General features: G+C 38.8%; 4 protein-coding genes across 5 annotated transcripts; 2 read left to right on the forward strand and 2 right to left on the reverse strand.

The window, feature by feature from the left end:
- Positions 1-12703: 12703 nt before the first annotated feature.
- Positions 12704-15619, reverse strand: copz1 (COPI coat complex subunit zeta 1). Its single transcript, XM_058085818.1, has 9 exons — positions 15432-15619; positions 14975-15043; positions 14772-14853; positions 14589-14680; positions 14435-14490; positions 14281-14358; positions 14149-14200; positions 13402-13440; positions 12704-13174 (listed from the first exon to the last, which is right to left on the reverse strand). Exons 1-9 carry the CDS (start codon positions 15465-15467, stop codon positions 13127-13129), a joined length of 552 nt encoding a protein of 183 aa, XP_057941801.1. The 5' UTR covers positions 15468-15619; the 3' UTR covers positions 12704-13126.
- Positions 15620-19606: 3987 nt separating this feature from the next.
- Positions 19607-25565, forward strand: LOC131137631 (transcription factor NF-E2 45 kDa subunit-like). Its single transcript, XM_058085803.1, has 4 exons — positions 19607-19784; positions 20496-20574; positions 20663-20770; positions 23761-25565. The coding sequence occupies exons 2-4, from the start codon at positions 20527-20529 to the stop codon at positions 24934-24936; spliced, it is 1332 nt and encodes a 443-aa protein (XP_057941786.1). The 5' UTR covers positions 19607-19784; positions 20496-20526; the 3' UTR covers positions 24937-25565.
- On the reverse strand, positions 25289-30538 carry LOC131137632 (heterogeneous nuclear ribonucleoprotein A1-like). Of its 2 annotated transcripts, XR_009131950.1 has the most exons (12): positions 30378-30538; positions 29790-29906; positions 29572-29718; positions 29272-29482; positions 29100-29192; positions 28961-29023; positions 28162-28215; positions 27951-28073; positions 27740-27874; positions 27609-27670; positions 26544-26605; positions 25289-25586 (listed from the first exon to the last, which is right to left on the reverse strand). XR_009131950.1 is itself a non-coding variant. In XM_058085804.1 (11 exons), the coding sequence occupies exons 1-10, from the start codon at positions 30387-30389 to the stop codon at positions 27618-27620; spliced, it is 1008 nt and encodes a 335-aa protein (XP_057941787.1). In that variant the 5' UTR covers positions 30390-30538; the 3' UTR covers positions 27102-27434; positions 27609-27617. The 2 variants fall into 2 exon arrangements, 1 of the variants encoding a protein (XP_057941787.1); XM_058085804.1 differs by lacking the exons at positions 25289-25586; positions 26544-26605 and adding an exon at positions 27102-27434.
- A 441-nt stretch (positions 30539-30979) lies between these two features.
- LOC131137636 (chromobox protein homolog 5-like) lies at positions 30980-34120 on the forward strand. Its single transcript, XM_058085817.1, has 5 exons — positions 30980-31147; positions 31531-31716; positions 31998-32223; positions 32351-32451; positions 33299-34120. The coding sequence occupies exons 2-5, from the start codon at positions 31586-31588 to the stop codon at positions 33438-33440; spliced, it is 600 nt and encodes a 199-aa protein (XP_057941800.1). The 5' UTR covers positions 30980-31147; positions 31531-31585; the 3' UTR covers positions 33441-34120.
- The last annotated feature ends 37969 nt before the right edge of the window (positions 34121-72089 follow it).

Here is a 72089-nt window from a genome sequence, read left to right on the forward strand (position 1 = left end):
CCCCTGTTTTTTAACCAGAAAAGTGCATTAGAAGCAAGTTGAAAAAAACTGAAAAAAAACGACATACTAACCCCTTACGTTTTTTGTCAAAAATTGACGCCCAAATATTTTGGCATTTAATGCCATTTTTGGATTCTCCTGGGGCCCCTGTTGAGTGTGTGTGAGGTTTTTTGTGTTTTTTTTTTTGACCAGAAAAGTGCATTAGAAGCAAGTTGAAAAAACCGAGTCCCACACATAACCACACGAACGTGCTAAACTAAGCTAACCCCGCTAGCGTCCCTTCATGTTTTTGAGGTTTAATTCTTAGATTTATATTGTATTCCAGATTTTAATTACCGTATTTTCCGGACTATAAGCCGCACTTTTTTTCATAGGTTGGCTGTTCCTGCGACTTATACTCCAGAGCGACGTATAAATGAAAAAATTGTTTACGCTCCATAAACACTGGACACCTTTTCTGTTCATGTTTATTTTTTGGATGTAATGTCGGTTTTGGTCATGTAGTTTGTAAAATAAATTATCCGCAAAAAAAATGCAACTTATATATGTTTTTTTCAACCAAATTATGCATTTTTGGCCTTGTGCGACTTATACTCCGGAGCAACTTATAGTCCAGAAAATACGGTATTTAAGCATGTAAATTGAATTATGTTATATGAATTAAATTTCTTCTGTCAGCATATTTCGCCACATGAAACGTTTGGTTCTATCCAAGCTTCATTTCTATAGTATTGTGCCTCCAGAAGATATACTAAATGTTTTCTGAAACGTGTCTATTTCAAGCCTTTCGACTGTAAAACGACTTTTCCAGACAGAAGTGAAACCACTAGGATATGAAGTGAACAATTTGTGCTGACATGTATACTGATCCAGACAATTAGCTCCTATCAACCATATCTGGTTTCACTGAGTGCGGGGAATGCCAACTTCATTTGATCTTTTTTTTTTTTTTACCCATGGACGAGTTATACAGCGTTTTTTACTTGAGCCATAAAGTTTTATTTCTCACAGGCTAACATTACCATGAATGCATGTGATGCTTTTTGGTTAACTCTATCAACCGTACACATTTTATGCTTTGATGTCTAGACCATATTGCCTGGTTAGACATACTAACCCCTTACGTTTTTTGTCAGAAATTGACGCCCGAAAATGTTGGCATTTTATGCCATTTTTGGGTGCTCCTGGGGCCGCTGTTGGGTGTGTGTGAGGTTTCCCCTGTTTTTTTAACCAGAAAAGTGCATTTTCAGCAAGTTGAAAAAAATGAAAAAAACGACATACTAACCCCTTACGTTTTTTGTCAAAAATTGACGCCCGAAAATGTTGGCATTTTATGCCATTTTTGGGTGCTCCTGGGGCCGCTGTTGGGTGTGTGTGAGGTTTCCCCTGTTTTTTTAACCAGAAAAGTGCATTTTCAGCAAGTTGAAAAAAATGAAAAAAACGACATACTAACCCCTTACGTTTTTTGTCAAAAATTGACGCCCGAAAATTTTGGCATTTTATGCCATTTTTGGATCCTCCTGGGGCCCCTGTTGGGTGCGTGTGAGGTTTCCCCTGTTTTTTTAACCAGAAAAGTGCATTTTCAGCAAGTTGAAAAAACTGAAAAAAACGACATACTAACCCCTTACGTTTTTTGTCAAAAATTGACGCCCGAAAAATTTGGCATTTTATGCCATTTTTGGGTGCTCCTGGGGCCGCTGTTGGGTGTGTGTGAGGTTTCCCCTGTTTTTTTAACCAGAAAAGTGCTTTTTCAGCAAGTTGAAAAAAACTGAAAAAAACGACATACTAACCCCTTACGTTTTTTGTCAAAAATTGACGCCCGAAACTTTTGGCATTTTATGCCATTTTTGGATCCTCCTGGGGCCCCTGTTGGGTGTGTGTGAGGTTTCCCCTGTTTTTTTAACCAGAAAAGTTCATTTTCAGCAAGTTGAAAAAACTGAAAAAAACGACATACTAACCCCTTACGTTTTTTGTCAAAAATTGACGCCCGAAAATTTTGGCATTTTATGCCATTTTTGGATCCTCCTGGGGCCCCTGTTGGGTGCGTGTGAGGTTTCCCCTGTTTTTTTAACCAGAAAAGTGCATTTTCAGCAAGTTGAAAAAACTGAAAAAAACGACATACTAACCCCTTACGTTTTTTGTCAAAAATTGACGCCCGAAAAATTTGGCATTTTATGCCATTTTTGGGTGCTCCTGGGGCCGCTGTTGGGTGTGTGTGAGGTTTCCCCTGTTTTTTTAACCAGAAAAGTGCTTTTTCAGCAAGTTGAAAAAAACTGAAAAAAACGACATACTAACCCCTTACGTTTTTTGTCAAAAATTGACGCCCGAAACTTTTGGCATTTTATGCCATTTTTGGATCCTCCTGGGGCCCCTGTTGGGTGTGTGTGAGGTTTCCCCTGTTTTTTTAACCAGAAAAGTTCATTTTCAGCAAGTTGAAAAAACTGAAAAAAACGACATACTAACCCCTTACGTTTTTTGTCAAAAATTGACGCCCGAAACTTTTGGCATTTTATGCCATTTTTGGGTGCTCCTGGGGCCGCTGTTGGGTGTGTGTGAGGTTTCCCCTGTTTTTTTAACCAGAAAAGTGCTTTTTCACAAGTTGAAAAAAACTGAAAAAAACGACATACTAACCCCTTACGTTTTTTGTCAAAATTTGACGCCCGAAAATTTTGGCATTTTATGCCATTTTTGGGTGCTCCCGGGGCCCCTGTTGGGTGCGTGTGAGGTTTCCCCTGTTTTTTTTCACCAGAAAAGTGCATTTTCAGCAAGTTGAAAAAACTGAAAAAAACGACATACTAACCCCTTACGTTTTTTGTCAAAAATTGACGCCCGAAAATTTTGGCATTTTATGCCATTTTTGGATCCTCCTGGGGCCCCTGTTGGGTGTGTGTGAGGTTTCCCCTGTTTTTTTAACCAGAAAAGTGCATTTTCAGCAAGTTGAAAAAACTGAAAAAAACGACATACTAACCCCTTACGTTTTTTGTCAAAAATTGACGCCCGAAAAATTTTGCATTTTATGCCATTTTTGGGTGCTCCCGGGGCCGCTGTTGAGTGTGTGTGAGGTTTCCCCTGTGTTTTTAATCAGAAAAGTGCATTTTCAGCAAGTTGAAAAAAACTGAAAAAAACGACATACTAACCCCTTACGTTTTTTGTCAAAAATTGACGCCCGAAACTTTTGGCATTTTATGCCATTTTTGGGTGCTCCTGGGGCCGCTGTTGGGTGTGTGTGAGGTTTCCCCTCTTTTTTTAACCAGAAAAGTGCTTTTTCACAAGTTGAAAAAAACTGAAAAAAACGACATACTAACCCCTTACGTTTTTTGTCAAAAATTGACGCCCGAAATTTTTGGCATTTTATGCCATTTTTGGGTGCTCCTGGGGCCGCTGTTGGGTGTGTGTGAGGTTTCCCCTGTTTTTTTAACCAGAAAAGTGCATTTTCAGCAAGTTGAAAAAACTGAAAAAAACGACATACTAACCCCTTACGTTTTTTGTCAAAAATTGACGCCCGAAAAATTTGGCATTTTATGCCATTTTTGGGTGCTCCTGGGGCCCCTGTTAAGTGTGTGTGAGGTTTCCCCTGTTTTTTTAACCAGAAAAGTGCTTTTTCAGCAAGTTGAAAAAAACTGAAAAAAACGACATACTAACCCCTTACGTTTTTTGTCAAAAATTGACGCCCGAAACTTTTGGCATTTTATGCCATTTTTGGATCCTCCTGGGGCCCCTGTTGGGTGTGTGTGAGGTTTCCCCTGTTTTTTTAACCAGAAAAGTTCATTTTCAGCAAGTTGAAAAAACTGAAAAAAACGACATACTAACCCCTTACGTTTTTTGTCAAAAATTGACGCCCGAAACTTTTGGCATTTTATGCCATTTTTGGGTGCTCCTGGGGCCGCTGTTGGGTGTGTGTGAGGTTTCCCCTGTTTTTTTAACCAGAAAAGTGCTTTTTCACAAGTTGGAAAAAACTGAAAAAAACGACATACTAACCCCTTACGTTTTTTGTCAAAAATTGACGCCCGAAAATTTTGGCATTTTATGCCATTTTTGGGTGCTCCCGGGGCCGCTGTTGGGTGTGTGTGAGGTTTCCCCTGTTTTTTTAACCAGAAAAGTGCATTTTCAGCAAGTTGAAAAAACTGAAAAAAACGACATACTAACCCCTTACGTTTTTTGTCAAAAATTGACGCCCGAAAATTTTAGCATTTTATGCCATTTTTGGGTGCTCCCGGGGCCCCTGTTGAGTGTGTGTGAGGTTTCCCCTGTTTTTTTCACCAGAAAAGTGCATTTTCAGCAAGTTGAAAAAACTGAAAAAAACGACATACTAACCCCTTACGTTTTTTGTCAAAAATTGACGCCCGAAAATTTTAGCATTTTATGCCATTTTTGGGTGCTCCCGGGGCCCCTGTTGAGTGTGTGTGAGGTTTCCCCTGTTTTTTTAACCAGAAAAGTGCATTTTCAGCAAGTTGAAAAAACTGAAAAAAAACAACATACTAACCCCTTACGTTTTTTGTCAAAAATTGACGCCCGAAAATTTTGGCATTTAATGCCATTTTTGGGTGCTCCCGGGGCCCCTGTTGAGTGCGTGTGAGGTTTCCCCTGTTTTTTTAACCAGAAAAGTGCATTTTCAGCAAGTTGAAAAAACTGAAAAAAACGACATACTAACCCCTTACGTTTTTTGTCAAAAATTGACGCCCGAAAATTTTGGCATTTTATGCCATTTTTGGGTGCTCACGGGGCCCCTGTTGAGTGTGTGTGAGGTTTCCCCTGTTTTTTTAACCAGAAAAGTGCATTTTCAGCAAGTTGAAAAAACTGAAAAAAACGACATACTAACCCCTTACGTTTTTTGTCAAAAATTGACGCCCGAAAATTTTGGCATTTTATGCCATTTTTGGATCCTCCTGGGGCCCCTGTTGGGTGCGTGTGAGGTTTCCCCTGTTTTTTTAACCAGAAAAGTGCATTTTCAGCAAGTTGAAAAAACTGAAAAAAACGACATACTAACCCCTTACGTTTTTTGTCAAAAATTGACGCCCGAAAATTTTGGCATTTTATGCCATTTTTGGATCCTCCTGGGGCCCCTGTTGAGTGCGTGTGAGGTTTCCCCTGTTTTTTTAACCAGAAAAGTGCATTTTCAGCAAGTTGAAAAAACTGAAAAAAACGACATACTAACCCCTTACGTTTTTTGTCAAAAATTGACGCCCGAAAATTTTGGCATTTTATGCCATTTTTGGATCCTCCTGGGGCCCCTGTTGGGTGTGTGTGAGGTTTCCCCTGTTTTTTTAACCAGAAAAGTGCATTTTCAGCAAGTTGAAAAAACTGAAAAAAACGACATACTAACCCCTTACGTTTTTTGTCAAAAATTGACGCCCGAAAAATTTTGCATTTTATGCCATTTTTGGGTGCTCCCGGGGCCGCTGTTGAGTGTGTGTGAGGTTTCCCCTGTGTTTTTAATCAGAAAAGTGCATTTTCAGCAAGTTGAAAAAAACTGAAAAAAACGACATACTAACCCCTTACGTTTTTTGTCAAAAATTGACGCCCGAAACTTTTGGCATTTTATGCCATTTTTGGGTGCTCCTGGGGCCGCTGTTGGGTGTGTGTGAGGTTTCCCCTCTTTTTTTAACCAGAAAAGTGCTTTTTCACAAGTTGAAAAAAACTGAAAAAAACGACATACTAACCCCTTACGTTTTTTGTCAAAAATTGACGCCCGAAAAATTTGGCATTTTATGCCATTTTTGGGTGCTCCTGGGGCCGCTGTTGGGTGTGTGTGAGGTTTCCCCTGTTTTTTTAACCAGAAAAGTGCTTTTTCAGCAAGTTGAAAAAACTGAAAAAAACGACATACTAACCCCTTACGTTTTTTGTCAAAAATTGACGCCCGAAAATTTTGGCATTTTATGCCATTTTTGGATCCTCCTGGGGCCCCTGTTGGGTGTGTGTGAGGTTTCCCCTGTTTTTTTAACCAGAAAAGTGCATTTTCAGCAAGTTGAAAAAACTGAAAAAAACGACATACTAACCCCTTACGTTTTTTGTCAAAAATTGACGCCCGAAAAATTTTGCATTTTATGCCATTTTTGGGTGCTCCCGGGGCCGCTGTTGAGTGTGTGTGAGGTTTCCCCTGTGTTTTTAATCAGAAAAGTGCATTTTCAGCAAGTTGAAAAAAACTGAAAAAAACGACATACTAACCCCTTACGTTTTTTGTCAAAAATTGACGCCCGAAACTTTTGGCATTTTATGCCATTTTTGGGTGCTCCTGGGGCCGCTGTTGGGTGTGTGTGAGGTTTCCCCTCTTTTTTTAACCAGAAAAGTGCTTTTTCACAAGTTGAAAAAAACTGAAAAAAACGACATACTAACCCCTTACGTTTTTTGTCAAAAATTGACGCCCGAAAAATTTGGCATTTTATGCCATTTTTGGGTGCTCCTGGGGCCGCTGTTGGGTGTGTGTGAGGTTTCCCCTGTTTTTTTAACCAGAAAAGTGCTTTTTCACAAGTTGAAAAAAACTGAAAAAAACGACATACTAACCCCTTACGTTTTTTGTCAAAAATTGACGCCCGAAATTTTTGGCATTTTATGCCATTTTTGGGTGCTCCTGGGGCCGCTGTTGGGTGTGTGTGAGGTTTCCCCTGTTTTTTTAACCAGAAAAGTGCATTTTCAGCAAGTTGAAAAAACTGAAAAAAACGACATACTAACCCCTTACGTTTTTTGTCAAAAATTGACGCCCGAAAAATTTGGCATTTTATGCCATTTTTGGGTGCTCCTGGGGCCCCTGTTGGGTGTGTGTGAGGTTTCCCCTGTTTTTTTAACCAGAAAAGTTCATTTTCAGCAAGTTGAAAAAACTGAAAAAAACGACATACTAACCCCTTACGTTTTTTGTCAAAAATTGACGCCCGAAACTTTTGGCATTTTATGCCATTTTTGGGTGCTCCTGGGGCCGCTGTTGGGTGTGTGTGAGGTTTCCCCTGTTTTTTTAACCAGAAAAGTGCTTTTTCACAAGTTGGAAAAAACTGAAAAAAACGACATACTAACCCCTTACGTTTTTTGTCAAAAATTGACGCCCGAAAATTTTGGCATTTTATGCCATTTTTGGGTGCTCCCGGGGCCGCTGTTGGGTGTGTGTGAGGTTTCCCCTGTTTTTTTAACCAGAAAAGTGCATTTTCAGCAAGTTGAAAAAACTGAAAAAAACGACATACTAACCCCTTACGTTTTTTGTCAAAAATTGACGCCCGAAAATTTTAGCATTTTATGCCATTTTTGGGTGCTCCCGGGGCCCCTGTTGAGTGTGTGTGAGGTTTCCCCTGTTTTTTTAACCAGAAAAGTGCTTTTTCAGCAAGTTGAAAAAACTGAAAAAAACGACATACTAACCCCTTACGTTTTTTGTCAAAAATTGACGCCCGAAAATTTTAGCATTTTATGCCATTTTTGGGTGCTCCCGGGGCCCCTGTTGAGTGTGTGTGAGGTTTCCCCTGTTTTTTTAACCAGAAAAGTGCATTTTCAGCAAGTTGAAAAAACTGAAAAAAAACAACATACTAACCCCTTACGTTTTTTGTCAAAAATTGACGCCCGAAAAATTTGGCATTTTATGCCATTTTTGGGTGCTCCCGGGGCCCCTGTTGAGTGTGTGTGAGGTTTCCCCTGTTTTTTTCACCAGAAAAGTGCATTTTCAGCAAGTTGAAAAAACTGAAAAAAACGACATACTAACCCCTTACGTTTTTTGTCAAAAATTGACGCCCGAAAATTTTGGCATTTTATGCCATTTTTGGGTGCTCCCGGGGCCCCTGTTGAGTGCGTGTGAGGTTTCCCCTGTTTTTTTAACCAGAAAAGTGCATTTTCAGCAAGTTGAAAAAACTGAAAAAAACGACATACTAACCCCTTACGTTTTTTGTCAAAAATTGACGCCCGAAAATTTTGGCATTTAATGCCATTTTTGGGTGCTCCCGGGGCCCCTGTTGAGTGCGTGTGAGGTTTCCCCTGTTTTTTTAACCAGAAAAGTGCATTTTCAGCAAGTTGAAAAAACTGAAAAAAACGACATACTAACCCCTTACGTTTTTTGTCAAAAATTGACGCCCGAAAATTTTGGCATTTTATGCCATTTTTGGGTGCTCCCGGGGCCCCTGTTGAGTGTGTGTGAGGTTTCCCCTGTTTTTTTAACCAGAAAAGTGCATTTTCAGCAAGTTGAAAAAACTGAAAAAAACGACATACTAACCCCTTACGTTTTTTGTCAAAAATTGACGCCCGAAAATTTTGGCATTTTATGCCATTTTTGGATCCTCCTGGGGCCCCTGTTGGGTGCGTGTGAGGTTTCCCCTGTTTTTTTAACCAGAAAAGTGCATTTTCAGCAAGTTGAAAAAACTGAAAAAAACGACATACTAACCCCTTACGTTTTTTGTCAAAAATTGACGCCCGAAAATTTTGGCATTTTATGCCATTTTTGGATCCTCCTGGGGCCCCTGTTGAGTGCGTGTGAGGTTTCCCCTGTTTTTTTAACCAGAAAAGTGCATTTTCAGCAAGTTGAAAAAACTGAAAAAAACGACATACTAACCCCTTACGTTTTTTGTCAAAAATTGACGCCCGAAACTTTTGGCATTTTATGCCATTTTTGGGTGCTCCTGGGGCCGCTGTTGGGTGTGTGTGAGGTTTCCCCTCTTTTTTTAACCAGAAAAGTGCTTTTTCACAAGTTGAAAAAAACTGAAAAAAACGACATACTAACCCCTTACGTTTTTTGTCAAAAATTGACGCCCGAAAAATTTGGCATTTTATGCCATTTTTGGGTGCTCCCGGGGCCCCTGTTGAGTGTGTGTGAGGTTTCCCCTGTTTTTTTAACCAGAAAAGTGCATTTTCAGCAAGTTGAAAAAACTGAAAAAAACGACATACTAACCCCTTACGTTTTTTGTCAAAAATTGACGCCCGAAAATTTTGGCATTTTATGCCATTTTTGGATCCTCCTGGGGCCCCTGTTGGGTGCGTGTGAGGTTTCCCCTGTTTTTTTAACCAGAAAAGTGCATTTTCAGCAAGTTGAAAAAACTGAAAAAAACGACATACTAACCCCTTACGTTTTTTGTCAAAAATTGACGCCCGAAAATTTTGGCATTTTATGCCATTTTTGGATCCTCCTGGGGCCCCTGTTGAGTGCGTGTGAGGTTTCCCCTGTTTTTTTAACCAGAAAAGTGCATTTTCAGCAAGTTGAAAAAACTGAAAAAAACGACATACTAACCCCTTACGTTTTTTGTCAAAAATTGACGCCCGAAAAATTTGGCATTTTATGCCATTTTTGGGTGCTCCTGGGGCCCCTGTTAAGTGTGTGTGAGGTTTCCCCTGTTTTTTTAACCAGAAAAGTTCATTTTCAGCAAGTTGAAAAAACGGAAAAAAACGACATACTAACCCCTTACGTTTTTTGTCAAAAATTGACGCCCGAAACTTTTGGCATTTTATGCCATTTTTGGGTGCTCCTGGGGCCGCTGTTGGGTGTGTGTGAGGTTTCCCCTGTTTTTTTAACCAGAAAAGTGCTTTTTCAGCAAGTTGAAAAAAACTGAAAAAAACGACATACTAACCCCTTACGTTTTTTGTCAAAAATTGACGCCCGAAACTTTTGGCATTTTATGCCATTTTTGGATCCTCCTGGGGCCCCTGTTGGGTGTGTGTGAGGTTTCCCCTGTTTTTTTAACCAGAAAAGTTCATTTTCAGCAAGTTGAAAAAACTGAAAAAAACGACATACTAACCCCTTACGTTTTTTGTCAAAAATTGACGCCCGAAACTTTTGGCATTTTATGCCATTTTTGGGTGCTCCTGGGGCCGCTGTTGGGTGTGTGTGAGGTTTCCCCTGTTTTTTTAACCAGAAAAGTGCTTTTTCAGCAAGTTGAAAAAACTGAAAAAAACGACATACTAACCCCTTACGTTTTTTGTCAAAAATTGACGCCCGAAAATTTTGGCATTTTATGCCATTTTTGGGTGCTCCCGGGGCCCCTGTTGAGTGTGTGTGAGGTTTCCCCTGTTTTTTTCACCAGAAAAGTGCATTTTCAGCAAGTTGAAAAAACTGAAAAAAACGACATACTAACCCCTTACGTTTTTTGTCAAAAATTGACGCCCGAAACTTTTGGCATTTTATGCCATTTTTGGGTGCTCCCGGGGCCCCTGTTGTGTGTGTGTGAGGTTTCCCCTGTTTTTTTCACCAGAAAAGTGCTTTTTCAGCAAGTTGAAAAAACTGAAAAAAACGACATACTAACCCCTTACGTTTTTTGTCAAAAATTGACGCCCGAAAATTTTGGCATTTTATGCCATTTTTGGGTGCTCCCGGGGCCCCTGTTGAGTGCGTGTGAGGTTTCCCCTGTTTTTTTCACCAGAAAAGTGCATTTTCAGCAAGTTGAAAAAACTGAAAAAAACGACATACTAACCCCTTACGTTTTTTGTCAAAAATTGACGCCCGAAATTTTTGGCATTTTATGCCATTTTTGGGTGCTCCTGGGGCCGCTGTTGGGTGCGTGTGAGGTTTCCCCTGTTTTTTTAACCAGAAAAGTGCATTTTCAGCAAGTTGAAAAAACTGAAAAAAACGACATACTAACCCCTTACGTTTTTTGTCAAAAATTGACGCCCGAAAAATTTGGCATTTTATGCCATTTTTGGGTGCTCCTGGGGCCCCTGTTAAGTGTGTGTGAGGTTTCCCCTGTTTTTTTAACCAGAAAAGTTCATTTTCAGCAAGTTGAAAAAACGGAAAAAAACGACATACTAACCCCTTACGTTTTTTGTCAAAAATTGACGCCCGAAACTTTTGGCATTTTATGCCATTTTTGGGTGCTCCTGGGGCCGCTGTTGGGTGTGTGTGAGGTTTCCCCTGTTTTTTTAACCAGAAAAGTGCTTTTTCAGCAAGTTGAAAAAAACTGAAAAAAACGACATACTAACCCCTTACGTTTTTTGTCAAAAATTGACGCCCGAAACTTTTGGCATTTTATGCCATTTTTGGATCCTCCTGGGGCCCCTGTTGGGTGTGTGTGAGGTTTCCCCTGTTTTTTTAACCAGAAAAGTTCATTTTCAGCAAGTTGAAAAAACTGAAAAAAACGACATACTAACCCCTTACGTTTTTTGTCAAAAATTGACGCCCGAAACTTTTGGCATTTTATGCCATTTTTGGGTGCTCCCGGGGCCGCTGTTGGGTGTGTGTGAGGTTTCCCCTGTTTTTTTAACCAGAAAAGTGCTTTTTCAGCAAGTTGAAAAAACTGAAAAAAACGACATACTAACCCCTTACGTTTTTTGTCAAAAATTGACGCCCGAAACTTTTGGCATTTTATGCCATTTTTGGGTGCTCCCGGGGCCCCTGTTGTGTGTGTGTGAGGTTTCCCCTGTTTTTTTCACCAGAAAAGTGCTTTTTCAGCAAGTTGAAAAAACTGAAAAAAACGACATACTAACCCCTTACGTTTTTTGTCAAAAATTGACGCCCGAAAATTTTGGCATTTTATGCCATTTTTGGGTGCTCCCGGGGCCCCTGTTGAGTGCGTGTGAGGTTTCCCCTGTTTTTTTCACCAGAAAAGTGCATTTTCAGCAAGTTGAAAAAACTGAAAAAAACGACATACTAACCCCTTACGTTTTTTGTCAAAAATTGACGCCCGAAATTTTTGGCATTTTATGCCATTTTTGGGTGCTCCTGGGGCCGCTGTTGGGTGTGTGTGAGGTTTCCCCTGTTTTTTTAACCAGAAAAGTGCTTTTTCAGCAAGTTGAAAAAAACTGAAAAAAACGACATACTAACCCCTTACGTTTTTTGTCAAAAATTGACGCCCGAAACTTTTGGCATTTTATGCCATTTTTGGGTGCTCCCGGGGCCCCTGTTGTGTGTGTGTGAGGTTTCCCCTGTTTTTTTCACCAGAAAAGTGCTTTTTCAGCAAGTTGAAAAAACTGAAAAAAAAGACATACTAACCCCTTACGTTTTTTGTCAAAAATTGACGCCCGAAAATTTTGGCATTTTATGCCATTTTTGGGTGCTCCCGGGGCCCCTGTTGAGTGCGTGTGAGGTTTCCCCTGTTTTTTTCACCAGAAAAGTGCATTTTCAGCAAGTTGAAAAAACTGAAAAAAACGACATACTAACCCCTTACGTTTTTTGTCAAAAATTGACGCCCGAAAATTTTGGCATTTTATGCCATTTTTGGGTGCTCCCGGGGCCCCTGTTGAGTGTGTGTGAGGTTTCCCCTGTTTTTTTAACCAGAAAAGTGCATTTTCAGCAAGTTGAAAAAACTGAAAAAAACGACATACTAACCCCTTACGTTTTTTGTCAAAAATTGACGCCCGAAATTTTTGGCATTTTATGCCATTTTTGGGTGCTCCTGGGGCCCCTGTTAAGTGTGTGTGAGGTTTCCCCTGTTTTTTTAACCAGAAAAGTGCATTTTCAGCAAGTTGAAAAAACTGAAAAAAACGACATCTATGACATACATTGTACTTAATGGAGGCTTTATTTTGACAATGCATGATTGCAATGACTGAATGTGTTGCACTGTGACGCCCACACCAGCAGATGGAGCCCTTGCTTTTATCACGTCATTAAGCCAGTAGTCATGTGGGTATCCATCATTTCAATCAGTGCTATCCATGTTTAAATGTTAGCTCTGCATGTTAGCTCTTATGCTGCTTGCTTTTTGCAAGAAGTATCGGCTTGGTATCACACATCACAACCGTGAAGGACAAAAGCTACGATGAGCTAAGCTCCATATACATTTAAATCATTACAAAAAGAAATCGTGTCGTGCAAATTGTTACACCACATCAACAAATTTATTAAAATCGTCTGACGTTGGGGAAAAAGGCAAGGCAAAATAAACCTTGGTTAACATCGAAGTACACGTTAGGATCATGAATGCAAAATCATAACAAAATCATAATGGCAAGACGATGCTGCATGAGAGAAAAAAAAAAGCATGGAATGCCGTCACGAGGTTTACGAGGTGTCGTGAAGAGACACATGAAACACCAACGTGAGCGCTGGAATGTACAGTAGACCTTATTTTACCCCCTGCTGATCTGAATGTCACACGAGTGCGAGACTGCACTAAAAGGTTGGGAAATGGAAGGAAACGGAAGGAAAGGAGCAATGACGCTGAATCTGTCAGCTGTGATTGACAGCAAAAGGAAGATCTGGATCAGTGCTGTACAGCGGCTCTTCCGGGGCAGACTATCGGAGAAGCGACCACTTGATCTGCTCCTTGGCAGACTGAAGAACCTGGGAAGGAACCAGTCACAAAAACGAAATATTGTATTGTTTGCTTATGAGTTATAACATTATCCTGTAAGATAGTCAACCCTGTATACAGTATATAACTGCAACATGACTTATAGTTACATTTTTACCTGTATGAACAATCCTATATAGCATTACATTATATATTATTCCCACATTATACATGGATTCATATGCAGTGTATCAATACGGAGGAAAATCCCACCAACCTGTGTGACAGTCTGCTCAGTCAAAGGCACATCATCTGCCTGAAGAAATAAGGAAGTTCATGGTCAGACATCTTCACACAACGTAAAGCAGGAATACAGGCTAATTACAGTAGCATAACAGTACAATCATAGCATAACTACAACTTTTCTGACCCATAACTGTAGTTAGAATGTTGTATTCTCGTGTTAAAACGATACCAAAGGAAGTTTAGGATGGCTCTGAACGCTTAGTGTGACCAATGACACTGGAGTGGGCGTTCCAGGAGGCGGGCCGTGGGTGGAATGAATTCAAACAGACCGTTTTGATACTCCAAGGAAATAAAAAAGGTGAAGATTCTGGAAGATCTAGAAAGCTTTTGTGCAGGTTATTGTGTGTAGCTGCTCTATAGGAGACCACAACTCAATACAAAGGGGCCAAAAATGAGCATGACAGGTCCCCTTTAAATTTGAATAATGGCGTTTTGAATGCATTCTGAGTCCCACTGTTGTGTCATCCATCCACGACCATCGTGTCATGTTTCTGGAGGATAATGCACGGCCCCATGTTGCGAGGAACTGTGCACAATCCTCAGAGAGATGCAGCAGATGCAGCATTGTGCAGTCTTCTACTCTGACTAAAACAGTGTGCCCCTAGTGGACAATTTAGGAATAGCTTTATGTATTTTTTTTTTTACCCACTTTGATTCTGATGTAGAATGTTTATATTAAAAAAAAAAAAAAAAAGATAGGGGAGGAGAAGATGCTTACTCTGAGGGCCACACGATGTACAACTTGCTGGGGGTCACTCTCTAGGATCACCCTGCAGGGGGCAGCACATGCAACATCAACACACAATCATCATTTTAGCTTTGAGAGATTCATCCATCACTTTTAATTTACCCTCCATCTACGATTTCATCCACAGCGAGAAAGAGCCCTTCCATGTTCTCCAACAAAGCTCTACGTTCAACATTCTTTCTGCAAGGAAAGAAAAAAAGTTTTTGTTCTGAAAAACATATGAGAAATAAAATGTCAAATATGTACAAGCACGTACCTCAGCATCTGACTCAGGGAGTCAAAAAGGCAGTTGAGAACGGCCATAAGCATAAGCTGTTGAGAGGAAAGGCTTGGATTAAACAGCATAAATTTGGTAGAAATATAATACTAAAAATACTAAAAAAAAATACTAAAAAAAACTAAAATCTTACCTCATTTTCATGTGAACTTCCAATCACATAAAAGAAAAGGTCTATATTGCTCTTGTAAACAACAGTCAGGCCTTCCAGTAACGCTATCTCACCTAATGAAACACATTTGCATAAAATGTGACATTTTTACGGACACAATAAAACATTTTCAACGATGAATTCAATTATTGTGACATCTCTTACTGTCAGTCCGGTGGGTTTTGTTGAATATGTTCTTCTCAAATGCTGTCTGTTCCTTCACTGTGGGGTATGTGTCATCATAATACTGTAGATAAATATAATTAGAAATAGGCACTCTTTAACAGTAGAAAATCTACTCAAAAACGTCTTTAATATTCGGGGTAGAGAAGGGCAAATTTCAAAACATTGCATTTACTGTAGCATACCTTGGCATAAAGTCTTTCTCCGTCATTGTCCAGAATGAGAATGGCCTTTACAGTATACAAAGATGGTTCCTGTTTAAAAAATAAACACATTGTTACTTTACATACATTGTTACATTTGTTTTCTATGACATATTACCGTTAACCGCAATAACGAAAACACATTATTAGCCAGAAATCGTGATAGCGAATGATGCTTTATTTGACAATTTAATGAAAAAGCAGTCATACACTTTAAATGACAGCTGACTGTTAAACGCCGAGTAAAAAGTGAGCTACTAGCTAACCTTACGAAAAGGGGCTACGAGTAGCTAGTTAGCTAACATAACACAAGGCAACGAGCTCGTCATACCAAACAATCTCGACTCACTGTGTTTAGTCTATGAGTATATAGTGTAGTTAATAACCTATATTATAGTTTACGCAACTACGTTTCAAGCGAATATGTGCAAAACTTTACCAATATGGGAGTATGCATCTTGTTTCTTGTTAGCATAACGATGTAGCCGCTGTCCTGGTAGCCGCCGAGCAGGTAGCCGGAAACCACGTGATACGGGAAGTGAATGCGGCTCTTTCCTATTGGCTGGCGCGGCTTCCTGTTAGACAAAAGGGGAGGGAATTAAAGGCAAAGAAACTGTGGCTGTGTCTGAATCCGGGGTCTGCATCCTACTCGGCCAATCGCCTACCGGGATCTTTGTAGGCCAGACGTTCGGAGGCTCCTCCCCCAGCCGGAAAGCAGCCTCGTTGAATTCAGACGGATTTATCCTTTACTTACACTTCCTGGTTGTGTCACGTGTTCTTATGTTTACACTTGACGTCCTGACGGAATGACGTATCCCTTTAAATCGAGACAGTAGAGGCAATGTTATCCTTCTACAAATTTATCTAAATCTGAAATATTAAACGGTAGTAATATTAATATCTCGTGACCAAAAAGAAATAGTTTTAACCTAATAATGAAAACAATTTAAAAAAAAATAAATATATTGTATAACATGGCTTTCACAGTGGATCACTGGTTAGCATTTAGGCAATACTGTCACAAGATTGGGAAGACCTGGGTTCGAGTCTCTGTTTTGGCATCTCCATGTGGAGTTTGCATGTTCTCCCCGTACATGCGTGGGTTTTCTCGGGGTTATTTTGTATTTTGCTTTTACTCATCTTTTTTTTCAGCTCCCTCCTACATTCAACCAACTCCTACTTCTGGGAAGCAACTGGGAAAACCAGGCCAGTGGGGTTTTCCCTCTATCTCAACTATAAATGGCATCACTCTTTTGTCTTACTGTACGCTATTTTCATCTTGGAGTTTAAAATAAAAACATGCATTTTAGAGTACACAAAGTATTTTCATTTGGAGCAACATTTCATTTGGGCAACCATGGTTGCCATGTTTACATCATTGATACTATTATCAGTTTAGCCTTCCATTAAGCTAATACAAGGCTAATAAAAGCACTCTATGGAGGTGTCATGGTCCTATCATTAAAAAAGGGTCACTTTCATTAGTTTTTCTTGTTACTGAATATAATATAAAATATAGAATTAAGTCAGTCTTGTGTTTGCCAGCACAACCACAACAATGCGTGTTAGTTCCCTTCCTTAGAATCAAGTGTTCATTTTTATCAGCGTTAAGCAGAGCTTCCGGTAAACGAACGAACATCCTCCTTCCCTTCGAGTATCTCTTCCACCGAGCATCCTTTGACATTTATCAACAAGCACAATGTTTAGTACTACTAAAATAATTACACTCTCCTTAAAATGGTTTCATGGTATTACAGGTATTAGTGGTATGCAGTCAGGGCCAGCAAAGCCTTCTGTGCAGGCCTAACCAACCAGAAGCAGATGCAAGTCTGTCACTGATGACGCATATAATTAATGATTAAAATATTGATTAAATAATGATTAAATAATGATAAACTATGACCATGAATAATAATAATAATTATTATAATAATAATATAATAATATAACAATATAATATAATATAACAATAATAATATAACAATAATATAATCATAATAATTTAAAAAATATATATAATAATATATAATTATTATATTATAATATTTTATATTTTAATTATATTATAAATAATAATTTTACAGGCAAAATTACATAAAATCTATCATTATCCAAATACTTTTGTCGATATTTGCATCTGGATTCATAGATAAGATGACTCAACCGACCATCAAAAAAACAATTACGAAATCCTGCACTTGTTGCAAAACATTATCTGGATGGAAACATCTTGAAGTAAAGCCAGGCTTTGGTGTAACCTTTGCTAAATTATTTGTCCGTGTTCCTCATTTGCTGTTATTTGAGCGGTGATGTGTGAAAAAAAAAAAACATTAAAAAAAAAACATACTTGACAAATATTCTCAGAAATAAAATAGAAATGTTCGGTTGCTGGAGCCTATCCCAGCTACGCTATTTCTCAGAAGTACTAGTACTTGTATTTTTTGCACATAAAGAAAAAAGGCTGACAAGCCAAAGAGAAAAATCAGGGATGCACAAAACTAATTGAAGCAAACAAACAAAAAAAAAATGTACATAGCCATTGACTGTAACTATGTCCATATCCAAAACCGAAATGTGGTCAAAGTAATAACATGCTTGTGGTTGTGGAGGTTGAGTCAGGGGCTTGGTGCTAGGAAAGCTGGGAAGTCCTTGCTGGAAGTGCTTGGGAAGTCCCTTTCTTGATTCCGGGTAGAGGTTCACCTTTCTTGACTCTGTCAGCTCCCTAAAGAGCAATAAATGATAAATATAAAATAATCTTAAATAAGTACACGGTACAATGGCGCTTCATTAGAGGTGAGTACCAATACATTTTATATTTAATAAGTATGGAAAACTGCACTTTTGGGGGAATTTTGTCCATCATCTTCACACATCTCTCTCCTTTCTGTGCATTCTAAAGATATAAAAACACATAAAAAAAGACTACCGACAAACACCAACTGCCGCCATAAAACCTCCAACAATGTTTTATGTTTATTTAACGCAGTACAAATAATACAGTTGACACATTTATACATGTTTATATACATGAACACATACACAGATATACCTGTACACGTGTACATATACACACTCGCAGTACATATGTACTTTCTTACATAAATTTACGGCAATATGATTATAGTTATTGTCATTCTGTTTATTAATATTTTTATTTTATAGTATTTACTACTAATACCACTAATATGTATGACGTGTGTTTCACTTCAGTTTTTATCAAAATATTATTATTATATTAATATATAATATATTATATATATTAATATATATTATATATTATTTAATTAAGATATTATTTAATTAAGATATTCAATTGCTGATGTCCTGCTTGTTTTTGTTCTTTTGTTATTGTCGATATTATTATTATATTATTATATAATAATATAATATAATAATATTATATATATACATTATATAATATATTAATATATATTATTATATAATAATATTATATTATTATGGCTGTTGATATTATTTAAGATATTCATTTGCTGATGTAGTCTTGCTTGTTTTTGTTCTTTTGTTATTGTCGATATTATATTATTATATAATATAATAAATAATAAAATGAAATACAATAAAATAATATAAAATAATGTTATATATGTTTTTGTTCTTTTGTTATTGTCGATATTATTATTATATAATTATATAATAATATAATATAATATATACACATATAATATATTAATATATATTATTATATAATATTATTTTATTATGGCTGTTGATATTATTTAAGATATTAATTTGCTGATGTAGTCCTGCTTGTTTTTGTTATGTTGTTATTGTCGATATTATTATATTATTATATTATTATATAATATAATAAAATAATAAAATTAAATAAAATAAGATAAAATGAAATAATGTTATAGATATGTTATATATGTTTTTGTTCTTTTGTTATTGTCGATGCAATTGTTAATGTTGCCCCCCCCAGTGCTGCCTCGGTTTTCTTTTCTCTTCTTTTCTATCCCCTCCTGCTCCAAATTTCCATAGCAAGAAAACAATAGAAAACAAAAACTGTCAAGCCAAGAAGAATGTTTGGACATATAAATCATATCATTTGTGAGTCGGGGTGATATTTCTTTAGTTTGAATGAAGGATTCTAACGGTTGCTATGTAAGACTTGCTCTCCTCCATTCACTCCTCTCTCTCTCTCTCTCTCTCTCTCTCTCTCTCTCTCTCTTGGTGCTTTCTCTGCCAGGTAGAAGAACAATGTGCTCTTTCTTACCTGTAGCAGGGTGTACATTCCATTTGTTCTCAAGTCCCAATCACCCACCCATCCACCCACCCACCCACCCCTGCTGTCATGCCACTTGTGACTCCAGGTGCTCCACATAACAAAAAACCTTCCACTCTTGTATGGTTTGTCCCAGACAAGGACAAAAGCTAGACTTCTTTTGTCATCATATTAGTAGATGTTTGTTGTTTTTTTTATTTTTTGTCAGGGGGATTTGTAAAGCTATCTTGAGTGCAGAGCGGTTGCATCATTGGCATCTGTTGCGTGCCAGACCGGTGGTTTGTGGTTGTTTTGCGGGCAAAAGGGAAATTTGGAGGTTGGGGCGCAAGTGTGCTATTAAGGATGGGAAGAACTGGTTTACAGGAAGGTTGCCGTCGAGCGCTCAGAGACATCCCATTCACGCCGGTCGGCGGTTGGATGCGTAGCACAGAGAGAGACAGACAGTTGCGTAGGAAATAGCGCCTCGAGGGGTCCGCACGCGCTTTGTGTTTGTGTGAAAAAACCACACCAGCTCCACTTGTTGAAGACACGGAGGATGTTTCTCAGGTATGTTGATTCGTACTTTTTTTATTAGCGTCTAAAATCACATATTTAGGTATTAAATCTTCGTTGTAAAAAAAATGCATGTTAGATTTATTTATGAAAATGTTTTGCAATTGATTTTTTTTCTCACTTATGTCAATTTTTTGTATGAATTAAATTATTGTAATTAATTTAAATGGTCATGCAAACAATTAAACTAGCATTTAGTGTTGAAAGAAATCATAAAGGAGTCAATAACCCATAAAGTGCTATGCATTACTTACTGTAATTTATGTTAAACTATTCAACAATATATTAAAAAATGAAATATGTAATGTAACAGAAAACACTAGCCAACTATTTTTGTTGAATTACAAATTCATCAATAAAAGAAAAATTTTTACACATCAAAACATGAACTTATTATGCAATTTTGTCTTCATGTAGTACATTTTTTTGTCAATTTTTGTCCAAATAATTACTAATAACGTACATAAATAGGACACGGGTGTTACAACGAACTGCAAAGTATCATCCATCAGGCCTCCATTAGACTTGCAGAATGTGCTGTTTCCCTGCAGATTGTCTTATCACCGCTTGGCATAGCAGGGCTCATGGGCGGAGTCAACTGTAGTCGGACTCTTAATATGATCTAAAAAAAACATTTTGACTTCAGTAAAACTGTGGAAAGAGAGTGTTATTATGAAATATTTCATAATAATTTTGCTTAACAAGGTTGCACAAGTGCAGCAAGAGCCCGTCCTAAATGTGTTCCACAGCCAACTACGTTCTCCAAGCAAGGACAAGTAACCAAGTAAGGATCTGGATTTAAATTTTTTTTTTTTTTTTTTTTAAACATAACATGTTTTACTGAGTGATGAATTATTTTCTTCTGTTTTAAGGTGTCCGGTAGATTATCATCTCATTTCCACGGCAACAGACCTCATGGCATACAGGACCCAGACATGGACATGGCCTGGCAGGAACTAATGGCCATATCTGAGCTGCAGGTACCATTTTTTATCAATCATTATCATTTCATTCATTTCCATGATCCTATTATGCACTCTTTTAAAATCCTCTTTTAAAATCCAAGTGTTAATTTGGAACATAGGATCTATTTTCTATGCCGCTAATCCTCAGTTCAGCAGTGGTTTTCATCCCGGAATTCGTTTTTGCCGAGTATCTTAGTTCTTACGGTGGAGTCATAAACACCGATAGAGCTAAATTAATCTTATGTTATGTTTTAATTTGTGGGGGCGGGTAATTGTGTTCACTTGTGTTGTCATTGATTAATTTTTGAATGTGTTTTCATGATCTGACAACAACATTGGAGTTGGACAAAAATACCAAAAAAAAAAAAAGAAGTCAGGATGGGGACAAAAACCTTTTTAAACCATTGTACACTCAAAAAATAAATGTTTAGCCTGAACAAAAAAAATTCAACCATTAGTTTTTCTTAGTTATGACAACTTCATTTGTAATTGCTTTGAACCAACAAACAATATTGCATTGTACAAATTAGCTTTTCCTCTTCACTCAAAGCTTATTTTAATTAACGCTTACTGAATAATTGTTTTTAAGTTCGTAACTCAAAAAAAATGTCTACTTGTCTACTTAATTATAATAACAATGCACACAGCTTTCTACAAAGATTCCACTCACAACCAATATTTCAAAACAATGACACTTAATAAATGTAAATCTGATTGCATCTCATTGCATTTACATGATGATAAATAAAGAAATTACTTACCTTGATTCCTCTCTGAGCATCAGAACACCATTTGGGGGGGGGGGGGGGTCCAGCTGCACATGTGAATGAACAAAATATACATATATTATGTTTAAATATTTTTTTTTTAATGTGGTACTCAGGTAACAGTGCTGTAACTTACGTAGTTAGCATAAGTGGGTCAAAAATGACCCGGTCAGGTTGTTTTCTTGAAATATCTTCATAATGAAAATTTTTTTATCATTTCATATTCCAGGTATTCCTCAAAAAACATGTTTTTGATATCATGCCATTCACATTTTTAACTTTTATACATTTTAAGAAATTTTTGTTGTTGTGTTACTACCCCAACCTTCCATAAGTGGGTCAAAAATGACCCGGTCAGGTTGTTTTCTTGAAATATCTTCGTAATTAAATTTTTTATCATTTCATATTCCAGGTATTCCTAAAAAAATAAAATGTTTTTGCTATCATATCAAATTGTTAACTTACCTTTTATACATTTTAAGAATTTTTAGTTTTTGTGTTACTACCCCAACCTTCCATAAGTGGGTCAAAAATGACCCGGTCACGTTGTTTTCTTGAAATATCTTTGGAATGAAATTTTTTTATCATTTCATATTCCAGGTATTCCTCAAAAAACACGTTTTTGCTATCATATCAAATTTTTAACTTACCTTTTGTACATTTTAAGATTTTTTTGTTTTTGTGTTACTACCCCAACCTTCCATAAGTGGGTCAAAAATGACCCGGTCAGGTTGTTTTCTTGAAATATCTTCGTAATGAAATTTTTTATCATTTCATATTCCAGGTATTCCTAAAAAAATTAAATGTTTTTGCTATCATATCACATTTTTAACTTACCTTTTATACATTTTAAGAAATTTTTGTTGTTGTGTTACTACCCCAACCTTCCATAAGTGGGTCAAAAATGACCCGGTCAGGTTGTTTTCTTGAAATATCTTTGTAATGAAATTTTTCATCATTTCATATTCCAGGTATTCCTCAAAAAACATGTTTTTGCTATCATACCATTCACATTTTTAACTTACCTTTTGTACATTTTAAGATTTTTTTGTTTTTGTGTTACTACCCCAACCTTCCATAAGTGGGTCAAAAATGACCCGGTCAGGTTGTTTTCTTGAAATATCTTTGTAATTAAATTTTTTATCATTTCATATTCCAGGTATTCCTCAAAAAACATGTTTTTGCTATCATACCATTCACATTTTTAACTTACCTTTTGTACATTTTAAGATTTTTTTGTTTTTGTGTTACTACCCCAACCTTCCATAAGTGGGTCAAAAATGACCCGGTCAGGTTGTTTTCTTGAAATATCTTTGTAATTAAAATTTTTTATCATTTCATATTCCAGGTATTCCTCAAAAACATGTTTTTGCTATCATACCATTCACATTTTTAACTTAGCTTTTATAAATTTTAAGAAATTTTAGTTTTTATGTTACTACCCCAACCTTCCATAAGTGGGTCAAAAATGACCTGCATGCATTTTCTATGGAATCCAATAGGAACCTTTTATTCTTATCAACTCCTAAATATAATACTAAATATCATACAAGTGATTATTCCTAACAAAAAATGTCAAAATTGTCATAAAAAGGCATTGATTCTAGTATGGGTGATTTTTGAGCCACTTATGGAAGAGTGTAGGGTCCGGTCACTCGTGCATCTAAGGGTTAAAAACAAGCACAGTTACATATGTGAATGAACAAAATATTTATTTTTTTAGACGGCTAAACTATCTCAGGGGAAGAATACAACATACATGTGGTAACAGTGCTATAGAAGCTGGCAGTCACATGGTTAAACAAGTTCAATTTGACTTATCTCAATGAAAGTCTACTGTGACTAAATTAAATCCATCACTTGAGTAGAAAAATTAGAAATATATTTTTACTCACCATGAAATGTTGCTTCAGTCTTTTGCGCCGTCTTGTAGGAGATGGAACTTAAAATAGAAAGGTTAATTTTAAGAAAAATTATGTTACTAACAATAAAATTTGAGTTTATTTAAATATGCTAAATTAAGCTCATGTAATAACCAATATTATTTGAACATAACTTAAAAAAAAAAGTTAAATCAATTAATTACATTTTTTTACATTGCATTCATGCATTAAATCAAGTGTCAGAATTACTTTTAAGAGTATGTATTTATGTAAACAAACATTCAATGTACAGTATATGACTAATTATGTTCATTGATTAAGACGAGTCATTAATCGGAATGCCTTGTTGTTGCAGGGGTTGGAGACATCTCCTGGTGAGAGCTCATATGAAGCAACACAATACCCGAGCACGGAGCCGATGGTTCCGTTAGCGGTATACGGGACACTCCACTCCGAGCTCGTTCCTTCCGGATACGAGAGCACGGTGCATACGTACGACGGAGGTTACACCGAGGAGGCCTGCCACCGCACACAGGATCTGTACGCCCAACCTGGACCTCAGCTCAACCAGAACTTGTCGCCCGTGTCGTCTCAACCTCATCACTTACTCGCAGAACGTATGAGTTTGTCTTGTATAAGTCAAGCGGACAAAAGGCCCAATGGTAGTCATAATCAAGCTCCGGGGGGGCGCCGCATGATGTGGACCAAAAAAAGTTCCAATGCTTATTCAGTTGATGATATGGAATCAGACTCCGGTTTGTCTCTAGGCTCCAGTCCGCCTTTAGCCTCGCCTGAAAATCCTACCGCTGTGGCACCGAGTTATATGTCCATTTCATGTTCAGATCAAGAAATCTCGGAAAGATCACATAACTACCCGACAGAGTACCAGAATCAACCCGACTCTTATTTACACACGGGAGAACAGTCGTCTTATTTCACCAATTCAAGTTCTATCCATTCTCAGACGGTGAAACCTCAGTCTTTAGTTGACTTTTACAGCTCTGCACCGCCCACTAGTGGCGGCTGGGAACACACGGTGCATGCAAAACCTCCTGGGAGTCTACAACCGCCACCAGCAAGCAGAGACGAGCGGCGAGCCATGGCGTTGAAGATCCCCTTCCCCGTAGATAAGATCATCAATCTGCCAGTTGACGACTTCAACGAATTAGTCACGCAGTGCACCCTGACCGACGCCCAACTCGTACTCATTAAGGACATCAGGCGACGGGGCAAGAATAAAGTGGCAGCGCAAAACTGCAGAAAGCGGAAACTGGACAGTATAAATCACCTGGAACGAGAGCTGGGTCAGCTGCAGGTCCAGAGGGAGAGTCTGGTCCAGGAGAGGTTGGAGTTCCAGCACAGCTTGGCTTACATTAAGCACCACCTGACAGACCTGTACGCCCAAGTGTTCGCTCACCTGAGGGATGAGACTGGACAACCGTATTCAGTAGATGAGTACTACTTACAGCAGACGCAGGACGGTAAAATATATTTGGTGCCGCAAAAAGTGCAGAAGAGAGAACAATGCTGAAATATGTACATTAGATATGTGAAAATATTGTGCCGACTTTTTTTTATTTTTTTGATTTTTTTTGTGCCGACTTTTTTTTATTTTTTGATTTTTTTGTGCCGACTTTTATTTTTTGATTTTTTTTGTGCCGACTTTTTTTGATTTGTGCCGACTTTTTTTTATTTTTTTATTTTTTTGTGCCGACTTTTTTTTATTTTTTTATTTTTTGTGCCGACTTTTTTTTATTTTTTTGTGCCGACTTTTTTTTATTTTTTTGATTTTTTTTGTGCCGACTTTTTTTTATTTTTTTGATTTTTTTTGTGCCGACTTTTTTTATTTTTTTATTTTTTTTTGTGCCGACTTTTTTTTATTTTTTGATTTTTTTTTTGTGCCGACTTTTAGTTTTGGATTTTTTTTGTGCCGACCTTTTTTTTTTATTTTTTTTGTGCCGACCTTTGAAATAGACCAAAGTCCTTAAGTCCTAAATCTGGAGATTTTGTATTGTATTTTTTATACAAAAACAACATTGCAAGTTTCATTAAAAAAATAAAATTTTATTAAAAAGTTCACACAAAAAACAAACGTCATGAGCGTATAATTTTGACGAGATAGGACAGCTCTCGTCTGACCTGGATGAATATCTTCAGCACCAATTCATCCTTCTGAGGATTCTACAAAAAAAAAAAAAAAAGTATTTGTGTCATCATAATAGTACCGACACTTCATTTCTTGTTTAGATCAGCGATTTTCAACCACTGTGCCACGGCACACTAGTGTACCATTTATTAATAATCATTTGCAAATATTATGTCAATATTGAACAGGGATGGAATATTCCTTTAACCAATCCGATTGAGGTATCTTGTACCAAACGGAAATTTATCAGGGTGCCTTCTTCTTCTGTTTATTGGCGGTTGGCAAGCAGCTTTCGTATGCATTAGCGCCATCTGTGGAACGGAATCTAAACCCTTCTATACTAAATATATATCTATATAAAACATGTCCCGGGTTTAATTATAAAATATTAGCAAGATTGAATTTGATCTTTTCCTGTTTAAATTTATCCTGGGTACGTTCTTTCATAAATTTCTAGACCGGACAGACGAAAAACTGGCAATACGGAGTTATTCCAACAAGTGAAGGAATAACTCGGGAAAGTCAATATCACGTGATGTTGATGTTTACGTTTTACTGGGCATGCCCTATTGACTATTCTGGTTGATTTTCACGGCGCATGTAGACAAGAGATTGGAATATTCCTTTCTATGGATACCATTGTTTTTCCTGAAAGGTGATTGGGAAAGAGAAAAAGTGGGGATGTAAAAACGTGGCTACTGTGGAGTGTCTGTGGTGTATATTGGTCCGTGTGGCAACACCTAGCTTGTTCCCACGATAGACTTATTGATGCACGTGTGAGGGCGTGGGGACATTTTGGAACATTTTTAAGTTAGTGGTGTGCCACAAGATTTTTACAATGTAAAAAAAAACGTGCCGTTGCTAAAAAAAAAAAAAGGTTGAAAATCACTGGTCTAGATTTGTGTGTGTTAAATGCAAATGCGGGAATTTCTCAAAACGCACTTATCTTCATGACAAATATGCACAATTTAGTGGAAAAAGACAGGTTATACCTGATTATTTGTTGTCAGAAGAAGTTGGTCCCCCCCACTGAGAGTACACTTCACTGCACTTCCTAGAAGCAGAAACAGAGTCAATGACAGGAAATACGCAACATGCATTTTCATTCACTCACGGCATGCAAATATATTGACAATTAATGGCATTGACCAACTCATTAAGATAGTTTTCACAAATATCATTAACGTGCTACACATCTTACTAGCGGCTACATGACAAAGCAAGGTGTACTGGCAGTAGTTGAGAAGTCTGGTCTTACCTACAGGCATCATTTAAGCCTTTGGTAGCTGCTGCTTGCTAGCCTCAGGCTTTTGTTCTCACTCTCCCCCCTGCTTCAATGATCCTGGCGATGACTGCTACTTCTCTCCCTCAGCTGGCTTCCATGGCTAGCCTCACAAGACTTCGCATGTAAGCTAGCATCGTCCAGATGTTCTGTGCTGAGCTCAGGGTCGAGTCTGTACCGTCTCTCATGTCCCTCAACCAGTAGAAGGCGCATGTGCATCAATTTTTACACCACCCCTCCCCCAAAACCACTAAAAGGAAGCTAAAAGTTTGTTTTAAAAAAACTGAAAATTTGTTTATTTCAGCTTGACTTGGGTGCAATTACAAATAAAACCAATTTTTGGACAAAACATCTACATAAAACCCTCATTGGAATGCTTGCTTTCCAGAAACAGATGGGAGAAGAAAAAAAACAACGCTTAAATGAAAAAAAAAACCCTCCACAATTTAGCTATTGTACAACATCTCTTGCAGCAGCAGTAATCTGCCACAAGCATTTTTTTTTGGCTGAGCAGATTTAGGAGGTAAACCTGCAGCTGCCCTGTCACTTCCTCTCTCCTTGCTCTCCTCTTGCTGTCATTTCCTCTCCTAAGTACTCAGTCCTGTTGAACAATACGGAACAACATTGTTAACTGTGCACTGACTTGATACGACCTGAGATCCAGAGTGATTTTTTTTTTCCAAAATACTGGTATGAACTGCACAACGAATCCCTGCTACTACAAAAGACTGTGGTAATGCTGACAAAGTCGGTCGCTGTGGTGTAATACGCTCACCTTGTCGCTTCAAAACCGCCCTTGACGTCCATATCCGCTGTTTGAGCTTCCTCCGTAGCCGCCTGATATTTAAATAAACATGCAATCTTAGTTGGTATACAATAATATTTTAATTAACTAATGAGTCCTACCATAGCTCCTGCCGCCACCGCCGCCGCCACCACCACCAAAGTTGTTCTTCATTGGGCCGAAGTTAGAGGACTGGGAGTCGTAGTGGCCCATGTTGTTGTAGTTTCCGCCGCCGCCGCCACCTCCGCCGCAGTTGCCTGCAATATTACATTCTCATAATAAACTTTTGATATAAAATAATATATTCGGGATGAGTAATGAGAAGATATTCACCATAACCGTTGCTGTCGTAGCCATTTCCACCATAGCCGCCACCTCCGCCCCCACCCTGGCTGTAGCCCTGGTTATAGCCACGGCTGCCTCCATTGTTATATCCGCCAATACCGCCTCCATAACCTGCATAAACATATATATATGTATATATTAGTATAACCCTCAAAAAGCTATACAGCGACTGAGCATCAGTCAAAAGAAACGCGCTTACCACCATCGCCTCCATTGCAGTTGTAATGGCTGTCTCCGTATCTGCCCCTGCCACCTGGAAGTATACAATATATACAGTAAACCTCGGATATATCGGATTCAATTGTTCCCACTGGTTTTGTCCGATATAAGCGAAATCCGTTATATGCGTATACCGGAAAATGTCCGTTTTACGCATATATCGGATTTATATCCGGTATATGCGTGAATCGGATTTTATCCGTTATAAAAAGGCACTTCCTTGACTATGTTTCCAATGTACCTGGACGCGCAGGCAACGCTGCAAATGACGTCGTATAGCGGCCTGTCACGATTCAGCGAATCGGAGCGCCACGATGCGGCCATCCGATATATGAGAGGGAAATTTAATGGAAATGCATTGGAACGGGACTGGAGATTTTGTCCGAAATAGGCAAAATTCATTATAAAAAATCCAATATATGCAATGAATTTTTATTGCAAATGCATTGTAATGCATTTGCAATAAAAATTCATTGCATACATTTTTTATAATCCAATATATGCAATGAATTTTTATTGCAAATGCATTGTAATGCATTTGCAATAAAAATTCATTGCATACATTTTTTATAATGGATTTTGCCTATTTCGGACAAAATCTCCAGTCCCATTCCAATGCATTTCCATTAAATTTCCCTCTCCTATATTTTTTCTGGAGAAAAAATGGTTCTTTTTTATCTGTCCGTTGTGAGCGAATTTCCGATATATCCGAGGTTGACTGTACATCAAGTCGGAATCTATCAGAAAAAGCATGTTACAAAGTCGCCGACGGCGCTTACCCTGGTTGAAACCTCTGTCATAGTCATAGGGCCTTCCGCCACCGCTCCGACCACCTGAAAATCCTGAAAAAATAAAGCCAAACATTACATAACCGCGTCATGTTTACATTAAAAATGATGCGTAATGAAGACACAGCACCTCCTCTCATTCCCATTCCTGACTGCATATCCTGCCTTGGAAGAGCCTTCCTTACTTCACAGTTGTGTGAGTTAATTGTGTGATATTTCTGGACTGCATGGGAAGAAAAATAAAACGTTTTAATAAAAAATATATTTTTTTTTTACTATAAACTAATGTAGAAAACACTTACTGACAATCCTGTCGACTGAGTCGTGGTCATCAAAGGTCACAAAAGCAAACCCCCTCTTCTTGCCAGTGTTGCGATCATTCATTATTTCAATAACCTCAATTTTTCCAAACTCCTGGAAGTAATCACGCAGGTGCGATTCCTCTGTGTCCTCTTTAATTCCTCCAACAAATATTTTCTTCACGGTTACATGAGCACCCGGTCGATTGGAATCCTGGAAATAGACACCTCAGTCAAACAATTTCTTTCTTATACCATCACTAACAAATAGTTTGGTAGCGTCCATTAATATGGATGATATACCTCTCTGGAAACTGCCCGCTTGGGTTCAACCACTCTTCCGTCAACCTTGTGGGGTCGGGCACCCATGGCAGCATCAACCTCCTGGACAGATGAGTAGGTGACAAAGCCAAAACCCCTGGACCTCTTGCTGCCGGGGTCTCTCATCACCTAAAGCAAACATCATCCATTGAATACAATCTCCTCTTCGTGTGGTAAATTGTTAGAATTTAATGACTTACCACACAATCTGTAAGACTCCCCCAGTTTTGGAAATGGTCCCGCAAACTCTCGTCTGTGGTCTCGAAGCTCAAGCCGCCGATGAACAGCTTGCGGAGCTGCTCTGGCTCACGGGGAATCTACACACATACAAAAAATAATTAAAAACCTATCCGCGTCATATTATTTGGTTTAAAATGACATGCATTTTCCCTTTCCGATTTTGCATTTAACGTGAATGCAACTCAGACTCGAGGCGTACATTGCAACCTCGGCTCGGTGTTCCCAATTGTACTGGGTTGAGACGCTTCCGCCATTACGCTTCCGTGTGATAGCAATTGGCTAACACGTACGGCTAAAAATAAAGCCCTAAATGTACACGACGCAATCCACATTGTTTGAATTCGTTAAAAACTGCGTGAAACAATTCACACAGCGCTAAATTCCCACTAACACGGACACCTTAAGAACAAAAGACCACGAGGATTGGGATACAAAATGGCGGCTTGCAGATCTCGTCGGTCACGGAAAGCGATAGTAAACGTACAATAAAACGCACACTGTCGACAGCTCTATTATAGTTCCGCATGCATTAACAACTGAGTACTTACATCTTTCGACATCTTGCAGAATTTATTTTTGACGACAAATTTAAAATTTGCGTGTGGAAGGCAAACTGCGTCAAGAGAGCACAGGCTGCCCCTCAACAGTACAATAAATAGAAGCAGAGCTACCTTATTGACTCAGCTATTGGCCACTGCTTCCCGCTGCGGTCATGCGTCACCGAAGAAGTGAGTGTCGATTGGGCAGTGCTCTGTCAATCAGTGGTAACCTCCAATCCCAATTAGGTAGGCGTATGCTTTGTGCGGTGACGACCGAAATATGCATATTCTCTGGTACATTCATAATAGTGTTTACAGAATATTTTAATCACACGTTAAATTGATGTATATGTGTATATATTTGAACCGATTAAACTGCGTAAATTAGTGTGCATTGGAAGGCATTGATCCTGGAACGTAGCTGTGTGTGGAGGGGGGGTCTCCTCCATGTATTTGTCTAATCAGTGCAATCATACAAATGCTAAAATCTAATATTGATTTTCTGCCATATGCTGCACTATAACCACCACAACATTTGACCGCTGCCAAAAAAATGTTAAATATGTTGCAGGGAATGGCCCTGACTGAGTAAATAGGTCACCAGCTGACTGAGGGGCGTATACGTTTATTGTGAGCCTTTAACGCGCGCTTTTCACGCATAAGCAAGCGCACTACCTTTATGTGGTCTATGCTACATGCTAACTTAGCAGCAGGGCCACAAAAACGAGAATTCCCTGTGCAGGCGGTCGATCGAATCTGGTGTTTTTCGCGTCAGTAAGGTAAGCAACCGAGTAAGCGTCGCGGCGATGTGTGCGAATGCAAGTAGCGATATTTTTATGCATTAGCAGTGTGTTAGCTGGCGAGTCCAAACGGAGTGCTAACTAGCAAGCATCTCTTCGGTGACCATTGATTAGCTAGCTAGGAATAGCAAACACTTTGCGTTAGTGTATCTGTGCTTTTCTCATTTTGTCCACGGCTACGCGTGGATATATTCACCTTAGCAAATGCTCGGTTTGTTATGTCGCCCGGGGAACATACACTTAAGTCTTGTTATCGCAAGTGCTAGCTTGGAGTTAGCTTATTTTGTGGTGTCCATGATAACCTAAGGTCTTTAGCCTGCTTGTTTGTACACCTTATTTCACCATTGAATTTTCATCTGCAGGAAGAACATCAAGTAAACAATAGTGTCTTGTAACCTTTTGCCAACCAACTCTGCAATGGGCAAAAAGTCTCGCGAAGAGGACTCCTCATCATCGGATGAAGAAGAGTATGTTGTGGAGAAGGTGCTGGATAGGAGGGTGGTGAAAGGCAGGGTCGAGTTTTTTCTCAAGTGGAAGGGATATTCAGAGTAAGTTTTCTTTGCATTTAACAGCATTTACACACACACGAACACGGGACGTGATGAAAGTGCAACGTATGATGCACAGATCTTTGTTTGTAATGCCGTCATTGTTAGCCTTGACGCATTAGCACTAGCTCATGTGGAAATACAGAAAGCCACTATTGCTCACATGCATCATGTATATATTAATGATAGGATTATGTATAAGACCATCCATTTAAGGAAGCCATATGTAAAACAACATGACTGTTCTTCCCCTGACCCACTCTATTGTGATTTACCCTCAGCAAACACAACACATGGGAACCAGAGAAGAACCTGGACTGCCCGGAGCTCATTTCTGAGTTTATGAAGACCTACAAGAAAAGTGGGAGCGCTACTTCAAGTAGCGGAGGCAGCAAGTCAAACACGGCTCCCCCAGGACGTGCGAAAGACTCCACTGGCTCGAAGAAGAGGGGCTCTGATGACGAGGACGACGAGGAGGGTGGAAGCAAACCTAAAAAGAAAAAGGAGGTAGGGATGCAAAGTGGAACATTTAACAATAGTTCAGTTTGCATACTGGGAACGTGAGGATATTTGAATATTGAATATTTACCTGCACCGTGTTAATTTTAGGGTTTATGTTTGCTTTGTCTTTCAGGAGGAAATTCTAGTGGCCCGTGGCTTCGAGAAAGGCCTCGAACCAGAGAAAATCATTGGTGCAACTGACTCGTGCGGTGATTTGATGTTCCTAATGAAGTGGTAAGGGTTATTTTTCCACAAAAATATACTAATGATAGCTCAGTGAGCCTTGAGATGAGATGTATCACTTTAGTAAATCAGTGTTATTTTTACCTTTTCACGATTTCAATACACGTGACCGTCTTTTCCACGTTCTCACTTTCGCTACTTTTTTCTTTTATGAACTGCTATTATCAATTCACTGGCACTGCACACATTCAGTCCTCCATCATATTAATTTTGCATATTAGCATACTTTAAATGAGGTGCTATATGGCAACAAATGTTAACCTAATCCTGTAATGATGTTTATCTATCCATCCATCCATCCTTTTATGTATACCTGCATCCAATTTCTATGCCACTTATTCTCACTAGGGTTGCGTGTATGCTGGAGCCTATCCCAGCTGACTTTGTGCAAGAGTGTCGATAATGTAAACCTATGTTCCAAAATTTCGAGATATGTAATTGCATGCCTTTTAATCAGATAAAAGACCTTTTGAAATTTGATGCCGAACTCAGTAACTTTTGTCACATGAGACAAAAGCTGTAATAGAAAATCTCACATGCATTGTTTTTGGAATGTGAGAATATTAATAGTCCATCGCAGGAGCACAAACAGGATTTCAAAATGCATCGTGAAGGATTGTCTTAATTAACTACTGAGTTGGTCCAAAGACTGTGGAGTTCCTGCAAACACACCACAGATTAGCAGAGTGTAATATTGTATGCTAACAAACAATACCTCTCAACATCAGCAGTTTGGCATCCAAACCTGTTAGGTTAACTTCGGTTTTGTTTAAAGGAAAAATAAATTATGTGGATTGTCAATTAAATCGTAACGCCGGACTGTTTCTCTCTCCCACAGGAAAGACTCTGACGAGGCCGACCTTGTGCTTGCCAAGGACGCCAATCACAAGTGCCCGCAGATCGTCATAGCCTTCTACGAAGAACGCCTCACCTGGCACGAAGACAGCGACAAGAAGGAGAAGGACGCTGTCAGCGCGTGAGTTGCTCACCTCCAAAAGGAAGGAGCAACTTCCCGGCGACAGGGACATCCTTGAGTCAGACATTTTTTTTCCCCCCCTCCCTAACCCATCCCCTCCTCTGTACATTGTCCAGCAAAGACACTAATACAGTGGACACAGATCCTCAGCCACGACCCACCGGTGCTCAAGGGCCGCACTGCTGAGGAGGATCCATCACGCAGGAGAGAGGCTTTGGCAGATACGGGCGATGATGTCCTCTGGGAGTGTTTCTACTGTTTTGTCTTTGTATTCTTCACCCATTTTTTAAAAATGTTTGAAGTCATCATACCACTTTTGGTATTTTGCATCCTCAAGCACATCGACGTCAGCTGCAATCTTCTGTGGGGAATATATTTAACAGCAAGCTTGTTCCAAGGTGGGTGTGCGTACCCACTCTGAACACGCACCATTCGACTGCTTCAGAAGCAGTGTTTGCGTTTTAGTTCCTCTGTGTTTAATAGCATACCATCGATAGAAACAAAATACACTCAAGCGGTCATAGGTCTCGGGCCAATTATGTCTTTTAAGGTAGTGACAATTTTCCCTGTCTGTTTTTAAAGCTGTCATTTTTTTACATGTCAGACACTTTGTAGTGTTTTTTTTTAATTTCTCGATGCTATTACATAATATGACAATTACAATAAATGGACTTTTTGCTCGGATTTGCTTTTTCCCTCCACCCGATTAAACAGAACCAAACAAGAAGCATCACCGGTGCAGTGGTGGAGTTCTGCCACCTTGTGGCCAAAAATATATAACGACTCAGTCTGATCGCCTTGCAGTCATTCTTAATACTTATTTAAAGTTGTTTGGGTATTAGAATAAGCATTGAGTTATCACTTCACTATCAGGCTCGCTCTGGCTTATTGTAGAGATTCACCGGCAGTCTTTAGTTTGTCCTGTTTTTGTCTTGAGCAATTAAAATGTATATTCTAGACGGTGATAGTTTTTTAATGTTTTTTTTTTTTTCCTAATCATTTTTGTATTATCATTGAAGCTACTATAGCTTTCCATTTGACAGTGAATTTTAAAGTGAACTTTTCTTTCATGATGTTACAGCAAAATACATTATTAAATTGCCTGGATGTTCAAACTGCTGTTGGGACTTTATTTTACAATTATAATAAAAATTAAAAAAAAAAAAATAAACATTTAGCACGGACCGAGTGGTGATCGCGCAGGCCACACAGCTAGGAGACACGAGTTCGATTCCACCTTCTGCATATCTGTGAGGAGTTTGCATGTACTCCGGTTTCCTCCCACATTCCAAAAACATGCTAGGTTAATTAGCGACTCCAAATTGTCCATAGGTATGAATGTGAGTGTGAATGGTTGTTTGTCTATATGTGCCCTGGGATTGGCTGGCCACCAGTCCAGGGTGAACCCCGCCGAAAGCCCGAAGACAGCTGGGATAGGCTCCAGCATACCCCAACCCTCGCGAGAATAAGCGGTAGAAAGTGAATGAATGAACATTAAGCATGTGTACCACCCATGTCCAGCAGGTGTCAGTGTGGCACAAAATAATTCAAATTATAATTTTCTGCATGGCGGTCTCCACTTAGTCAGCTCCCAATGTCAAATGCGCCAACCAATGCGCTTCTGGAGCTCTTAAAAAGCATGTGATGGCAGCCTTTTAGATTTTAATTCGTCATCAGTACTTAATCGGAACAGCGGAAATGATAAACAATACAATGTGATGAATGATGTCAGGCATCCCCCCCCCCCTCACAAAGCTACATTTCATTATCCGGCAGAGGAACAGCCCCATGTAAGTCACTTGTCATATAAATGTCTATTAAGATTAGTGTTTCTACTTTGGGGGTACACTAAAATAAACAGCAATGGAGGTTCAACCTAATCCTTTTCCCTCTCTTAACACCTTTTTTTCCTCTCTGTCTTGCAGCCTTTTATAGTGAGTCTTTATCATTGTCTCACACACGCACACATATACAAAGAGTCGTCTAAAGTGATGGAATTTCCCAAGCAAAAAGCCTGTTATGCTGTAAATGTAATGCAAAGGTCACTAGTAAATTTCCAGCCGCAGGGACCATTAAGACGGGCAAAGGGATGGAGCAGCAGGCTGTTTTATGGAGCTTGGAGCTGTCTGTTGACAAACCCTGGCTGGTCGGTTTGGATGGGGAGAGCACATGGGGGGGGGGGGGGGGGGGGGGCAGCAAAGAAAGAGAAACATGTGAGGACAGGAAAAAATTATTTTAAATATATTTTTATATTCAAGATGTTAGAAATACACTTACTGGGCCCGATATAGGTTCACCCCTACAGCATGATGATATACTGTATGTAATGAAGAGTTCAACTAAATACAATTATGTATAACAACTCTGTATATTATCATAAAAGTGTTCTGCTCATGCAACCATAATATTATGGTAATGGTATTATTTCATTTGAACATGCATCAGATTACAATTGAGACTTCCATCTGGTACTTTTAGAATCAGTAACTGTTACATTTGTTCACTTCCTGCTTTCCATAATACAGCTTAAGGTTGTTGTTGTTGTTTTTTTTAATTTTTAAATGTTGTAATGTTTTGTCCTGTACTGAAGTACGAGATAATATTACATATTTTCTATATTGGTACTTTTACAATCAGCAACTGTTAGATTTGTTCACTTCCTGCTTTCCATAATACAGTTTAAGGTTGTTTTTTTTTTTAATTTTGTAATTTTTTGTCCCGTACTGAAGTATGAGGTAATATTACATATTTTCTATATTGGTACATTTACAATCAGTAACTGTTACATTTGTTCACTTCCTGCTTTCCATAATACAGTTTAAGGTTTTTTATTTTATTTTTAAATTTTGTAATTTTTTGTCCCGTACTGAAGTATGAGGTAATATTACATATTTTCTATATTGGTACTTTTACAATCAGTAACTGTTACATTTGTTCACTTCCTGCTTTCCATAATACAGTTTAAGGTTGGGTTGTTGTTTTTTTTGAATTTTTAAATTTTGTAATTTTTTGTCCCGTACTGAAGTACGAGGTAATATTACATATTTTCTATATTGGTACTTTTACAATCAGTAACTCTTACATTTGTTCACTTCCTGCTTTCCATAATACAGTTTAAGGTTTTTTTTTTTATTTTGTAATTTTTTGTCCCATACTGAAGTACGAGGTGATATTACATATTTTTTACATTCATTGATATTATTTTTTGATTTTTTAATGATTTAATGCATTTTAATTACAGCCATTGTTAGAAATGACTATGACACAAGCAGTGACGTCATTGCTGGTGTACATAAGCAACATTCTCACACATGCACGTACAGATGCGTCTTGTCTTATATTAGATTCGAACACGCACCCTCCCCATGCTCCCAACTTGTGGTGCAAATGAGTTCCACAGGGTTTTGCCCGCTGCAGAGGTGGGTCCCCTTGTAGCGCATTACACCAAATGAGTGTTGGGGGAGCTACTGTGCAGCTGTGCAACTGCTGCAGAGGGCCTAATCAGTGTTATACGGCGTGTTTAAAGGGGGAGCCCGGGAAACAACAAAGGCGCACAATTGCACCCTAACGACAACTTGCGACACGATGCGCCATTTTGTGTACAGACGCAACCCACAGCGGTCAGCGCTTGACGCAGGCTTGAGTGCATACGGTGCGGCTTTCACACATCGCAGCGCAAGCTAGCCCGCAAGCTGCGTGTTCATTACCTTGTTGCTTCCTGACACGCATCAGCCGTGGCGATGACTGGTGCACTGATCTGTGCGAAGGTGATTGCGATGCGATGCTCTAATTCGGGCGGCTATCACACTTAATGTGCAGTAAAGTACCGCAGACAAAACTGCTTCATTCCAAATGCCCACACATTCTCCCCCCCCCGCCTCCGCCGCTTGCTGTGTTTCCCTATCAACACCACCACACACACTCTTAACACCACCCCCACTCCCTCATCTCGTCCCTCCACCGGGGGAAAGAGTTATAGCTGCCATAAAAGGCAGGTAATGCATTGTTAACTAATTCTGCCTGCTCAGAGCTGATATATCCTCCGCTCTAAATCTCAGCACTTCCAATAAAATGCAAATGCTAATGCTTGCCCTCTATGAGCTGATATCATTTTTAACAGGCCAGAGGTAAATGCCTGAGACAGGCGGGATGGGCCTCAAAAGGTGGCTTGGGTGGCTTTCTTGGCACCCCGTCAGAAAGGAAAGTACCAGACCTCGTGCACGCGTTTGAGCAAGCAGATGTGGTCGTGTTGCTAAATGTGCGCGGCACGTGTGTGTGTGTGTGTGTGTGACTGCTTAGGCGTCTTCAGTCATTACGTCAAACGTGAGCGACGATTTGCCTGCGGATGTAATGGATCATATTTCCATCTTAATTGTAATGTTGCACTTCATGTAACCTTGGGCTTCTAAATATTGATCCACTTCTAGATTTTCAATTATCCCGTGCCGTTTTTCTGCCAACCGGTGATTTGTGTCCCGTCATATCTAGAGGCTTGTCCAGTAATTAGACCATAAATTAATTTGCAAAGAAGAAAAAAAAAAATACAAAATAAAAAGAGTATTAAGTAAGTCTTCTCCAGACATCACACAGTCACAGTAAACCACGGCTGTGTTTTATTGAGTGGGAGATAATTGGATTACAAATTCCGGCGCCATAACTTTTGTGTCTTTTTTCTTTAAGTTAAAACCACACTGCTGCTAATGATGCTTTGTAAATCCTCTCGTTAATACACGACGAGAAATCATCCACAGAATATAGTTGCAGCTAATTACCAGCAGGGCAGCAGCAAAATGATCAGGAAAAAATGAGTCTATTAGGTTGAAAATGTGTGAAACCTGCAGTGAAATGTGCTCTGAATCCTTCAGTGGATTTAACCCAAAACACCCCCCCTCCTACACACCCATGAAGACAGACAACAATTGTGCTTTCCGAACTTAACTCTTATTTACCGCACGGCTCATGCCGAGGTCCTATAAAACGCAAAGGCATGTTGATTGGTTTTAAATTGCGGACACGTGGTTTCCTGCCAGATTAGCTCATTGTCCCCTGCTGCCAAATTAGACATTGTAATTCACGCCGTCGCTGCACAGCGGACTGCCGTCTGTGACTGCAGCTCTCTTTTACTATTTGAAAATGCCCATTAGATAAGCTCGACGTCCTCACTCATAGTAATTAGGAAGAAAAATGATGCAAAAAGAAGAGCCTCGACTTGCGGCTGGCAAATGTTAAATCAGCAGGGTCGGACATTAAAGCACACACTATAGCCCGTTTTACACCGCCTGCTAAAGCTGTGATTTTTCCCGGCTTTTTTTATGAGTCGCTGTTGTGTAAAAACCAAACTGACATGGAATGGAGGAATGGCTACGCGGCTTTCTTGGGTAGTAACACCGTGTAAACAGTGTTTATAGCGTCATACGTAACAGTCACTTGTTGCACCCTGTCACTATTCCAAAAGGTATTTTAAATGTAAGGCCAGATGACAACACAACTGAACACAAAATGCACTTTTTAAATGAAACTTTCTGTTATTAAGGGAGAAAAAAAAACTAAATTAAACTAAAATTAGAACTATCAGTCTGGAAAAGATGAGAAAATAAAATTCACAAATGGCAAAAACATGGAACAGTTTCATGGAAACCTTCAAGAGGTCACAAAAGGCCCCGCAACAACATCCTCAGTTAAGGTCAGTGGTCAAGACTCCACCATAAAAAAGACACTGGGGAAAAACAGCTGGAATGACAAAAACTGAACAAAAATAATATTGCGCAGCCATGAGTCATACAAGAGGTCACAAAAGACCCCACAACAACATCCTCAGTTAAGGTCAGTGGTCAAGACTCCACCATAAAAAAGACACTGTGGAAAAACAGCTGGAATGAGAAAAACTGAACAAAAATAATATTGCGCAGCGGCGAGTCATCCAAGAGGTCACAAAAGACCCCACAACAACATCCTCAGTTAAGGTCAGTGGTCAAGACCACGCCATAAAAAAGACACTGGGGAAAAACAGCTGGAATGACAAAAACTGAACAAAAATAATATTTTGCACCGGTGAGTCACACAAGAGGTCACAAAAGACCCCACAACAACATCCTCAGTTAAAGTCATTGGTCAAGACCACACCATAAAAAGACACTGGGGGAAAACAGCTGTAATGACAAAAACTGAACAAAAATAATATTGCGCGGTGGTGAGTCATCCAAGAGGTCACAAAAGACCCCACAACAACATCCTCAGTTAAGGTCTGATGGGACAAACGTTAAACTGGCGTAAAAGTAACGCAGAACATTATACCAGCAGTAAAATATGGTGGTGGTAGTGCGATGGTCTGGGGCTGTTTTGCTGCTTCAGCACCTGAAAGAAGGAATTCTGCTGTCTACCAAAGAATCCTGAAGGATCTGTTCGTGACCTCAAGAGGAAACAAACCAGGAAGTCCACCACTGAAATGAAGACTTTGCAGTAGCCTTTCACACACATTGACTAATATTTCTAAACATTTGTTTGATAATCTGAAACATTTAAGTGTCACTCCGGAAATGTGCGGAAATGTCTATACAGAACCTGGCAACTTGCGTAGAAAGACCCTTCCAAATCTTCTCTCCATGAAGAAGCAGTACTAACCTCTCCCCCAGCAATGTGTAGGTGTAAGACCGGATCAGTCTACCTGATCCGGATGATACCTCGGCTGTTATTGTGTGAGGTCACAGCTGCCAACAAGCTCATATCTTCCAGGGCTCAAGACTCACGGTCAGGCCAACGCAGCCGACCCACCTGCTCCCCTTTCCTCCATCACGACATCCCTCCCCGGATCAAACCCTGCATACTGCCAGCCTGCCGCAGACATCATGTGTCCCTGAATTTATGACGGAGACTTATTGGCGTCAAGAGGCATCTTGAGTTTCCCCTCATGCGGTCATGTGTTTGGTGAGCGTTAATCCATTAACATTCGGAGCAGACACGTTTTGAGGCCGCCTTCCAGCCCCCGCCTGAGCCCTGACAGTCTTTGACCCACAGCTGACCACCGCTTCTACATCGCGCAACGCTGTAAACTCTCTTATGTTACACCGTATTGGTGTGATACATGCTTGGGGTCTAATACTGGATGCCGGGCTAATAACCGACACAGGAGGGCGAAAGCACATCTGTCTACTGTAATACCATACACATGAAGCGTTATAATCATACTATATCCATAAACATTTTATATTTCCATCAAAAATTACAGTTCAGAGCACGATGAAATCCTCCACGATTGCAACCGAGACCCAAATGACCTGAGTCTTGATATGCAGGAAACCTCAACCACAACAAGTGCTAGCCATTCATTTTCTATGCCGCTTATTTTCACCGGGGTTGTGAGTACGCTGGAGCCTATCACAGCTGTTTTCGGGCGAGAGGCGGGGTACATCCACAGGGCACATATAAACAAACAATCATTCAAACTCACATTCATACCTATGGACGATTATTAGGGATGTCCGATATTGGTGTTTTTGTCGATAACCGATACTGTTAAACTCTGGTTTCTTGGTACAGGTCTTGCAGGCTCCCAGTTCAAGCCCTCTTAGGTGGGGAGGACTTGTCCTCTTGGCCCTGGGACCACCGGCCTCTTCTTGTAGATCATTGCCCACCCTGGCTATTTCATCCCCAACATTCAGCACCATATTCCGTGTTCCTTCCTTCTTATCCGGGTCAAAATAACGGTCTTTGTAACCATGGTTACAATTGCATAAAGACGTTCACTTTGCTTCCAATGTTTGGCTGTTTGCACACCTTTGTCTGATTCTTCCATCTCGGGGACATCCGATGTCCTTAGTTAGCTGCTAGAAGGGTTCCAAGTAAGGTGATCATCTTCTGCGTAATTCTCCACTGAGTTGCTGTCGACGTTCCAGGGAGTTCATAATCAGCAGCATATGCACCGAAAGCCCGCTCTGCATCATATAGTATGTGGAATTCCACCTGGAGGGGATATGTCTTGTTGCAGGTCTTTTCACAGGCACGTCGAGTTGTTTTTGTACGACTTTAAAAACAGACTGCAAGCAAGGCTAGAGTGCCAGACGTGGTCTACAACTCGCTTTTCCACAGCCGGGGAAGCACCTCCGTTGACTGCGAGTTGCAAAGTGAACGCCATGCAGGGCAGACACCAAACTCCGACGTAGCTTTGACTAAAGTTGAGTTGTTGGCTCCTATAGAGCAGATACACACAATAACCGACACACAAAGCTTTCTAGTCCTTCCAGAATCTGCACCTATTCAGCTGAATTTCGTGGTTGCCGCAAAAATGTCAGTTTTATTATTATTAATTATTAAACAGTTTGTTTGTCTATATGTGCCCTGCAATCGTCTGGTACCCAAAGTCAACTGGGATAGGCTCCAGCATATCCACGACCCTAGTGATGATAAGCAGCATAAAAACGGATGGATGGGGTTGCTTTAACTACATTTTACATCTCATTTGTGTGTACTTGGTAAAAGTCATTAGTGGAAGACGAGCATGCAGGAAGAAGAAGAAGAAGAAGAAAGAGAGCACCTCCGTTGACTGTGAGTTGCAAAGTGAACGCCATGCAGGGCAGACACCAAACTCCGACGTAGCTTTGACCAAAGTTGAGTTGTTGGCTCCTATAATAATACAATAACCAACACACAAAGCTTTCTAGTCCTTCCAGAATCTGCACCTATTCAGCTGTATTTCTTTGGATTTCGTGGTTCCCGCAAAAATGTCAGTTTTATTATGATTAATTATTAATAATTATTAAACAGTTTGTTTGTGTATATGTGCTCTGCAATCGGCAACTGGGATAGGCTCCAGCATATCCACGACCCTAGTGATGATAAGCAGCATAAAAACGGATGGATGGGGTTGCTTTAACTACATTTTACATCTCATTTGTGTGTACTTGGTAAAAGTCATTAGTGGAAGACAGCATGGAGGAAGAAGAAGAAGAAGAAAGAGAGAGGTGGTATCATGTGTTTCCACTTTTGACCCCTTCCGTTGTGCACACCTGGTTCGGTTTAGAACATGCAGAAGACTGATGGTGGTTTCATCTGCACGGTGGAGGTGTACATGCAGACCTTTTGCAGGAAAAAAAAGCCCAATTTGTGTTTCTTTTGTGGTGTGGTTGTATCAGCGCTGGGGTGTGCGGGCACAAAATAAACAACTCATTGTCAGATGTTAAAATGAGGTACTTTGGTACTTGTTGTAAAGTGGCCAAAATGATCATAAACGGTGTACAAAATGGAAGTATTTGGAAGTACAAGTGCGCAGTGTCCTTCCAAAATGAAAACATTCAATTAGAAAAGCAGCTACGTGAAAATGTATGTCAGATGTGCTGCCTCGATGATGAGAAAGCGCCGCCACACACCCCGAGCCGCTCATCTGTTTCCTATTGGGCCGCAGCCATTCTGGCAGGAAGGCACGGGCAGCAAATAAAGGCCGCTTTGGAATGACGGTAAAACGAGAGTAAAAGGGGCAGCGAAACAGGAAATGACAAGTGTGACCCACCGGGCCCACTTACTAGCATGCCAGAATACGTGGGCCGCAGCCAACCTACTGAGCCGACACGTTTCCATCACCTGCTGCCGTTGGTTCCCTTCGGCGGGAGACAAAGGATGCTTGTACCTCTGCTTAAATCACCCGTGTGCGGAGATTTAAACTTGGATCTTGTGTGGTCCACAAACTAACCACTAGTCCAATATGCGGCCCTTAAATGTGACATAATTTCATATAAAACAATGCTGACTTGTGTTCAACTCTACATTATTAAATTACATTTTTTAAAAGTATTCAATGTATTACATGTTAGTTTTCCACCTGTCTGCTGCTGTCTCATTACTGCCCCCTGGCATGTTGACTGCGCATTACAGCCACGGAGCTCCGTGATCCCGGAAATCATTCCCGTTTCCATGCAGAGCTTTTTACAGTACCTCCAGCGCTCCCTGGTGATGGATTAATGCACTGTTGTTGTCATTTAATGGTCATTTTATTGCCCTAGTGCAATTTACCAGGCTTTATGTGCCTCTGCTGTCCTGTAGAGCAATGCGCAGGCGCAGCGGGTCAACGCCATGCCTCGCCTAAGTGCTCTCTGCGCATGCGTACTGAGTTGTCGGCACACATATACAGTATAAACACACACTAGCAATCTAAATCAAACACACAATTAATTTAAACACAAATGGCCGACTATACAAGCAGGCAGATGAAAGCATAGGTAGTGAATCTGTCAGCTTGGCTGATGGCTGCCGTGTTCCGGTCTCACCACCTGAGGGCGACATCGGTCACGTAGCCTGCAGATGCAGTCTGATGCAATCTTTTTTATGTTTCATGACATGCATTCAATAATTAATAATTTCTGCATGCTTGCTGTGTTGGCTGTGATGGGTCAAAGCGGAGGTCACATAGTCAGATGCATTATGGGTAAAAATCCTTGAAATCACAGACCACGCCTACCTTTGTGGCTGACTGTCCCTGTCCACACTTGATGCCTGCTGAAGGTTTAATCATCTTTTTTTTTTTTTTAAAGATTAATAACAAATACATTTTGGACTGTGTATCAATATCAGGATTTTATTTTTGATTGGTCTGTATTAATGTGATTTTTTTATCATATTTTTCTGAATCATCTCATTTAATATTACAACCACATTTTGCCACCATCTTTTAAAAGGACATTAAGATTAATATCAAAGACATTTTGGCCTGGGTATCAATATGTATTTTCTTTTTGATTGGTCTGTATTAATGTGATTTATACAATCTGGTTGTTATTCTTGTTTTATATCGTATCTTACATATTTATTGCTGTTTTTTAAATTCTGTACATGCCTTGAAAAGGACCCCTTAACACCAGGGGTGCCCAAACTATGGATTTTGGTACCCTGCGAAACACAATTTTGGCCCACAGAAAGTGGTTCTACTATTTTGTACGTCCTCTGTCAGTGGCGGAGCTAGACATTTGTCATTGGGGTGGCCAAGGGGTGGCCATGACCGACACAGGTTGTGGCAATAATGGCCCTTCTCCCCTCCACCGTGCCTTTCGGAAATAAAAAATGTTCCTGCTTTGTACTTACTTATTATAAATAATCATAAAATGATTCATTTGATTTGGCACGGAATTATGTCTTTCTCTTGTTGACACAATACTTTTAATGTTTTAAGTCTGTCGTGATTTATCAGTCGTAAATCACTTGATATATGTCTTAATACTTGCAAACATGGCAACAGTACTTGACTTGTTAGTTTTTTTTAAGTCAAGTGAACACACCCACTCATAGTTAAATACTGTATGAGAACGTTGTTGCAACATGTGGGGAATATTTGAGGGGGGAGAGTCTATATAATGCATATAATGCAATAAAAAGCGTATATAAATTATGTGGACTATTATGACATTGTTAATAGTAGACTAAAGTACACTAAAGACAGGATATGTTGCAGTAATTGTTTCCTATTTATTTCCACATGAATATTGTCTACTAGTCAGATGGAGTAGCTATAGCAGTAAGCGGCCACCAGAGGGAGCACAAACACTGTTATTGCTATCCAACCCACCTCACCGTTTACAAAACAAATAGTACTGAACTTGATATAAGGATACTTATATCGATTACTTCTCAAACCTAGTAGAGTAAGTCACTTCCAATGTGCTACAGCATATTTAGAATTATTTGCACTTTTATGTGATATACTGTATGCGTGTATACACCTGTGTGTACATTTCCGTCACATTTGTACATTTTTTTTTTATTTTTTTTTAGCAAGGACCTGTAACCTCAGAGTCTCTTACGCCCTAAGAGCTGCTGATCCATCACTCTTAATGGAAGAGGATAAGTTTCAGGCAGTGAAAGAGAGATCAGACAAAGGCGGGAGGATTTATGGCAGACGTGGAAGTGGAACTGGCATGCGGGCCTTGATCTGAGCCGGGCTTTGGCTGGACGAGGTGAGGCATTGCCTCGGGCCAGGGTCATTCCCATGCACACTCACACGGAGACATAACTCCGGGCCGGGAGAGAAACACCACAAAGTACAAAAACCAACCCCCCCACCACTTGCGTTTGAAGTCCCCGTGTAGCCTGATTCATAAGACCCGACTTTTGCATGTCTATCTTTGCCAAATGAATGGAGAAATCTTTGCGGTGAAATATGGAGCGGGGACCTCTTACAAGTTAGCCGAGGGGACGACCAAGGTGTAAATTATGTGGGAGTCCCCGGCCGGCCTTATTTATGAGAGGCCTGTCAGGTGTTTAGGTGTTGGTGTGAGATGTGCGGCTTAAAGCGTTTACTTTGGTGTTAATCAGCTCGCGCGGGCTGCGTCTGGTCGGAGGGCGTGTGTTTACATGTGTCTGTGTTCCGGGCGCTCTTGTGTGCCCATCGGGGGGCCTCGGGGTGAATGCTTTGTTGCAAACGGGAGGACGTGCGCTTGTGTTTGTTGGGACTGTTTTGTCTGGAGGACATCGTCATTTACACAGATGGGCTGAAACACTAGCTCGCTGTCGTTGGCCCACAAAGGTGATTTTTTTTTTTTTTTTTACAACATCTACACCTGCCGTCACCATCTTATATTATGTAGAAAAAAGAATCCAGACATCATGTCTGTGAAAGTAACCCATCAGGTATCACTCAGCAGGTATTTTGAGCCTTAGTAATAACACTAATAACTGGAACTTCTATTGTCTCGTTTTGTTTGCCACCACAATAGCACCAGAATTGGCTCCAGTGTTTGGTTCCTCCTAAGTGGGACCTAAGATGCTGATGGGAAAAAGGAGTACATGGAGAACCGAGGAGGGGGGGGGGGACCAGAGAGGATGATGTGCTGGAGGCAGGTACATCTGCATTGTCTCCAAACACAGCTTCGGCCTGTCCTAGGTATCTCTATCCCAGCAGCGCCCAGTGGCAGATTTACGGCCTCTCTTTATGCATGTGTGTCTACGTGTGGCTCTGCGTTCGAGCGGCAGGGATGAATTGAGAGCGAGGAGGGGAGCGAGCATGCGAGCGGAGGTGAAGGGCGGCGAGCAAACAGCCAGCAAACGGCGGCGCATTCCATCGATATCGCAACGCCCATTCTGTACTGTATTTCATCGTCTTCTCCAACTTCCGTCTCATATCCCGGCTTTTGTCTTCTTATTCTTCTTCGTCGTCTTCTTCTTCTTCTTCTCCTGGCACTCACTCGCCCCCTCAGCTGGGTCCCAGGCCATAAAGCCCTCTCAGGGGGAAGGTTGTAAATCTGTCTCCCCATCTCGGGAGATTTCCTGGAGCTCGGCAGACTCAACAAAGCCAGGGCAGTGTGGAAGACCAAATGTTTGACATGCACACACACACACACACACACACATGTATTTGTAGAAAGACTACATGTGTGCAGATATGTACTTGCACAAGAAGAACGCGGGTACGTGTACTTGGGTACAAGCGTTACTAGTATACATCTCTAATTAGAAGTAATCCCTGCAAGCCTTTTTGCGGGTGTCGGGAGGCCGTCCAGACAAGCTTGTTGACTCCTTTTATTTTCTCACCCCCCCCACTTCCTTTTTTTCTACTTCCCACTCTGGTTTATTGCACTTGATTCTAGCACGGCCATTCCTGAGATGGCTCAGATAGCAGCTGACGCTAAATTGCCCGCCATAAAGTATCGGCAATAGCAACGGCGCTCGGAGGCGCAAGGAGGCACGAGGCAGTTTGGGCCCGCTGCGGAAACACAAGGTCTTCTTTTTAATCTTTAAATGTGGAATATGAACTCTGCTTCAACAGCCACAAATCACCGGAATCTTTCTTAAACATTAAACGATTCGGTTGCATGATCGATTCCCTGAGTGCCTCTTCAATCACTTTTATGCATACAATTTTCGAGAACATTTGGCTATTTGAGCGCCTGGTTTTTGGAGAAAAGTGACTGAAAATCAAAAGTAAAATGATCTAATGGTATTTTGGCACATCAAAATGCTTCTCCGTGATACTACTAATTACTCAGACAAGACAGGCTAGTTAAAGTGAGATGCAGTGATTTATGGGGGAGTCGTATATTTGGCTGTGCTATGTACCTGTCACATGGCTGACAGATGGTTGACTGCTGGGCTGAAAATTCCCCTTCCTGTTTGTATCTATTCTTGTGTGACAACAAACGCACATGCGGGGTCTTGCCTCTAGAGGGGGTACGCATGAAGGAGTACACAAAGGCAGACTTTCCCAGACAAAAGGAGGAGGTGAGCTAACTCAAGAGCTAATGTCTTTGCTCAAGAGTGAAAGTCAGGTAAGACGACTTGCCGGGGAAGGACAGCAGGTTATGTTCCTACAAGCCTGAGTGGCTTCGGGAGTGACTAATCTATCCTCGTCTGGCTCATACGTTGCTGTGGGGTGCCAAATTCTTTTCAACAAAAGACAGAGCGCCATCAACATAAAGCTCGCGCCGATGAGATGAATATGAAGTATTGAGAGTAAACTGTCAGGTATACAGGTACGACAATTCTTTTCAAAAATATATATAATGGAAATGGTTTTATTTCATTTCAACATGCATCAGATTCCAATTGAGTGCATCCCATAATCAGTTCCCAGTTCCACATGTCCAAAAGGAGTAGGAAGAAGCAAAACTTAATAAATCTTACAATCAGTAACTGTTACATTTGTTCACCCGCTGCTTTTCTAATTTAATTTAAGTATTTTTTTAAATATATTTTTATAAATTGTTATTTTTTAAATATATTTTATTTATTAATTTGTTATATATTTTAATTTTTTTTATTTTTTGTCACATACCGAAGTACGTTGACATTGAGTGAACCGATATGGTAATAAAAAATACATATTTTTTAAATGACATTGAGTGAACCGATATGGTAAATGTGTACTAAACCACAGTGACAACATTCCAGCCATGAACCGTTTCACTTTTTTCCACAATTTTAAACAAAAATACTATAAATTACTATTACTTTTACTGTAAAATAGATAGCAGATTTCAGTAGTTTAGCTTTATGTTTACGCTAAAAGAAGTACATCAGAAGTAGGCATGTTTTGGATCTTTGATTGTGTTTTTATCTTACAAATCTTAAGTAAGTTTGATCACATGTATAATTATTACAACTAGGGATGTTCCTGAACCTGTATCGGTCCAACATCAGCCAAAAATCAGAATTGGATGAAATTGACCTGCATCTATGCGCCGCATAGAGTCCTACACACACACAACCACACGAGAGTGCTAAACTAAGCTAACCCCAGTTAGCTTCCATTCACGCTCTGTTAGAGATCTGGAGAGGGGGCTGTTTGGTATTTGTATTCGCCACAATTCAGCCATCCGCTGGGGAAATACTCACCCAAAGGAATGTTCCTTCTCCCGGGTCCCAGATATGGCATCACAATAACAAAATACAGCAACCTGTAAGGACAGATATGGATGGACAGCAGTGAGGACACGGAGCAGCAACGTCTTCATCCAGATTGCGTCTTTTATTGAAACTTCATTCATTTTAAGAATTACAATATAGAATATATATACAATATACAATAATTAGTCGCGAGTGTGTGCAGGAGCTCAATAACTACCCTCAACGAACTTGCCTGTGAGAGAAGACTGAGGGCCATTTAAACCCAAAATGGCCGCGACGCGGCAATAACTGCCGTCTAAACTGCGTCTGGCCGGATGTGACAGCTTGCTCTATTTCAAAAGGGGCTTAACAATATACGAGACATAAGATATGCTTGAATTACTTCCCTTTCACGAATTATGAATTTACAGTGATTTAATTTGTTCCTCTTAACAACAACTGACCTGTAAAGTGGACAGATATGAATGGACAGCAACGTCCTTCGTCCTGATTGCGTGTGAGCGTAGGCGGAAGTCCACGCCTCAATGCGATCCTGGCACAACAGCTCCCGAGACAAAGGTTCCACCTGAGTACTGCCCCCACTGTGTAATATTATTTTATTAGTTTTTATTTTATTGTATTATTAGTTTTACATTTTTTTTCACCGTATAAAGTCATCAAAAAAATAAACGTGTATATTTGCTGTTTTTTGGTGTATGACAACAACATGACAACAACATTAAACAGTAAATTCCGTTTTTATTAGCCAATTCTATGATTACTTCCGCATTTCTGTGACGGTTTTGTACAACTTTATTTACATTTTGTTGTGGTGAAATTCTATGACCTTCAGAGGTGCCACTATATATGGATTATAAGACATGTTTGTTTATACTCGTTAAGGAGCTGTGACAAATTTACGGAAGTCAATGGTAATTATAATAACATATAATCATGCTCAGGGACCGTTCACAGCGGCAGGTTGCGGGTGTAATTACTTCAGTTATTGTGGTTAAAATGACAGCAAACGCGGTGACATCCCTCAAAATGAGCCAATGAGATCATTTGTTTACATACTTCAAACATTTAAAAGTTATAGGAAGGATTCACATGGTGCAGTTTTAACTTCAAAGTCTCTTGTAAACAATACAAATTGATACAATTTACACTTGAGAAACTTATTCATGAGTACTGTACAGACTCAAGACCAAACTGAAACCAGTAAAAAAAAAAAAAATTCATGCAGAGTACAACAAATTCAGACATGCCCTAAATATTGCAAGGCCTGCCTGCCTGTCACGGCCCCCCGAAAGGTCACCAAAGTACGGTACAGTTAAGTACTACAGTATTATCAGCCAAAACTGCGATATATCGTCTCTGTCAGACACTGTGCAGGAGAAGCATTCCACCGGACTGCATGCAGGAGCAAGACAGGACCAGCCGGCGGCCATGTTTGGCAAGGAGTGACACCCCTCACTCTTGTGCCTCCCAGCTAGCCTTGCCCCTTGACGGATGAGCCCAATGACAGCAGGACGCAACAACCTGCAATTGAACATTCCCCTGTGATCTATCATTGTCGCGGCGATGTTGCACTCAAAGGAAAACACAGGGACACACGCACCTTCACCCACGCCCTCGTATTAAGTCATGGCTCAAGTATTACAAGAATCAGGGCCCGGAACGCCCTCTCATACTTGCTAGATTCCTTGGATACTTGCTGCAGATGTTTTTTCTTTTTTTTTTGTTGTTGAAATTGAACAGAATATAAGCTAAGTCTCCACCCTGCTGCTGTGTGATGTGGAATTGATGTGATTCTGCAGTTCCAGCCTTCAACCACAAGGTGGCATCTCACTCACAAAGACAGCAAGTCATGCTGGAAAAGGTCAATTTTCTGCTTTAGTGGTGAAGCTGTGGTGTATCACAGAAAAAAATGAATAAGCATAAGCATATAAAAGAGTTTAATGAAGTCGGCCTTGCCAAAACATTAGGCACAAAGAGATGTGGTGATTTACCTTCGGAGGAACTAGTTTTATGGTCAAGATTGTCCACACTGTGGCTTGTAATGTGGCATGTAACGAATGGCAGGCTACATTTGACATATTTAAGTGGATAGAATAATGGCCATTGACTGCTACGTGCTGGAATGGATCAAACCGGCTTATTTTTGTGTGCAAAGTCCAGGATGACGACACATTGACATCATATATGGCAGGGGTCTCAAACTCAATTTACCTGCGGGCCACTGGAGCTAGGGTCTGGGCGAGGCTGGGCCGCATCAGGTTTTCCCAAAAAAAAAAAAAACACATTTATTAAAAACAGAAAAATGAATAAACTTTACTTTGGTTCCGATTTTCTACAAGAAAAGCTCTGATAAAACATTCAATTTTTCTCAAATATCTTCATTTTTATTTTTCTACACAAAATAAGATCAAGAATAAAGAAAATCAATCAATCAGTAATAAATAAATATAACAATAATAATAAAACGGCAAATAATTAAAAATTAAGAAACCACATATAGTTGGTGGGTAGACAAATGATTTTTTTCATATTAAAATGAACAAAGCATTATTAGAGCCCTGTAGACATGACAAAACACGACTATAGTCACATTTATACTCTTTTTATTTACAACATATTGCGCAACTGCAGGGTCACATGAGACACATGCTAACTCGCAAACTAGAGAGCTAGCCACCTAAACGGTAGCCTTCAAGTTATTTCCTTTCAACTTAAATAGCCAAAAACTTACCACTTCCACACGGGTAGGGAGGATAACTATTAACAGTTATTTAACCTTTAACATGAACATGAATCAAACGTAATAATTTTTTCTGGGTACATGATACCATACAGCATCCATATCAAACTAACATTAAACTTTCATATCAAGGCGGGGGCCTCAAACTAGTGTCCTGCGGGCCACATTTGGCCCGCGGGCCGTGTGTTTGAGACACATGCTAACTCGCAAACTAGAGATCTAGCGACCTAAACGGTAGCCTCCAAGTTATTTCCTTTCAACTTAAATAGCCAAAAACTTACCACTTCCACACGGGTAGGGAGGATAACTATTAACAGTTATTTAACCTTTAACATGAACATTAATCAAACGTAATAATTTTTTCTGGGTACATGATACCATACAGCATCCATATCAAACTTGCGCGGGGCCGCACTGACGTTAAACTTTCATATCAAGGCGGGGGCCTCAAACTAGTGTCCTGCGCGCCACATTTGGCCCGCGGGCCGTGTGTTTGAGACACATGCTAACTCGCAAACTAGAGAGCTAGCGACCTAAACGGTAGCCTTCAAGTTATTTCCTTTCAACTTAAATAGCCAAAAACTTACCACTTCCACACGGGTAGGGAGGATAACTATTAACAGTTATTTAACCTTTAACATGAACATGAATCAAACGTAATCATTTTTTCTGGGTACATGATACCATACAGCATCCATATCAAACTTGCGCGGGGCCGCACTGACATTAAACTTTCATATCAAGGCGGGGGCCTCAAACTAGTGTCCTGCGGGCCACATTTGGCCCGCGGGCCGTGTGTTTGAGACACATGCTAACTCGCAAACTAGAGAGCTAGCGACCTAAACGGTAGCCTCCAAGTTATTTCCTTTCAACTTAAATAGCCAAAAACTTACCACTTCCACAAGGGTAGGGAGGATAACTATTAACAGTTATTTAACCTTTAACATGAACATGAATCAAACGTAATAATTTTTTCTGGGTACATGATACCATACAGCATCCATATCAAACTTGCGCGGGCCGCACTGACGTTAAACTTTCATATCAAGGTGGGGGGCCTCAAAGTAGTGTCGTGCGGGCCACATTTGGCCCGCGGGCCGTGTGTTTGAGACACATGCTGACTCGCAAACTAGAGATCTAGCGACCTAAACGGTAGCCTTCAAGTTATTTCCTTTCAACTCAAATAGCCAAAAACTTACCACTTCCACACGGATAGGGAGGATAACTATTAACAGTTATTTAACCTTTAACATGAACATGAATCAAACGTAATCATTTTTTCTGGGTACATGATACCATACAGCATCCATATCAAACTTGCGCGGGCCGCACTGACATTAAACTTTCATATCAAGGCGGGGGCCTCAAACTAGTGTCCTGCGGGCCACATTTGGCCCGCGGGCCGTGTGTTTGAGACACATGCTAACTCGCAAACTAGAGAGCTAGCGACCTAAACGGTAGCCTTCAAGTTATTTCCTTTCAACTTAAATAGCCAAAAACTTACCACTTCCACACGGGTAGGGAGGATAACTATTAACAGTTATTTAACCTTTAACATGAACATGAATCAAACGTAATCATTTTTTCTGGGTACATGATACCATACAGCATCCATATCAAACGTTAAACTTTCATATCAAGGCGGGGGCCTCAAACTAGTGTCCTGCGGACCACATTTGGCCCACGGGCCGCATGTTTGAGACCCCTGATATACGGTAATGGTTTTATTTCATTTGAACATGCATCAGATTACAATTGAGTGCAATAGTTTTTGTTTTTTTTATTTTTTTTAATTTTAATTTTAATGACTTTTAGGCAGTCCAGCATAACTCAAAGCACCAGCTGTTGCCTTATGATTACCCCAAACCTGCATGGAGCACCGCCTTATTCCTTGTTATATTCCACTGGAAATGATGAAATAAACCAGCTGTCATCGTTTCCTTGTTGGGGAAATAACGATCGCTTCGCTTCTCAAGACATGAAAGCATGCGGCAAAATTAATTGTTACAATTAATCAATTGGGAAAATTTCATAGATAGGTAGATGGGCCAAGATCACGTGCGTTCTCTAATGCCAATGGAGAATGACACATGATTTATGATCCCTGTGTGTGCTGCATAATATATACAAATATATATACACACGTGCTGACACACATACACAAAAGTCAACACGTTTGCACATATTGTCTATGCATGCATTCCGAGACACACAACATGGAGCACATGACGTGCGGAAGCGGTACGAGCACAGAGGGAAGTCGTCAGCGTTTGCTAACGTAGCACTATGAAGTGTTTGACTTAGATCAGCTCGTTTCATCGTGCGTACATTATGTACATACATATATGAAAAACACGCAAATGTAGTTGTACGTATGTGTACACGCACGCCTGCATGCTTCCTCACAAAAAGAGCCAAGTGCAGCGGCTTGTTGTTAGCGTGTTGTTCCTGCGCTGTGGCTTGTGGGCCTGTCTGCGGGGGCTGATCGATGGTCCTTTACTGCTTCCCCGGGATTATCGGTCGAGTTCACCGGGAGGGGAATGCAATTCATCAGATGCACAGGGAGAAGGGAGACGGGAGAAAGGGATGTTAGGGGGCATCTTTGTGAAAATGGAAGGAGAGATAGCGGAAGGCAGAGGTAAAGGTGTGAGGAAAAAAAACAAGAGGCAGTGGGAGGGGAAGGAAGATGAGAGTGTAAGGCAGGGGTGGGCAAACTACGGCCTGGGGGCCACATGCGGCACACCAAGCGTTTGAATCCGGCCCGCCAGTTGCTTTCTAACTTTTAACATACGTACATGCTGGCAACATGACTTGCGAGTCGGATGTCTTATTCAGTAAAAAAAATATTAATAAAAATAAAAATGTAAAATTAGTTTGTAGTTTGATGTGGTCTGATGTTTAAAATGCTCCAAAAAAGGATATATGGAACATATTTCAAACATATATCTAATAGTCTGACACTTTTACAGATAAAATTATACAAATAGGTAAATATATAATATAATATATTAAATATAATATAATTGATATATATAATATAATTAATAATAATCATATAATTATCATATATATAGATTAAATATAATATAATAAATAAAATTTGACAAATAATTCAAGGTGGACTGTTAAAATTATAAGCATATACATATATACAAATATGTACAAATAATATAAATAAAATATATAAATAATGAATATATAAAAATATAAAGATAATAAATATATTATATAATATAATTAATATATATATTAAATATAAAATTAGTTTGTAGTTTGATGTGGTCTGATGTTTAAAATGCTCCAAAAAAGGATATATGGAACATATTTAAAACATATATCTAATAGTCTGACACTTTTACAGATAAAATTATACAAATAGGTAAATAAAGAAATATATAATATAATATATTAAATATAATATAATTGATATATATAATATAATTAATAATAATCATATAATTATAATATATATAGATTAAATGTAATATAATAAATAAAATTTGACAAATAATTCAAGGTGGACTGTTAAAATTATAAGCATATACAAATATATACAAATAAATAAAATATATAAATAATGAATATATAAAAATATAAAGATAATAAATATATTATATAATATAATTAATATATATATTAAATATAATAAATAAATACAATTAGACAAATAATTCAAGGTGGACTGTTAGAATTATAAGCGTAAAATAGTGTGTGTTATAAAAAAATATATTCTGCCCCCCCCCCCCGCACAGTTTTGTTTAACTCAATGCGGCCCACGAGTCCAAAAGTTTGCCCACCCCTGGTGTAAGGACACCAAGATGGAGACAGCGGGGGGGGCGGGGTGTTTAGGGGGGGTGCTCGTGGCACAATGTCACCTACAAAAAATATATGGAAAGAGTCTGAGACGCAGACTGATGAATATAACAAGATAAGCCGAATGAGTGTTACTGCAACCCCAGACTGAACTCCACTAATACTGTTTATTTTACGTTAAACACATGAAAGAACCTCTGACATACGTAGACATGATAAATGTTTAAATGAGTTACAGTACTTTGCAAAAGTCTGTCGGCCACCATGAGTTGTTTTGATGACATTTTTCAAAGTAGTATTATATGCAGTAATGCATATGTCAAGGAAAAGACCATTAAGCTTATACACATAAATATTCTGATGCAGTAATTTTCAATGTCTAAGCTTTCCGGATCTTCCAGGTTCTGTATCTTTTATGCAGTATTTCAATGGACATCCTGGTTTAGACCCAAATTTCATTTGGGCCCACTCCAGGCGCTCCCGAGGACTTCCGGAAACATAGGTCCGTGTTTAAAGGGGAACTATTATGCTCATTTTTTTTACATTTTGTATTGTATTGTGTTGTGGTGTCCTATAGAGCAGCTACACACAATAACCCACACAGAATTTTTTTTTTTTTGATTTTCCAGAATCTGCACCTATTCAGCTATATTTCCTTTCATTTGTGCTTCCTGCCAAAACGGTCCTTTTTTATTTATTCCATCCACGGCCCGCCTCTGCTGTGATTGGTCACACACTCCAAAGTGCATCCTAACTATGAACCATATAATGAATGTTGTATTTTGGTGTGTCTTTTATTCTGTTTACTTGCTCTATTCAACTTCATTCTTTTGTAAAGTGTCTTTGAGTATCTTGAAAAGCGCTATACAAATAAAATGTATTATTATTATTATTATTATTATTATAAGGAAGTCCGTCCCTCTGTGACATCACAAAGGATGACTTTTACCACGCCTTTTCAAACTGAGTGTTTTGAGTCATCCCAAACTTCTTTCAGGGCTCACTTCCAAACACGCAAACCTTCATTATCTGAAACTTTGGCATAGTTTAACACCAGAATAAAACATTATAACTACATTTATAGGGCAGAAAAGTCTAAAAAGCATAATAGGTCCCTTTTAATAAAAAGCATAAATAAAGAAAACTACTTTATATTCAGTATTCTACAATTCCACTAGGACATTACATAATTTTAACAGTATACTTATATACTGTAAACAGTACACTAATTGTATACAAAATTCATACAGTCTCTGTTTATAGTAGGAGGTACTGAAACATGGCAACTATACAGTACTGTAAATTATTATATTGTCGCGAGAAATGTACGTTAATATCGGCCACTGATAATTATCAGACCGATATCAGTCTAAAAATCTGTTATTGGGTAATACGTATCAATATCGGGAGTAAGTAAGTAAGTAAGTAGGCACCGACCTTACATGAAGCGCACCTAATGCGAGTCCCACGGCACACAGAAATTGAGCGTTGGACAATATCAGCACATCGGTTATCGGTAAAAAGGTCAATATCGGACATCCCTAATCCTCGCCATTCAAAAACCACAACACAACAGTGATACAGAATTATTATTATTATTATTATTATTTTTGTTATTGTTATTGTTATTGTTATTGTTATTGTTATTGTTATTATTATTATTATTATTATTATTATTATTTTTGTTATTGTTATTATTTTTGTTATTGTTATTGTTATTGTTATTGTTATTATTATTATTATTATTATTATTATTATTATTATTATTATTATTATTATTATTATTATTGTTGTTGTCTGTTGTTATGGTTGTTTAGACCACAACTATGAACAACATTAGCTCATATGAGTGCTAACGAGCCATGTGGGCTGGAACACAAAGTGAACCAGGGTTGCCATGGCAATAACAGGGTGACATTAACTTTATTTATTGAAAAATTGTAAAAATTTGTCATTGTTGTTTTTATATTATCTACTGAATAGCTACAATCACATTGAAATTATTATTATTATTATGTTTGTGGAATGGTTGTGGGCAAATATATTAAAAAAAATAAATTTTGACATATATTATTAAATAGGAAAAGTTGTCAAAAGAAGATATATATTTGAACGCTTGCACAGTTTCTGAGGTACATTTGCTGCCTTTGTGGGAAAACACATTACACGGCCATAACGCACACATTCCAGCCCATTCCGCTACAAGAAGGCAGGGAAAATGTGGAAAGGCAATTCCACACCATTGGCTGAACCTCCAGCGTGGGATGTGTGATGAGGAGACAGAGACAAACGAATGAAGTATGAAACTGCCGCACACTCTCTGCACATACTCAGCAGGAACGCCGGCGGCACGTAAAAGATCACTTATCTCCATAACGGCTCGCCACGGCAATAACGGGCAATCTTAGCAAGATGTTGTTGAGAACTGGAATTATTTGCTACTAAATTCTTTCATATAATTTTTTTTTTACAACGCATAAGACGATAGTCCTGATCCACTCCACAGATATACAAAGCAAACCCACACCTTGACCAAAATAAAGTATAAAAACGTGCGCCTATAGAAGGGATTTCAATCAAAAACCGCACCAGCGTGAGCCTCAGGGTGCAGACAAGTCCAAACATCGACATGTTTTCATCTGACAAAACTTTGATCAACTGTAGGATTACTACATCTGCGTGGATATTACCACAACTGTTCAACTTTGGCGGAATAAAAACAGCCACTTGCTGACACTGGCAACACCGAGGCGGCTTGCATTGCATGGTTTATTGTGTGAGTTATGACACAAGTTTAAGATCGCAAGGTGGATATACCGCAACATATTGATAGGGGGGGTAATATTTTATATGTGTGGCTCGTGTCAGTACTGTGCAAGTGTACTTAATGTCGTGGCTTATTTAATATTATTATTATTATGTCAATATTGGGTCATGGTTTTATTTCATTTGAACATGCATCAGATTCCAATTGAGTGCATCCCGTAATCAGTTCCCAGTTCCACATGTCCGAAAGGAGTAGGAAGAAGCAAAGCTTATTAAATCCTACATCTCCATCTGGTACTTTTACAATCAGTAACTGTTACATTTGTTCACTTCCTGCTTTCCATAATACAGTTTAAGGTTTTTTTTTTGTTTTTTTTAATAATGTATCGTACCGAAGTACTCGGTGATATGAGCATCCAATGCCATAATGGGTACCATAGTACGTGTCAATATAGTGATATATATAGCACATCATGACTGGTTCAAGACTCTTCATCCTTGTATTTAGCAAATTTATTTTATTTATTAATTTATTTTATTAATTTTTGTTAATTTTTTTTTTGTTTTTAAAACATTTTTACATTTTTTTTTTGTCCCGTACCAAAGTACTCGGTGATATGAGCATCCAATGCCATAATGTGTACCATAGTGCGTGTCAATATAGTGATATATATAGCACATCATGACTGGTTCAAGACTCTTCATCCTTGTATTTATTAATTTATTTTATTTATTAATTTATTTTATTAATTTTTGTTACTTTTTTTTTTGTTTTTAATTTTTTTTTTTAATTTTTTTTTTCATCCTTGTATTTAGCAAACATCAACTGCTTGTATTGTTTCTTGAATTGGCTCATCGTTGTGCATTGTTTGATTCCCTTACTCAATCCATTCCATAGTTTGATTCCAGATACTGAAATGCTATGCTAACGCTAACGTAGTCCTAGCATAGAAGTGTTTCAAATGTACTCCTTCCCTGAGATCATATTTCTCCTCTCTTGTAGAGAAGTATTGGATGACATTTTTAGCTAATTGGTTGTTTTTAGCCTTATGCATTATTTTAGCTGTTTGAAGATGAACTATATCAGCAAGTCAAGTTTAAGTAAGTCCAGAAACAGTGTGAGTCTTTTTTTTTTATGTCTAATATGTCTTATTTTCTCTGATTGTATGTAATATACTGAGTGCTACAAATTTAACAGGGACTATAGGGGTGTTATTTCATGTCTACAGGACTCTTGATCATTTTAAACTTGTATTTATAAGATTGTAAACAGGTTTTCTATGCCATCTATGCCATAAATACCAATACCAATACCATGTTCTTCAGAAAAAAAACACGATTTGCTGCATTGCCATGTGCACGCGTGAAGAACAGCATGAACGGAGTGAGCCCTTTTGTCAGTGGAACTGTGTCTTTGTGTCGGTGGGCGAAGGCATTCCTGTAGCGTAAACACACAAGCGTCGTCAACGCAGCTTATATGTATTGACTTGTGGAGTGCAGCGCAAATATAAACAAAACAAACCCAAAAATGTGCCGTCGATGCTTACAAAGGACATTCCGTTCCACTTTGCACCTCGTCTCACAGAATGTACCGTGGCTCTCGCCATCTTCCCACTGATGGATGGACAGATCACACGTATCCAATCTAGCAGTGCTGCTGATGCGGTTAGGGACTGTGACAAGTCTCGAGGCGGGAGGACCGAGCGGAGTGGAGTGGAGCAAAACGAGGAAACGGGGTGACAAAGAGGACACGGCTTCTTGTGCACATACAAGGGAAACAAAAATGGCGGGGAATGCAAAGTGTGTGCCGTGAAAGTAAGCGTGTGCTTGTGTGACGACACGCGGCGGTCTATACTTCTATTAATTGGCTGCTTCGCTCTAATAATTAGAAAAATCAAAGTATCGGCCTGGAGGTGCTGACCTACTTCATGCAGATACAGTGAAAGAGTGGATGCTACTGTTTGGAGCACACTGTGTCGCAGATGGAGATGAATTGTCTTGGTGACTGCTGATGCTCCCTCATGCATGATTTGAGCATGCAGTTGCAAGTATTGACCGCTAGAGGGTAATGTTTTCCTCACAGACGACAGTCTATTTATGAGGCGGTAGTGGGAGACTTCCCGGGTCACGCAGAGAGCAGGTCTGAGCAGTGGTGGTTTTGACTTGAATGACACCCTAGAGTCTAGGGGTGGGCAAACTACGGCCCGGGGGCCACATGCGGCACACCAAGCGTTTGAATCCGGCCCGCCAGTTGCTTTCTAACTTTTAACATACGTACATGCTGGCAACATGACTTGCAAGTCGGATGTCTTATTCAGTAAAAAAAATATTAATAAAAATAAAAATGTAAAATTAATTTGTAGTTTGATGTGGTCTGATGTTTAAAATGCTCCAAAAAAGGATATATGGAACATATTTAAAACATATATCTAATAGTCTGACACTTTTACAGATAAAATTATACAAATAGGTAAATAAAGAAATATATAATATAATATATTAAATATAATATAATTGATATATATAATATAATTAATAATAATCATATAATTATAATATATATAGATTAAATATAATATAATAAATAAAATTTGACAAATAATTCAAGGTGGACTGTTAAAATTATAAGCATATACATATATACAAATAGAATATATACAAATAAATAAAATATATAAATAATGAATATATAAAAATATAAAGATAATAAATATATTATACAATATAATTAATATATATATTAAATATAATAAATAAATACAATTAGACAAATAATTCAAGGTGGACTGTTAGAATTATAAGCGTAAAATAGTGTGTGTTATAAAAAAATATATTCTATATATATATATATATAAGGCACAGGTATCAAATAGTATCATATTTTTGTTTTTTTCCTCCATTTTTACTGTTTTGTTTAAATTTGTTATCCGGCAAAATGTAACAAGTGGGAGACAACCTCAAACATCTACACTACAACATTATGTGGAGCACTTAAAGGGGACCTATTGTGCAAATTTTTCAACTCTTTGTATTGAGACTCCTATAGAGCAGCTACACACAATAACCCGCACAAAAAACGGGATTTGTGCTTCCTGACAAAAATGTCTGTTTTCATTTATTCCAACCATGGTCTGCCTTCTGGGCATGCCCACTCTGCTGTGATTGGTCACACGCCCAAAGTGGTACATAACTATGAACCATATAAGGAAATCCGTCCCTCTGTGACATCACAAAGGAACAGTTTTACCACGCCTTTTCAAACCGAGCGTTTTGAGCCATGCCAAACTTCTTTTAGGGCTCACTTCCAAATGCATAAACGCCATTAACGTCAAGAATTGTAAGAATTTTGTAGCATTTTATTTATTTGTAATATTTACTCGTTTGCTAAGAATGCACCACATGCATCGGATTTTGATATTTCTATTTTTAAGTCGGGATTTCAACCGCAATCAAGACAATGAACCCCTTCATGGATAGCGGCGTTCACGGATGTATCAACACATAAACTAAAAAAGTGAAAGTGATGGAACACCGACTTCCTGTTGAACGTTTCTCCTTCCCTTGTCGTCACCTTTTCACCCCCCCCCCTCCCTCGGCTCGGCAAACACCGACGGTAAAAAAAAAAAAAAAACGAACAAACAAAACAGCATAATCCGCATTCCACCACCATTTCAGACCAAACAGCAGCCATTTTGTAAAGTGCCGAACGCCGCCGCCGACCCCCCCCCCTCCCCACAACCACTTCTTGATAGTAATCAAATTTAGTCTCATCTTTTTATTTTCTCATCTCTCTTCCCCCATCTGTGTGGTGTAACTCCTCGTTCTCATTCTCTCTCTCGTCATCTCTCACTGTCACTCGGCAGCTCTCAGCCATTGACCTCTGACCTCCAGCAAGGTTCACCAGCAGGTCAGAAGCCCGGTTGCGGCGGTGAGGTGCGGGGGGGGCGGGGGGCAGTCGGAGCTAGGGGGATGTTACACAGAGAGAGGACGGGTGGGGGCGGGGGGTGGGAGGTCTGTTATTGGGGGATGCCAGTTTCCTCCTTTGGCCATGGAGACGGAGCCATCCGCCACTGCTGCCATAGCAACGGGACCAGACGACAGAGAGAGCTGGTCTGCTGTAATACGTCTGTGAACTAGCATGCACACGCTAGCTCATTTGTGCATGTTGAACTGAATCTAATTTCTTTTTTGGGCGCCAGAAAATATTTGTTGACGTTAGAAGATTGATAAGAATCCTGTTTGGGTTGCAATTAATTGCTGCGTAATTAGACTTAGTTATTTATTGTAGCAATTTTTCAAATACAAGAGCCCGGGGATGTAAATACATACAGTAAAGTCTCGTTATATCCATATCGGTTATAACGAATTACTGCTTATTACGATACTATTTTCATTTCCCGGCAAATTTCTAGTCTTTTATGATATAATTAGTTCCGTTAGTACGATACCACGATGCCCTTTTTCATCTCCCGCCAGCCAATTTGGTCCGCTTATATCGATACAAAAGCAGCTTAAATCGATCTTTGCTTAAGGATTTCAATACCAAAAAAAAAAGAACACGGCGAACGGCTGCTTCCAGTCAACTTTATTTTTCACACTTCCACCACCAGAGCGCAGCACACACACCGATTCCCGCACTTCCGGGTTCACAGGTCATGCTCAACAAGCCCCACATAGCTGGCCAAACACATGCCTGTATAGAATCTATACCTAATATACCTAATCTATACCTCTAAAACATATATCTAATAGTCTGACACTTTTACAGATAAAATTATACAAATAGGTAAATAAAGAAATATATAATATAATATATTAAATATAATATAATTGATATATATAATATAATTAATAATAATCATATAATTATAATATATACAGATTAAATATAATATAATAAATAAAATTTGACAAATAATTCAAGGTGGACTGTTAAAATTATAAGCATATACATATATACAAATAGAATATGTACAAATAAATAAAATATATAAATAATGAATATATAAAAATATAAAGATAATAAATATATTATATAATATAATCAATATATATATTATATATAATAAATAAATACAATTAGACAAATAATTCAAGGTGGACTGTTAGAATAAGCGTAAAATAGTGTGTGTTATAAAAAAATATATTCTGCCCCCCCCCCCACGAGTCCAAAAGTTTGCCCACCCCTGTTCTATACTATAAAACAATGTCGAGTTCATTATTGCCCACTTTTAATGCAGTTCGGCGCAGGATCGGATATATCGACAGTCCGGTTATATCGATATAACGAGACTTTACTGTATGTAAAATATTGGCTCATGAGCTGCATACATTTGGAAGTCATGACATGTCATAATTTGATTTTTGGATAGAAAATATTTCTAAAGTTTCTATGAAATCAGGTCTAAAGTGAGTGAAAGCATTAGAGGTCAAATAAAGGTTAAAGAGAGGAATGCTTATAATAAAACGTTAGAATGAAGCTGGTATTTGCATACATTTGGAAGTCATGACATGTCATAATTTGATTTTTGGATAGAAAATATTTCTAAAGTTTGTATGAAATCAGGTCTAAAGTGAGTGAAAGCATTAGAGGTCAAATAAAGGTTAAAGAGAGGAATGCATATAATAAAACGTTAGGATGAAGCTGGTATTTGTGTACATTTATGGTGCATGCATGCAGGTGTGCTTAGCCCGAAGGCTTATTGTTCAGTCCAGGTGGTGTCCAACTACAAACGGACTCTCTTCACTATTAATTACCTCCTACTATTCCTTTTTTCTCATCTACCCCCGTGCGGAAAACCGTTTTCAAGTACTTTTTTTTCACTTATTCTGTCTTTCTTTTTACTTATCTTTAGTTTTGACTTTTGCTGACTTTTCCACTCAACGCGCTCCCTCTTTCTCTTCCTCTCATCTTCTTGCCTTGCTGCTCTCTGTCTCTGGTTGCTCAAACAAATATGATAAACGAGGCTATTTGTGTCTCCCTGAAGAATGAGCTGTGATCACACAACCTTTGATGTTTGACAGCCTTAATGATATATCTGGATGTATCCATGTACAGTCCTTTTTACTGCATTCCCCTTGTTAGCTTGCTATTGAAGACACTATGTGTGTGTGTGTGTGGGTGTGTGTGTGTGTTTCCTTCCATTTTTCTAACTTGCCTTCCGAGGCCCTACATGCTTGGTGACATGCAGGACACTTAAGCCAGCGACCTTATCTCAAGTGTTTGAAGAGATTCTTATGAGTCTTAGTGGTATAATAACACTCGATAACGGGCAAACATACTTATTGAGATAGTATATGTGTGTGTGTGTTTTCTTTTCTTTGCGCATGATAACACATAACCACAGGAAAATAGTAATTAGTAATAGTAATGGTTTAATTTCATTTGAACATGCATCAGATTCCAATTGAGTGCATCCCATAATCAGTTCCCAGTTCCACATGTCCAAAAGGAGTAGGAAGAAGCAAAGCTTATTAAATCCTACCCCTCCATCTGGTACTTTTACAATCAGTAACTGTTACATTTATTCACTTCCTGCTTTCCTAATATAATTTTAGTTTTTTTAATAAATTAAATTTTATTTTTTATTATTATTATTTATTTTTTGATATAGATCAGATTAGAATTGAGTGCATCCCATAATCAGTTCCCAGTTCCACATAGGAAGAAGCGAAGCTTATTAAATCCTACCCCTCCATATGGTACTTTTACAATCACTAACTGTTACATTTGTTCACTTCCTGCTTTCCTAATATAATTTAAGTTTTTTTAAAATATTTTTTTTTTTTTTAATTATTATTATTATTATTATTATTATTTGGGGGTATAGATCAGATTACAATTGAGTGCATCCTATAATCAGTTCCCAGTTCCACATGTCCAAAAGGAGTTCAAGTTTTTTTTCTTTCCTAATATAGTTTGTTTTTATTTTATATTTTATATTTTATATTTTATATTTTATATTTTATATTTTATATTTTATATTTTATATTTTATATTTTATATTTTATATTTTTTATTTTTTATTTATTTATTATTTATTTATTTATTATTTATTTTTTAATTTTTAATTTTTAATTTTTAATTTTTAATTTTTTTATTTTTTATTTTTTATTTTTTATTTTTTATTTTTTATTTTTTATTTTTATTTTTATTTTATTTTTTTTTTTTTTAATTTATGTATTTTTAATTATTTATTTTATAGTTATAATAACTAAAAATAACTCATCCTCAATATATGTATGTTCTGTAGCCCTTATTTAACTTTTTGATTAAATGTTACTAATATTACTTTATGTGTGAGATTACATTGCAGACCAAGACCCAGCAGCTGTTCCCCCATTCCACCAACAGGGGGAGCTATTTGCATGAAACAGGCCGCCAAGGCTGCATCGGCCAAATGTCCTCCAGCAACAGGAAGACCTCATCAAATTGCCAAGTGTGTCTAAGTCAATTACTGCAGGTCAACTTCATAAGAGGAAAAGACCCAAATCCTGTTTGCTACTGCTTTCTCCCAGCATCCCCTGAGTGGACGTGGCGGAATAGACGGAAACAAACCCGACCAGACTTCGTATTGCAGACATTGATGCCAGATATTTCAACTGATAATGATATGGAAATGAAGGTTTTCATAAGCACATGCTCTTATGGGATATTAAACATTCTTTAGAACGGATAGATCAAATGTTTGTGTGCCGTATGAGGGATGAGCTTTGCTATTTGTAGATGGCGCAGAGATTAATGGCGGAGCGCCGGCTGGACGCTTACAGTGCACCGCCGCTATCTTATCACTTCCTTTTTCCCACCTGATAAAGTAAATGAGTTTGTTATCGGCGTGCAACTCTTCTGATTCATTATGAGTCGGCTCGGGTTACGTCATAAATGCGAGGTGGTTCGATGTCACACACTCTGAAGGTACGGGGGGGGGGGGGGGGACAGACTATATATTTTACACGTAACAGTCCACCTGGTATTATTGTATCTGTAAAATTGTCATGCAATCTGCTATTATTATGTATTATTTTATATTTATATTTAAATATTTTAAAAATAATAAAATATTATAATAATTACAATAAAATTAAAATAATAATTATTATATTATTATTAGGTAAAATATGCAAATATAACAATAATATTATATATAATTAATATAATAATTAGCATTAATATAATAATTATAATAATCATAATAGTTCTACTAATAATTATAATAATCTAATAATAATAATTATTATTATTATTATTATGTGCTTGTGTCCCTTTTTTCAGGAGCACCAAAATTAAAATAATAATAATTATATTATTATTATGTAAATATGCAAATATAACAATAATATTATATATAATTAATATAATAATTAGCATTAATATAATAATTACAATAATCATAATAGTTCTAATAATAATTATAATAATCTAATAATAATAATAATTATTGTTATTATTATTATTATGTGCTTGTGTCCCTTTTTTCAGGAGCACCAAAATTAAAATAATAATTATTATATTATTATTATGTAAAATATGCAAATATAACAATAATATTATATATAATTAATATAACAATTAGCATTAATATAATAATTATAATAATCATAATAGTTCTAATAATAATTATAATAATCTAATAATAATAATAATAATAATTATTATTATTATTATGTGCTTGTGTCCCTTTTTTCAGGAGCACCAAAATTAAAATAATAATTATTATATTATTATTATGTAAAATATGCAAATATAACAATAATATTATATATAATTAATATAATAATTAGCATTAATATAATAATCATAATAATCATAACAGTTCTAATAATAATTATAATAATCTAATAATAATAATTATTATATTATTATTATTATGTGCTTGTGTCCCTTTTTTCAGGAGCACTTTGTAAACAACAGACCATGTCAAACAACGAAATTCATACAACCATCAAAAGGTTGGCTCAGGCCATGAATGAAATACTTTGGAAAGATTGGGCGGGCCGTATTCAAACACTTGGCGGGCCGCATGTGGACCCCGGGCCGTAGTTTGCCCACCCCTGTGCTAGAACCTTGGACAGTAAACTCGGCTTCTCCCACCACATTAAAGCAATCATTAAAACAGCTTTTCACCACCTGAAGGACATCTGAAGGACAAATGTCTCTCGTTCCTTACAGCCGAACCCCTTATTCGTGCATTTAGCACATCACGCAGCGACTATGGTAACCATATTCTCTATGGCGGTGATTTTCAACCACTAGTGTACCTTGAGAAACCATCAGGAATTATCCAATATCACTTTTTATAATTAACATTTATTAATCATTATTTGCAAATATTATATCAATAGTATACATGGACCCAAATATTCCAATTGCTCAAACGGAAAGAATTGAACAGGGATGGAATATTCCTTTAACCAATCCGATTGAGGTACAGTAAACCTCGGATATATCGGACTCGGATATATCGGAAATTCGATTTTTCTGTAATGCATTTCCAATAAAAATTCATTGCATATATCGGATTCTTTTATAACGGATTTCGCCTATTTCGGACAAAATCTCTAGTCCCGTTCCAATGCATTTCCATGAAATTTCCCTCGCATATATCGGATGGCCGCATCGTGGCGCTCCGATTCGCCGAATCGTGACAGGCCGCTATACGACGTCATTTGCGGCGTTTGCAGCGTTGCCTGCGCGTCCAGGTACATTGGAAACATAGTCAAGGAAGTGCCTTTTTATAACGGATAAAATCCCATTTACGCATATACCGGATATAAATCCCATATATGCGTAAAACGGACATTTTCCGGTATACGCATATAACGGATTTCGCTTATATCGGACAAAACCAATGGGAACAATTGAATCCGATATATGCAAGGTTTACTGTATTAGCAAGATTCATTCATTCATTCATTTTCTACCGCTTTTCCTCACGAGGGTCGCGGGGGGTGCTGGAGCCTATCCCAGCTGTCTTCGGGCGAGAGGCGGGGTACACCCTGGACTGGTGGCCAGCCAATCACAGGGCACATATAGACAAACAACCATTCACACTCACATTCATACCTATGGACAATTTGGAGTCGCTAATTAATTAGCCTAGCATGTTTTTGGAATGTGGGAGGAAAACCCGGAGAAAACCCACTCATGCAGAGAGGGGGGGGAGAACATGCAAACTCCACACAGAGATGGCCGAGGGTGGGAATTGAACCCTGGTCTCCTAGCTGTGAGGTCTGCGCACTAACCACCAAATTTTTTTTTTTTTAATTTAAGATTGAAATTAACACGTTCAGATCCAGATGTTCTTCAGTTTTAAAATGGAGGCGAGCAATCGGCACTGGACTAAGCAAAGTTTGGTTTTTTTACTTTACTGGGCATGCCCTATTGACTATTCTGGTTGATTTTCACGGCGAGATTGGAATATTCCTTTCTATAGATACCATTGTTTTTCCCGAAAGGTCATTGGTCCTCCTGAAGGTCATCCTGAAGGCTGCACACACTCAGCTCAGCTATGAACACAACATACAGGTAGTGTTCAATAATTGTTATCAACAAAACAAATGAATCAAAGAAGCAAGTTTGGAGTTCTTCCAAGAGGTAGATGTATCTTTGTGTTGAGTGGCAGCTCTATTGATAGTGTGTATGTGTGTGTATTTGTGTGTGTATGTGTTGTCTAAAATGCAGACATTTGGCTCCCAGAGCTGAGTGATGCTGTTATCGAGGTTGCTATTAAGCTAACCCGAATCAGAGCTCTGTTCCTGTATCAACATTATCTGGAGCCATGAGGACCCATCAGGTGAAGGAGAAGGTGCCTCCGTGTCCATTGTGCTCATAATAATGGTTCCTAATCCCAGTACAGCCGACCTGGCGGTATTGGAGAGTTTATAGTAATAAAGTACTAATAGCGGTAATAGTCATTCATAGAAGCAGTACACTCATTTTCTGAATTGCAAATGGTAGAATATGTTTAACCCAGGGGTTTCAAACTCGGAACTCAGGTCTGGGTGAGACTGGGCCGCATCAGGTTTTCCAAAAAAAAAAAAAAAATTAAAAAAAAAAAAAAAAATTTTTTTAATTATTAAAAACATTTTTTTTTAAATGTCGCTTTGGTTCCAATTTTCTACAATAAAAGCTCTGATAAAACATTCCACTGTTCTCAAATATCTTAATTTTTATTTTTCTGCACAAAATAAGATGAAAAATAAATAAACAAATCAAGAATATAAATATAATATGAATATAATAGGAATAGAATAGAATATAGAAGAATATAATGGGATTTTATCGGTTATAAAAAGGCACTTCCTTGACTATGTTTCCAATGTACCTGGACACGCAGGCAACGCTGCAAACGCCGCAAACGACGTCGTATAGCGGCCTGTCACGATTCGGCGAATCGGAGCGCCACGATGCGGCAAATCCGATATATGCGAGGGAAATTTCATGGAAATGCATTGGAACGGGACTGGAGATTTTGTCCGAAATAGGCGAAATCCGTTATAAAAAATCCGATATATGCAATGAATTTTTATTGGAAATGCATTACAGAAAAATCGGTTCTTTTTTATCTGTCCGTTGTGAGCGAATTTCCGATATATCCGAGTCCGATATATCCGAGGTTTACTGTATTTAACAGAAATGGCTGATCCCAACAAGCAGTCATTCATAGGAAAAAGGAAAATCTTGAAAATATTTCGAACGTTTTCCTACCGCGGTATTAAACGCCACGCTGTTGGAGCCAACAAGTCCCGCTTGAGTTGTTTGGAAACTTTCCTAACGTCTCCTAAACGTTGTCTCGGTCAGCTCTCAGACATCAGGAGCCCACAGCGGAATATGAGTGGAAGTCCCAGCCAGCTTCCTCAATTAGTAAACCCCCCCCCATCGCCCGATGGCTCCACTCAGGATGGAGACGTACTTGGCCGTGGCTGCGTCGTGACTGTCTGCAGGCCGTAGCCACACGGATGCCCGATAGACGCCGGCGCTTCACGATTAGTGATTAAGCAGGAGACATCGGCGTACTGACAGACACGTAAATGGCATGGAGATGAGATCAATTAGACGTGGAGAGGGGAGTTGTTGGGCCCCGGCGTGGCTAGCGGTGGCTAGCGGTGGCTAGCAGTGGCTAGCGGTCAACGTGCAATGTCTCCACACAGAGATGTGTCGGATTGTCAGCATGTGAGTGATGTGGACTTTGTGTCTATCTACGTTAAACGTAGTATCACTTGAGAAAAGTGGCTCAAAACTACTACAATACCGCGTACTCCCGTTCACGTACTCGTGTTCATTGATTTTATCTCCAAATACTTTCTACTCGGTTTGATGTCACGGAGGTGGAAGGCAGGAAACAGGCACCACAGCGACTGGTTTGTTTACACTGGTAATTGCACCCGCTGCTTCCTTTCATTAGCGCATTACCGAGGTATCAGGCCGCCTCGCACGGCTAAGTGCTCTTAGCCTCCTACTCCTCCGGTCTGGAGTAAATATTGACAACGTATGCAGCAAACTGGAAGGTAGAAGCCCATAAAATAAAATACTCTTGTGAGAAAAAACACTATTGTTTTCATTCCCGGGTACGTTAGCAGGATGTATTTGGGGTTTGATTTATTTTGAACATGCATAGACTTTACATTAAATCAGGGGTCTCAAACTGAATTTACTTGGGGGCCACTGGAGCTCAGGTCTGGGTGAGACTGGGTTCAGGTTTTTTTTCCCCAAAAAAATACCATTAAAAACAAAAAAAAACTTTGCTGTGGTTCCAATTTTCTACAAGAAAAGCTCTGATAAAACATTCCACTGTTCTCAAATATCTTAATTTTTATTTTTCTACACAAAATAAGATAAAAAATAAAGAAAATCAATCAATCAGTAATAAATAAATATAATAATAATAATAAAAACTTAAGAAAGCACATATAGTTGGTGGGTAGACAAATTATTTTTTTCATATTAAAATGAACAAAGCATTATTAGAGCCCTGTAGACATGACAAAACACGACTATAGTCACATTTATACTCTTTTTATTTACAACATATTGCGCAACTGCAGGGTCTCGAGACACATGCTAACTCGCAAACTAGACCGCTAGCGACCTAAACGGTAGCCTTCGAGTTATTTCCTTTCAACTTAAATCGCCAAAAACTTACCACTTCCACACGGATAGGGAGGATAACTATTAACAGTTATTTAACCTTTAACATGAACATGAATCAAACAGTAATATTTTTTATCTGGGTACATGATACCATACAGCATCCATATCAAACTAACATTAAACTTTCATATCAAGGCAGGGGGGCCTCAAACTAGTGTCCTGCGGGCCACATTTGGCCTGCGTGTTTGAGACCCCTGCATTAAATGCTTCGTGTTGCGATTCACAATTCCACAAGTAGACTTGCTAGCGTGTTTTGCATCATTGTTCGGATCCAGAACCCAAGTTCACTATAACTTGACGTCAATACTTCAGGATTTTTTTTTATTTTTTTTTTGGTAGACGGCGGAATTCATAGTCCTGAAGCAGCAAAACAACCATAGACCATCACACTACCACCACCGTATTTTACCGCCGGTATCATGTTGTTTTTCTGAAATACAGTAATACTTTTACATAATGGGACACACAATTTCTAATAAGAAAGATTTCCCGAAGATGTTTTAGTTAAGCAGTTTCATCTTGGAAATCCGTTTTTGGTTGTGTCTTTCTTATGGTGGAGTCGATGAATCGATGAACGTCGATGGACGTCTTTGGCTTTTTTTCCAAAGGAGCTATTGATCGAAGTCTTTTGAGTCTTAAGTATGAATTTCAGATTTGTACGCAATGTATTTCTGTCCCAGAAAATTAGCTGCAGTTCTTTGGATGTTGTTGTGGGGTCTTTTGTGACTTCTTGGCTGAATTGCCGTTGCGTTCTTGACGTAATTTTAGTCGGCTTTCCCGGATTTGTTGATGATCCGATGTTATTGAATGTAATCTTTTAACTGCATGATTCTTTCTTCGTGGGCTGTGTTATGATATTTCAT

Source organism: Doryrhamphus excisus, chromosome 10, assembly GCF_030265055.1.
Source record: "Doryrhamphus excisus isolate RoL2022-K1 chromosome 10, RoL_Dexc_1.0, whole genome shotgun sequence".
NCBI classification, from domain to species: Eukaryota; Metazoa; Chordata; class Actinopteri; order Syngnathiformes; family Syngnathidae; genus Doryrhamphus; species Doryrhamphus excisus.

Bases quoted from the DNA above. Each gene is read 5' to 3' on its own strand.
- copz1 (XM_058085818.1), bottom strand. From the start codon at position 15,467: ATGCTAACAAGAAACAAGATGCATACTCCCATATTG. The intron at 14,201-14,280 runs GTAAATTAAAAG...TGCCCCCTGCAG, and splicing joins GATGAAATCGTAGATGGAGG to GGTGATCCTAGAGAGTGACC. The intron at 13,175-13,401 runs GTTGGTGGGATT...GTTCCTTCCCAG, and splicing joins CTGAGCAGACTGTCACACAG to GTTCTTCAGTCTGCCAAGGA.
- LOC131137631 (XM_058085803.1), top strand. From the start codon at position 20,527: ATGTGTTCCACAGCCAACTACGTTCTCCAAGCAAGGACAAGTAACCAA. The intron at 20,575-20,662 runs GTAAGGATCTGG...TTCTGTTTTAAG, and splicing joins AAGCAAGGACAAGTAACCAA to GTGTCCGGTAGATTATCATC. The intron at 20,771-23,760 runs GTACCATTTTTT...TTGTTGTTGCAG, and splicing joins TGGCCATATCTGAGCTGCAG to GGGTTGGAGACATCTCCTGG.
- LOC131137632 (XM_058085804.1), bottom strand. The intron at 28,216-28,960 runs GTAAGCGCCGTC...GTATACTTCCAG, and splicing joins TGACAGAGGTTTCAACCAGG to GTGGCAGGGGCAGATACGGA. The intron at 28,074-28,161 runs GTAAGCGCGTTT...ATGTTTATGCAG, and splicing joins CTGCAATGGAGGCGATGGTG to GTTATGGAGGCGGTATTGGC.
- LOC131137636 (XM_058085817.1), top strand. From the start codon at position 31,586: ATGGGCAAAAAGTCTCGCGAAGAGGACTCCTCATCATCGGATGAAGAA. The intron at 31,717-31,997 runs GTAAGTTTTCTT...ATTTACCCTCAG, and splicing joins AAGTGGAAGGGATATTCAGA to CAAACACAACACATGGGAAC. The intron at 32,452-33,298 runs GTAAGGGTTATT...TCTCTCCCACAG, and splicing joins TTGATGTTCCTAATGAAGTG to GAAAGACTCTGACGAGGCCG.